The sequence below is a fragment of the Lytechinus pictus genome, chromosome 3 (genome assembly GCF_037042905.1).
Source record: "Lytechinus pictus isolate F3 Inbred chromosome 3, Lp3.0, whole genome shotgun sequence".
In the NCBI taxonomy this organism is placed as follows: Eukaryota; Metazoa; Echinodermata; class Echinoidea; order Temnopleuroida; family Toxopneustidae; genus Lytechinus; species Lytechinus pictus.
In genome coordinates, this window is record NC_087247.1 from 58,146,288 (window position 1) to 58,197,452 (window position 51,165).

General features: G+C 36.5%; 1 protein-coding gene and 1 long non-coding RNA gene across 4 annotated transcripts; both read left to right on the forward strand.

The window, feature by feature from the left end:
• Nucleotides 1–1,192: 1,192 nt before the first annotated feature.
• Nucleotides 1,193–29,344, forward strand: LOC129256911 (polynucleotide 5'-hydroxyl-kinase NOL9-like). Of its 3 annotated transcripts, none has more exons than XR_010293127.1 (12): nt 1,263–1,477; nt 9,883–10,577; nt 11,787–12,210; nt 12,842–13,077; nt 13,786–13,883; nt 14,246–14,416; nt 14,935–15,145; nt 19,529–19,748; nt 20,526–20,607; nt 24,325–24,455; nt 24,765–28,807; nt 28,937–29,344. XR_010293127.1 is itself a non-coding variant. In XM_064097449.1 (11 exons), exons 2-11 carry the CDS (start codon nt 10,003–10,005, stop codon nt 24,888–24,890), a joined length of 2,274 nt encoding a protein of 757 aa, XP_063953519.1. In that variant the 5' UTR covers nt 1,193–1,477; nt 9,883–10,002; the 3' UTR covers nt 24,891–29,344. The 3 variants fall into 3 exon arrangements, 1 of the variants encoding a protein (XP_063953519.1); XR_010293128.1 differs by having other exon boundaries at nt 24,765–28,210; XM_064097449.1 differs by having other exon boundaries at nt 1,193–1,477; nt 24,765–29,344.
• Nucleotides 29,345–36,192: 6,848 nt separating this feature from the next.
• LOC129264427 (uncharacterized) lies at nt 36,193–42,415 on the forward strand. Its single transcript, XR_008584853.2, has 4 exons — nt 36,193–36,366; nt 38,100–38,355; nt 38,847–39,080; nt 39,787–42,415. It is a non-coding gene; the product is annotated as an uncharacterized LOC129264427 (long non-coding RNA).
• Nucleotides 42,416–51,165: the final 8,750 nt, after the last annotated feature.

The following is a 51,165-nucleotide window of genomic DNA, read 5'->3' on the forward strand; positions in this document are numbered from 1 at the left end:
CGCGTACAGTACGTACCACCTAGTGAAGTGCAAGAAGAGCGAGTTTTTCTATGGTATCTTCAAAAAGATTTTTTTCCCCTCTTTCAGCTTGCACCAAGTATTACGGTAGTGGTTGTGCAGAGTGGTTGATGTTTGTTGTGTGAAGGTATGTGTGTGGGGTGTGCATGTGTGTGATTTTTTGAATGAAATAAGAAATGTGAAAAATGTGAATACACGTAGATTTAGCGATGAAATAAGAAATAATAATGTAGAGCATTGTTTTGAACTCTAGGTCAGAACTCTTGAACTCTTTGAACTCTTGGTGCAAGCTGAAAGAGGGGAAAAAATCTTTTTGAAGATACCATAAAAAAACTCGCTCTTCTTGCACTTCACTAGGTGGTACGTACTGTACGCGTACCGACTGCTTATGTGCAGCACTGAGCTTCAAGCGACTGAGTGATTCCGAAATAGGTGTAAAACTTTGTAAAAAAAAAAGTGTCAAAACGGCAAATATTCAACTTCTACTGGACTTTGGAGGCTCAGAATCAGATGCAAGTATTTTAGGTTGTGAATTATTTAGGGTGAGATTGTACATGTTTGAAAACCATTGAACGGGGAGCTGCGAAACTACACTAGCGCCTAGTTTTTATTGTTTGAAAACAAAGTGCGTAGCTTTGTTTACTTAGCCTTACTTAGGTCCCCCCATCATTCATAATCATAGTTCATACAATAATAAAACGATCCGAAAATTGGATTTCCGTCGAATGTTAGCATGGTTAGATGATCTCACGTTACTACTAATGCGTTGTCTGTATGTACGGGCCAACAACTCTTCAGTCTATGTATTGGTGAGTGGAGTCAACGCAGTTCAGCGGAACAACCAAAATACAGTGCAGAGACTGAAGCTTTTGGTCTAAAGTCCTAGACCTTACATGAACTCCAACACATCGGACTGATGATAATCCAGAGCGCCAGAGGCAGAGGCAGAGACTATAACTATAAGTGAGATTATATTTGGTCAAATAATCATTTAAATAGTGGTGGTAGGTTGCTTAATTTACTAATCTAATGTTTTCTTATCTTAAATGATAAATTCGCACTGAAATACACTTACGGGGTTGTCCTTTTCGCACCATTTCTGATTCTCAAGTCGGAGGAGGGGGAGGAGAATGTTCAGACTCCAAATTTAGACACGTGCAAACGGTGCGCATGTATGCAATGCGGTATGGTACCGATGCGATATGCACGCTCGCTCCAAAAGCTAAAGGCAAGCTAGGCTAGCCAGCTAGGCAAGCTCCAGCGGCGCGCGCGGCCACTGCACTGCACTAGACGTACCGCTACTGTATACTGCTATGCTAGCTACACGTAGACTTGCAGTCTGTAGCTTCCAGCGCTGTCATGACTGTGCCTGTGATCAGCTAGACAGGAGCCGGGGACAGGAGTCGTTTCTGGGGATTTATTTAACAATTTCTGACATTTTACTATCATCCCAATATTGGTAAGTGGAGCAAATGCAGTTCAGCAGAACAAAAAAATACAGAGACTGAACTAGAATTAGAAAAGCTTTTGCCTTTTGGTCTAACTTAGTTTTTTAGTTCTACTTCTAACTTTCTTCTAACTCTAACACTAACACTCACTAACAAAACAGTTAAACTCTAACTTAAAGTTAAAAAACTAAGTTAGACCAATACTATAGGCAAAAGCTTTTCTAAGAAGTAGAACTTAGAGTCTAAGTTCTACTTCTAACGTTAGGCCTGCCTAGCCAGGAGGCTTCTCTAAAGTCTAAGTTAAAATAATTTACTAACGATCTTACTCTCTCTCAATGAAGTAAGCATACGTTAGTAAATGATTTTTACTCTCTAGAAAAGTAGAAGCCTCCTGGCTAGGCCTGCCCCACTCACACGTATTGCGAGGTTAGTATTAGTATACTGCCCTCGCCTTGGCTTGAGCTTGGACTTGGTCTTGGTCATGTTGGTTGGAGGCTTGGTCCGGACCGGGGACCTCGACACGTCTTCAGTCACAGTCTGCAGTCAGTGCAGTGTCTGTCGGGTTGCCTCAGTAAGTCTATTAAACACTTAGGCCTAACCCAAGGGTTCATTACATGCCACCGCGCACAGAAAAATCAAGCCAAAGAAGTATGTTGTGGAAACCAGAAGTGGAATGGATCATGGATCCCAGCACGCGCAACCCACTAGTTAGAAATCCACTGCCAAACGCGGTTCATGGTGCGAGGTTTGTATACTAAATACTAATTATTACTAGTAATAGTATTACTAATAGTAATACTAACCTCGCAATACGTGTGAGTGAGGCCTAATGTTAGATCATGTAGATCTAGTAAAAGTAGTAGTAGTACTGTGACTACTGTGCATTTTCGAATTCATTAGGTAACGTTAATAATCCATCGCGCCTGGAATATAGTAATTTACCGTAGACAGTTGGCTGACGTCTGTTTCGAGGAGTTTTTAAAGTTTTTAACATTTCATTATTTTTGTAATTTCTCCTCGTACATAGAGTGACAGACAGCTGGCAGCCGTCTGTTTCAAGGAGTTTTTTAAACAACATTTTTATTTTTATTTTTTATTTCTCCTCGTACTCAGACAGCTCGCGATCGTGCAGCCGGCAGCTGCCATTACTAGAGGGTAAACAATGCAAAATTCCCCGACGGGGCTCATCGATTTTTGTCTTTATTTTTAAAGATATATATAAAAAGAACTGGGCCAAAATAAAGATTATTATTCCGTTTTGACCTCAAATGCAAAATGGGGAAAAATAAAATTTTTAATAAAAGAGGGAAAAAACAGTGACTTACTTTGCCTTCGGCTGTCACGCAACTCCCAATTCCCTGGTTTATCCAAATTTAATACATAAACATATGGCCATTGAGTCCCTAGGTACAGATCAAGTTAGAACTTCGGTCTCCGCAATTGGTGAGTGGAGCCAACGGAGTTCAGCAGAATAACCAATAAAACAGAGACCGAAGCTTTTGGTCTAGCGATCGTGTAGCTGCCATTTAGGGGTTAACTAAACAATGACATGCAAAATCCACCTGACGGGGCAACGGTTTTTGTCTTTTGGAACTATATCTCATAAAGAACTGGACCAAAATAAAGATTATTATTCTGTTTTGCCAACTTTTGGCCTGAAATGTACCAAAATGGGGAAAAATAAAGGGGAAAAAAAGTGACTTAAATCTATTTTGACTGTCAGCCTGTCGCGCAACTCCCACTTCCCTGGACCGGTTTATCTGAACTTACATGTAATACATAAACATATGGGGCGGTATTCTGAAAGCTCAATTAGCATTCTGGTATTCTGAAAAGTCTCTTATGTGACCCTTTCCTTATTTGGCAGGGATGCGTTATACGCACTTGCAATAGTAGTACACAGTATGACCACATGAAGACTAGTTAATTGAGTAGTTACGAGACTTTTGGTATTCTGAAAAGTCTCATAGCGCTCAATTAGCAGACTTTCCAATGGGGAAAGATAATGGTGATAAAAGGTCCATTAAGTCTCATCATCTCTTGCTTAGTCATTAGTGTGGCTTTCATTTCTTAAAAATATCATCAAATCGGTTCATTACTTTTTAAAACCAAAAGTAGGAGGAAGGAAGAGAATTAAGGAGAAAAATGAAATAGAATAAAGGGAAAGAAGGTAGAGTATATAGAAACAATCAAAATGAGGAATAGGGAATATATTTGATAATAAAGAAATTAGAAAAGAGGGAAACAGGAAACAGACATTGTGTACATATGTATAAGGGAAATATAACAATTCTTTTGTATATTTTCTTTATTATTACCATCATGCAGTATTTTATTTTTGCACATTATTTTGACAATGAGATTGCCAAATCATGGTAGGTGCAGCAATTAATGTTTTTAAGGGTGAATCAAAGTTTGTTTCCCCCCAAAAAAAATTTAAGAATAGACCCGTCTAGTATTCAAATGAATGTTCTCTCATATAATAAAATACAAAAAAATATTAAATAAGTGATGTCATTTTCCCACCTATAAAATCTTTTGATAAAATTTTGGATTTATTATGATTTTTTGATTTTTTTAAATTTTTTTTTTATTCAAATCAGCATTTGGTTGGGGAAGATTTCCCGTATTTAAATGAAATGAAAAGTATCATATTTTATCAAAGAAGCAGGAATTGATATCATACAAGAATCCCCTCCCTGAGACAGAGACAAATAAAATATTTTACAAGAAAGAAAAAAAAAGAAGCTATAAATGGATTCCTTTGACGAGTGGATACCATGCGTGACCAAAAAAAAAAAGTAAAAAGGATCTCTTTTTCAAGATAGGGCATGTTACGTATGTAATGTAATAAGGGTGTCAAAAACACTGAAATAATGAAAAAAGGGTATAGACCCTATATTTTTTTAGGAAAACTAAGAGCCTGTTCAGACCGGCAGAGATAGCGCGATCTAGCGCGCGCTAGATCGCGCTATCTCTGCGGTGTGGAAGGTACAACGTCGTTTCGGTCCGCCCAACAGCGAGCCACGGCGAGCCAAAACGGCGTGCCACTGGAGCACCTCTTGGGGGTGGTCCACGAGAGATAGCGCGGTCTAGCGCGCGCTAGATCGCGCTATCTCTGCCGGTGTGAACCCGAGCTACGATAGCACGCCGGAAGTCATCTACACGCGGGGAATTTTATACTCATTCTATTTTGGTGCGATCTGAATCTGAATCGGTACAACTCAACACTCCTAATTTTATGGAGTAAAACGCGTCGGAACATCGTGAAAATAGAAATATAGTAAGTAATGCGTCATGGCAACAGGACCTCTCAAAAAAGGGGGTGCTACGATAGACCGCGCTATCTCACTGCGGTGTGAATCCGGCGAATGCCAATGGGCGGACCGTGGATCGCGCTACGATAGCGCGATCCACGGTCCGCCCACGGTCCCCCCTTGCGGTGTGAACAGCCTCTAAGTTAGGCCCGTTTTGAAAGTCCATTTTTGATGCACGTGTACACGGCCTGTTTTTCGGTCGTGTACATGTGTACACGTTGTAAACACTGAGAGTCAGTTATTTTACATAATATGATAACTTGCGTTAGGCCTAAGCCATATCGATTATTTTATAAACAGCTTTAGTTTGATCGATGCATCGAAATTTGAAGGCGGGAAAATCAAGTCCTTTTTTTTTCTCCGTCATGACCACGCTGAAATGCGCCGAGGGCCAGGTAAAGCGTTGCACAAGCGGCCGGATGCAGAGCAATAAAGATCGTCTGTATTGTCCATGATCACAAAACAACTAAAAAAAAGATCTCCAAGCAGAATTCTTCCCAAAATATCTAAAACAATGATATTTGCAGATGACAAGATATAGGCCTTACGTTTGAAATAAAATAATATGGAAGGCAGAATCATGTCGATCGACTCACAGTCACAGTTCAGACTCGCACACACCCTATACTTCACTCACTCTCCTGCCTGAAACGACAGGTGTGCTTGCCGCCCAACAAGTGAGCCTAGCGGAGACCAACTTGGCCGAGATGTAGTTGGATCCAAAATGAGCTCCAAATTGATTGGAATAAATATCATACGTAATTTTCTCAGGATGGTCATTTGCATTGGTAGATGCTGATATAACGATTGTAAGAAAAGTTTGTGGATTATGAGTTATAACGATGTTCGAGAATTAATCCTGATAATGATATTCTTGATAATCCATTTTTAGACTCGGGATAATTGCAGAGCACTGACTCGACCAAAATAAATACGAGTGTCTCAAATTGAGCTCTAAATTTCTATGAATGATTATTGGATGTAAATTATTGTTGAATTATTACGATTTAATAAAATTCTATGGCCATACTAAAATTATTGGTAATGTCAGCAAATATGTTGTTGGAATATGGAAGTACTCCGGACGTCTCTGAGATAAAGTTCTATGCACATTGCGCATGCGTGATTGATGACATAATTTTCCATTCATGAATTATAATGCGGAGTTGTGAACAAACAAGCTTCAAATTAATGGGAATTGATATCAAACCCAATTTTTTCTGCTTTGTCATGTAAAAGTTTATTCTATGGTGATAATACGATCGTGAGAAGAGTTTCTGCAACAACAATGTTTGAATCAATCCTGACATGATATAGTTTTTTTAGGCAAGTGCACCCATCACTCGTTACGGAATTTGTGACGTCCGTCATTAAAAATGGAAACGAAATACAAATTGAATTGAATTGAATAACATCAAGGTCTAATTCATATTAATGATTATCATTTGCAAATTATTGTTAAAATATTACGATTAAATAATGTTCTATGGTCATAATAAGAAATATTGTTAATGAAAGAAAGATTTATTTTACATTGATCACGTCATGATTTTCCTTTCAGATCAATTTCGATCTGGTTGATTAAAGCATGTGTGCATGCGCGATCGATGACAATAAATTCCAGCACGAACAGACGAGTAAGACTCTAATTAGGTTCAAAATAAACTTCAAATTAATAGCAAATAGGCATCATAATTACACATGGTTTCATTTTGGGGAAATCAAGTAAGTAGTAGTTATTAAGGCGCGGCAAAAAGCTCATAGCTATTTTTATCAATCATAACGTCACTGCATCGTATGTAAACTTTGTGAACGCTGCCCGCGCCCCCAGGCCGCCAAAAGACAGATTTCATTCATTAAAAATAGTAAGTGAGCAACGTGGCTTCTTGCGCAAATGCAGAACTTCAAGGGTGGGTATGACAGTGGAATTTTAGTGATTAAAATTTGTGCAGCGTCTGAGAACTTAGAATTAATGTGAGGCTGTGGGCATGGTAATAGAATTGTTTTCAATCAAATATTGTTCACTTTTTTACAACTCCCACGCAAGTTTTATACAGATGCTACCGTTTACTCGGTCATGGAATTCAGTACACGTGCACTGACTTGACCGGGCGTGTACACGTGTACCCGAAAGGCCGAAACGGGCCTAAACTAAGTGTTTATGGTCCAATTTGAGGGAGGTGTGTATACTAAACCCAATGAAAGTAGAAATGTAAAGCCAACGTCTGTGACATATTAACAATTAAGATATCGTTGTACTTGTTTAGGGGTCAATTCAGGGAATACTTGTCAAGGGTATACGTTTTGTTTCCAATACTTGTTAAGGGTAGGGTTTCACACCCTACTTATTGAAACCCCATGGTCACACATGGTATCCACTCATTGGAAGTGCCCCCCCCCCCCCCCCGGGTCTATACTTGTTGTTTGGCCTAATTTGCAGATGAAAGTGGCACTGACAAGTTGAAAATATTCAGTGCTCACCCGGTGCACACTGAATGCCTGACTCTGAGCCTGAGCTGAGGCTCAAGCTCTGCGCTATTTAACTCTTATTTTTCTTATCTAGGTCCTTACGTTAGATCTAATGTTAGTTTTTAGGTTTAGGCCTACCGTAGATCTACTCTTGATTTACTAGGTTTTTGTGATTTCTTTGTTTGGCTCTTAATTGGCCAGATTGCTATGCCAGGAAATCCCACGAGGGGGGGGGGGGGAGGGCAGTCAAATATATTGCTGTACACATGCGTGACCAAAAAACGCTTTTAAAGGGGGTTTTTTTTTCAGTTTTGGACGTGGGCCGCGCGTGCACTCGTTAAGGGAATCAAAAACAATGATTTTCAAAGAAAAGGGTGGTTTTGGAAGACTGGTTAATGGTCAATCGCGGGGTCAAACGTATTTAGGGTATGTTTATTTTTCCAAAGCTTTTTTTTAAGACTAGCCAAATGTGTTTAGGGTATATTTTTTTCCCCAATCTTTATCTCGCGGGGTCATATTCTGTTTAGGGGCCAAAATGTGTAAATAAAGCCCGTAAAAAAATTGTTTAGGGGGTTATTTTGCACACAGAGAAAAACCCACTTAGGGGGTGTTTGGAAATAAGTTGGTCATGCATGTGTACAGCAATACATTTGACTGCCCCCCCCCCCCACCCGGGGAAATCCTTTAGTTTAGGCCTAACATGACACATAATACAAATGGGGATAGAAATGGAAATCTGTGCGAAATAAGCAGGAAATATCTTGGTTAAAAAAATCCAAAGCCAAAGGCAAATTGATCTGTAACGTTACTGCGTTTTAGTCACATTACACTAGTGCAAGGTTAGTAGACCTATTAATACTAACCTTGCACCAAGAACCGCATTTGGCAGTGGATTTCTAACTAGGCTAGTGGGTCGCGTGTGCTGTGACGCAACTTCTGGCATCCACGACTCACGACTTCTATAGCCGCCGCTTTTTCGATGGCGGCGACGGCGTCAACATCAAATCTTAACCGATTTTTAATTATTTGAAATGACAGCATAACTAAAGTATATGGACCTCGTTCATGAAACTTGGACATAAGGTTGATCAAGGTCAAAGGTCATTTAAGGGGTCAATGAACTTTGAACAAGTTGGGGGTATTTGTTAAATTACCATCATATCTTTGAAAGTTTATGGATCTGATTCATATAACTTGGACATAAGAGTAATCAAGTATCAGTAAACATCATGTGCAAGTGTTAGGTTACATGACAAAGGTCAACTCATTTAAGGTCAATGAACTTTGACCATGTTGGGGGTATTTGTTTACTCTTTAGCGATTCATGGAATATTTGCCCAAACTCTTGAAATATTTCTGGTATTCCATTCTAAGCCATCCGATATAATATAAGTATTGATTTAATGAAACTCACCTTTGAAACCCCAAAGATTATGTCATTTTCTACCATTGTGCAAATTCTTGTCAGTCAACTGGCTCCTAAATTGGCAAGATTCAAAGTACCCCTGGACTACATCTACAGGTACAAGGAGTAAACTTACAGCTTAAATGCCAATGTATTTTAGTGTGTGTGTTTTTTTTAGCATTCAATTGCCATGATTTAGTAATTTTGGGGAAATATGACCTTTTCTGTTTGAAATTCAGTAAAAAAAATTGTAGTCATCACTTATTCTTGAAATGGATCCCCAAGTTAAAACCCAAATTCTAATTAATTCATTAAGGCATCGTGGCCCTCGTATATGGAACAATCTCTCTGATAATGTCAAGTGTTCAACTACCTTAACTTCATTTAAAGCCAAGTTAAAAAACGTGTATATACATGTAAGTGAATATTCAAAATAATTTTTTTTTCTGCCTAATTCTACACTTTCCCCGATTGTCCCCTGTCCCCCCTTGTATGTATGCTGCTGATTGCTGATGCTGTGTGCATATTTTTCATTTAATTTTCATATGTATTTTTACCTTGTTTTACTGGGAGCTACAACTCACAAGTTCTTATGAACTTTTCAGTAGTTTTCCTTTTTTCTCTTTTACATGTAATTTTCATTCTTGTACATATTGTATATTGTTTTGTTTTTTTATTGGTGAGAAAATTAATAAATTGAACTTGTATTTAAAACATCAAGAGCATAAATCATACAATATAGTTAATTGATTTGATTACAGAAAATTGCATCATTCGTTGGAAAAAAAAGTTTTAAAACAATAAAAAGCATTTTATTTGTTTTGTTTTTTTATATAAAAACATTTTTATTACAACCCTTTTACCCTGGAACAAACTAATTTGATACTGACACAATATGACATCACAGACCTGAGGCTGATGGGGAAAAAATAACTATTTTCAAAATATGATAATTGGAGCTAGACCTTTATTCAAGAAAATTACACTGCTGGCAAGCATTGAAAATTCATAACCCTTGCATTCCTTTATTTTGTAGTTTAATCTTTTAATTGGTATGTTTTGTTAGTATAAACTTTCACCTTGGGGTCTGATCAGTGTCTTAAAGTAATTGTCTACAGATGTAACTGTCGGGGGTGGTAGTAATTTTGTTGAACTTTATTTTATTCTCGGTGGTATTTATCCTTTGGGGTCATTTCCTTTTTTTTTCTTTCTTTGTGATATACAGAGCATCTAGATAGAAGGAAGAATGTACTGAACAGTGTTTGGTTGAAATGTCAATGTTTTAATCCAGGACTCCACGTTATTGAGGCGAGAACTCTGAACAAACTGAAGCCACGCATGATTCATGAAGCCTGTTCGTGACAAGAAGAAAATCATGTCAAACCCACTACGAAGAAAAAAGAGTAAAGGGGAAAAGTGTGTATCAGATCCTAATTTGGTTGAGGTATGTGATCTCAAAGAGAAAACAGACAAGGTAAAAAGATCCATGCCTGAAAAGTCGGGCTTTATCAGAGAAGTGCATACTCCTTTGGGTGCTCCATCTGCAAAGAGGCGTCGACAGGAGGGTAGGAGTACTCAAGGTATCTCAGCCTTGGTCCTGACCCCAGCTGCAGCAACTAAGCAAGATACCCAGGTGACAGTCATCAATACATCATTTCAAGAAGATTATAGTACTCTATCTGGGAGCAGCAGTTCCATCTTGGATACATTGCCAGTAACCATTCCCCACATAGATTCTTCAAGAGCTCCAACAACTTCAGAAGATTCATTTGACAGCACATCATCAAAGAATGAGCTACTGTCATCATCATGGTCTTCAATATCCAATGATGAAGGAGGAGGTGACTTTAGTGATGGACTGACTACTCCTCCAGTAGAATCCTTTCAAGGAGCAAATAGTAATCTTGGTGAGGACTACAGGTAAGTAAAGAGCTATTTTAGAGGTTTTGAAGAGGTTAGATGCCCTCGCACCTTTGGATGTCAGCCTTTGAAATTCAAGATGCATCTCCCTTATTTCAATATAATCTACACTGTTTCATGATAAGAGATATGGTAGTGCAAGGTTTTACACTTATGTCTCAGAAATTGGAAAAGAAAGGAAAAATATCAAATTGCATGGTATTGTGTCTGTGCATTATACACATGTAGTTGTAATATCTCTTATTAAAAGGTTAACAAATGAACTGGATTATACTGTTACTAAGCAGAAGTTAATTGTTTGGATAAAACAAAGGATGCATGCTGTTCCAGTAGAATAGAATAATATGTACATAGAAATATAATATAAAGTTATTTGTCCTATGAAAATTTGAAATGTCCAAAGGATATTGTTTCTCATCTTTTTCCAAGAAGGGTTAACTGCACAGAAGTAAACATACATCTATGTATTATCTAAATGAATAGATATGTTATATTCCACATACTAAGAATCTTTCTATAGGATTGGTCAGAAGTCGGTCACGTGATAAAGTGTAGTTTCCCCATCAATCATCACTCGCAGTGATGAACCTTTTTTGTTTCACTGATCTTGTTCAGCACAAAGGGTCATAACACGTGATAAATTAGTTTGAGTACATGTACGTGCGCATTCTGCCACTCAATTTTTTCGGTCTATCATTCTCCATCACCTGCAGTGACAATCGCACAAGATGTAAATGGGCGCACAGTGTACATACGCCCTAAAAGTGCATTACCCCTCGATTGTTTTGTTGTGATGGTAAAGTTCCTTTGTGAGGTCACAATAAATCTTGTTGGAGCAAGGTCTCGGATGCTTACGCACAGTTTACATACGCGCTAGCACTAAAACAAGCATAATCGTTTCGATAGATTTTTTTTTTTAAAGGAAACCTGGATTTTAAAAACTCTTACAAAGACGTATTGATATTGGTCTCTTTGTTTATAGTGGTTCTCGATGTGGAATAGAAAGCATATAATCACCTCTTGATTTCAGGTGACGAGGCAAACTATCACTTTCTCGGCAAGCTTCATCGGATAGCTTCATCCAGCTTGCCTCGTAAGTGATAGTTTGCCCATCACCTTCACCAACGGTGTTTATTTGCTTACTATAGCATCATCTTTTCATTCAGATCTTTTCCATATTTTGGACTTTTGAAACCTCTCTTTACACAGATTAGTGTCTCTGGAGACTGGGTCATCATATCTTCTTCTTTTGCAAAGAGACACCCGAATACCTGTCAGAGGACTTGCTCAAATCTCTTGCCTCTATGGAGCAGTTATCATCCATGGTTATAAGATAAAACAACAGACCCCTAACCAAAGCATTGCAACTGTCTTCTGTCCTGTCAATGTCAGTGCAAAGTGTCTTGAGATTGGCCACTCAGAGAGGAGAGAACTAGAGCAGAAAGAGAAGAATGCATTGCTACAATCTATTTCTGCTCTGCAGCCATGTTCCATGACAGCGCAGGAGGTACTTTCAGAGATGAGTGATATGTCTACCTTGGTATTAGTGTCCAAATTGAATCATCAGCCAAGCAGCTTCATCACAAGTCATATGACATATAAGAATCTATACAGCGGAGGTAGTGCTAAAAAGGTAATCTATATCTCCATATACATTTCAATCTCACTCATCATTCTTATATTCAAGTAGGGGCGGATCCATGATTTTCCAAAGAGGGGGTGGCATATTTTCTCAAGGAAAATTTGACAAGCAAAAAAAAAGGAAATAAAATGTTTTCACCAAAAAATGAAAGTCGTTTCATCCATGTCAAATTTGACAAGTTAAAAACAATCAGAAAAGAAAAAAAAGGTCTTCACTTGTGTATGAATGACATATTCCCATTAAAAATATATGCTGTTACATTGTACTTGTGTGTAAGAATGGTATATTTTATGGCTCTCAAAAGGGGGAGGGGCATGGGCCGGATGTGCCCCACCCCCCAGGATCCGCCACTGTATTCGAGGAAGAGGGTATTTGCCAAGATGGCATACAGTGTAGATCTAGAAGAAAAAGCTTTCACTTAAGTTCATGCTAGAATATTGTATTCCCACCATTATGAATTTGTCTGTAGTTACATAAATCATTCTTAATTCTCCTTAATAGGACATTATATTGTTGTTCTGTGAAGTTCAACATGAATAAGTTTAGGTATAAAGTACTTAATATTTGTTATGTATGTTTGTAGTTATGTGATATCTTTTCTTCATAATACTAAATAATACAGATGCTGCAGAAGTCTGAGATTGCTGTTTGTGATAAGGTTGGATTATTCATTAATCCAGGGACAGTCCATTATCAGAATGTGATTCAGCTTCACCCAGACTATGACTCCGCAGCTCAGATATTGCTTGAGGCTATACAGAGTGATAGCAGCAACTCTCCTAGAGTCATGTTTGTAGGGCCAAAAAACTCTGGCAAGTCCACAGCTCTACGATACCTGGCTAACAGACTGCTCTCTGTGTAAGCATTCTGTTTAACGTAATTGAAGTTTGTGTACAATGTATGTACTTACAAACACTACATGTAGCTCCATGATTGTTCCTACACTTCATTTAAGACACCCACCACAAAATAAAAGCAATACTTAACTACCTACTCCATTTTCCCCCTAATCCTAAATTGAAAATGTAAACATGGATTCATGAGCATAAATCGCAAAATGCATTTGAACAGAGCCCATTAAAATGTCCACCCAAGTTTTTGTAAATAAAAGAAAGTGTTCAATGATTCTTGGGAGAAAATGTGTAATTGCTGAGAAATGAGCAAAACAAGCATGGCATGTTAGTCAGATGTGCCCTTTTCCAAGTAATAATAATACATTATCCTACATGTGCTTGTCTGTGTTGATGATCTTAAGATGAGTGTGATCTTAGATTTCATGATTTGACAAAGTTAAGTTTATGTATACCAGATCTAGATCTACAATGATATGACAATCAACCAAAGGGTCTCATGTGAAATGAGCTTTACCTTTAAGGTTAATAAGATAATTCTATTATTTGATGAAAAGAGATTATTTACTTCATGAAATCGGATCGTTTAATACCCCAACATGTAATGCACTTGTCATGATTTAGGCTACTTTCAAAAGTTTCATTTAATTTCATATCTACAAGTGTTTTTTCTTTGATCATCCTATTGATTATTATTTTATTTTCTTTTATGAAGTTCACAAAATGTAGGTTACCTGGAATGTGACCCTGGTCAATGTGAATTCACCACACCTGCAATTTTATCCCTTCATATCATCAAGGAAGCATTATTAGGTAAGGAGTTATACTTGTTCATCATTTAAGTGACTCCTGTTTGTGATTAAATGAATTTCATATTCGCTTGTGTACAGATGGATTTTTCTTCTTACCTCTGCCCTCTCTCTTCTACTCTCTCTCTCTCTCACTATCAACTGTAAATATACATAAAATGTATGCCAGTGTACAAATCCCAATCAATGTCAAATGAATTAGAATATTTAGTTCAGTACCTACAATACATCAACTTAGCCTCATTATTGAGACTGATTTACTGAGTGAGATTGAAAGCTTAGCCACTAATTTACTCATAGATAACTGACGATGTAAAGTCACTGCACAATTTAGATAATATACTATAATTATTTTTCTTTTTTTAGGACCACCATTCACTCATGTCCAGAGTGCAGAGAAGGCATACTTCCTTGGAGATGTGAATGTCGATGATCATGCTGAGAACTATGTCAAGATGATTACTGCCCTCTACAGGCAATATTCTGACCAATTATCTCATCTGCCATTGTTTATCAATACTATGGGATGGGTTGAAGGTAGGTTGAATTTATTTCTATCCTGCTGTAAAAACAAATATTTTCAAAATTGATATTCGATCAATTATAGGGTCAATTCACATTAGCATCTTATCTGCAAATCTATTGAGGATATTCTTACACTAATACCTGTTGGCAGTAAACAGAATGTGAATATTTAGTAGCGGTATGTTAGAATCTGGCTGATTATGCTACATGCATCTTCCATGGACCCCAGTCCCCATGTATGCGATCTCAGTCTCCAGCAGTGAAAGATTATAAGGTCAGAAGTGAGAGCTGTAGATGACTGGTGAATTTTCATTAAAATGATTCAAATAGTTTATGTGGATAGCATCCTGTAGAGATGTGCACTGCTCTGTGTGTCATTAAATGATGTCTGTATTAATGTATGTTACAAACAGATAGATTGTTTGCTTTAAATGCATTGTATCACTAATTCATTACCAAGAAGAAATGCAATTAGAATTATGAAAATGTTAATTATTCAATCAATTTATATGGACTGTTTTCATGTCAAGGTCTTGGACTGAGACTTCTTGGTGAGGTAGCCCGCATCACTCAACCTACCCATATCATCTGTCTTGGGTCACCTGATGAGAGATTAGTAGCCCTCTTCAACCAGAATGAAGGAAAGAATCTAAGTTACTTCAGTGTACCTTCTGTGACAGGGCAACCTCTCCTTCCTCCAAAGCAGTTCTTGAGAATAGAAGCAAAATGTCAAACAGACAGGTATACCATATTAACCCTTTGCCCAAGATAATATGAGGTTGAATCTGTAGAAAATATTCGCTATACTGACCTCTGATAGTGTCCATCAGGTTAACTCTTAAAATTTGCGATAAATTTTAGCATGATGGGATTTTTGTATATCATTTGGTGAAAATAGTCAATTCGAAAACAAAAGGACGTTGTGCTAGACAATCCACATAAAAGTGAGAGGAGAAATGCTCATTTGTATTTTATATTTAGTCATCGTAAGAATTATAAATATGTAGGCCTACATATGAAAATAGATATCAGATAAAAGTAAAGAAATAAAGTAAAGGAAAAGAAGATAAATAAGAATGAACTTCAGAAGGACACCCAGTTAATCATGCCCACAGACATCACTGTTCTTGAGAATGAGTGTCAGTGATGTTAAAATAGTAGGGACTGCCATTTTAATCATAGAAATATCAATGCAAGAACATGTTTTATTTTTCATCTCCAAGATTATCTTCTGTACGTCATGAATTAAAAAGTTATTCCATCAGAGGTCCACATAGTGAACACTCTTCGGCAGGCTTTTGTTTTCTGATGAAACTAAGCATTTTCTTCAGTAAGATTCTCATATGAAAAAATCATGAATGGTATTGAAATCAGAGTTATCTATTTCCAGACACTTGTAAGAAATACATCACACTTGGTTAACACTTGTTGCCAAAGATAGTATGGAAAGCTTGATTTAATATCAAGTATTTCAATTACCCATTTGTCATCAGGGTTATTGCTAGGATTCGGAATTTCCATACCATAGAATCTAAAACGATTGATGATGGCAAAATAAAAACAAAGGTAGATTGGACATTCTATGATGATAGTATCTCATAAAATGTCTTTAAATGATCCTCCTTTTCCATGGTTACAAAAAGACACTTTCTTAGATTATTCTTTGGGCCTGATGTTGCCATCATAAAATGATGAAAAGTGGCCCATGACTGATGGAATGAGCAGTCAACCCAAACCAATCATAATCAGGGGCCGAAGCCACTTGTTCCTAGGTCTGAAACGGTCCCCCCTTCACAGCCTGTATGGAAGCAAGCTAGGGTTGTCATCTCCATAGGGAGCCTCATCAGCTATGAGCCAAGTTTTGCCACTTATTTCTAGACCCACTAGAATCACTAATACTTCCGCAACTCTGATTGACAATTTTTTCTCCAATATACGTTCAAAATTTAAAGCTGGTATAATTATCTGACATGTCTGATCATTTCCCAATTTTCATGTATTGTTCTAATCAATATCAGCCAAACAAACTTCCCGATTATGTATCTAAGAGGCGTGTTTTAGTGATATAAATATATCTCGTTTGAAACAGAGTTTAGAAGAAGAATCTTGGGATGATGTATTTAGTACAGAATGTGTTGACGAGTCCTACGAAACATCTATTGATAACTTCATGAGTCATGTTAATGAAAATATTCCTTTTGCAAAGCCCAAGTCCAAAAATTATAAAAGATCACCCAGACTACCTTGGATAACGAATTCAATTCTTTGTTCGATAAATAGAAACAATCGATTATACTATAAATATATATCAAGATTAACTGAGAATACTCGGAGCCAATATACTAATTATAAGAATATACTAACAGGGGTCATCCGTACTGCTAAAAAGGAATATTACCATGATCAATTTAATCAATGCAAGAATGATCTTAAAAAAACATGGAAATTGATCAATTCTACCATCAATAATGGACCAAAGTTTTCAAAGATAACTAAGCTTATGCATAATGATTCTATTATTGAAGATAAAGTTCAGATGGCAAATATTTTCAACAATTACTTTTCACAAGTTGGATTTAAGCTAAAATCAAATAAAAGTGCAGGATTTGATAACATTGATAACAACCTTTTACAGAAAACTATGAATTATATAATTGACCCTCTTATTTATATATTCAATTTGTCATTATCATCGGGAAATATTCCAAAATCAATGAAAATTTCTAAGATACACCTGTTAATCATTTGTAAATTTTGTGATTTATTTCAATTTGTATAATAAAAACAGAATTATAAAAAAAAAATAAAAAAAAATAAAAAGATAATACCAGTCTTCAAAAAAGGTGATAGTTCTTTAGCAAGTAACTACAGACCGATTTCATTGCTTACAAACTTATCTAAAATTCTTGAAAAATTGGTTCACATATGAACCATTTGGTTTTTTTTAAAGCACAACATCCTATTCGATACTCAATTTGGTTTCCGGGAAAAGAGTAGCACTTCCCACGCAATACTTTCTTTGGTTCAAACAGTTGCCAAAGCTTATGACAAGTCTTTGAATACGATTGGTTTGTTTTTAGATTTTTCAAAAGCATTCGATACAGTTGATCATAACATTCTCCTTTATAAACTTTCTCATTATGGAATAAGAGGGGTGGTTCAAGAATTATCTAACTGGGCGTTAACAGTTCGTTTCACTTGATTGTAAACCTGTCCTTTGTGGAGTTCCACAGGGCAGCATTCTTGGCCCACTTTTGTTCATTACTTATATAAATGATATTGATATGTCGTCTAGATTGCTTCAATTTATACTTTATGCTGATGACTCTAATATATTTCTGTCGCACCCTGACCCAGAGCAATTGACGCAAATATTCAATGACGAACTAAAAAATGTTTCTAATTGGATAACAGCTAACAAACTCTCTCTTAACCTAGAAAAAACTAGCTACATGCTATTTAGCAACAAGATTACGACTGTACCAAAAGATGTAAATTTAAATGATACTGTCATTCAAAGAGTGCGATCTACTAAATTTTTGGGACTGATCATTGACAAAAAACTTTCTTGGAAAGCACATATTGATAATATTTGTAAAATCATTGCTCGCAACATTGGTGTCATTAGAAAATTAAGTTACTTCCTACCCCATTATATTTTGTTATCATTGTATTCAACGTTGATTTTACTTTACTTGAATTACGGAGTTGTTGCGTGGGGTAATGCAGCGAATTCTCAAATTAATAGACTTTTTATTTTACAAAAAAGAGTGATTCGTATTATTAGTCATGCATAATTCAGGGCACATACAAATATTCTGTTTTTGAGAAATAAAGTCTTGAAGGTTAAAGATTTATATTCTTTTCAACTCAGACAGTTAATGTACAAGTTTATCAATAAACAATTACCGTTACCTTTTAATAATATGTTTGTAAAAATGAAACAATTCATAAGCACTTCACTCGCCAGGCGAGTTCCTTTCATTTACCTCTGAATAGAACATCGTTTGCACAGAAGACATTTGTTTTTACTGGTCCAAAATTATGGAATTCTTTTTCAAAGGATATTATACAATGTAATTCAATACAGAATTTCAAAGGAAAACTTAAAAAATATCTTCTGAATTCATATAAGATTATCGTTTTTCCCAAAGTAATGTAATTCAGAACTTAATATGTAAATGTGTTTATTAATTTCTCTTTGTATATATGTTTAATCGTTTTATGATTTCTGTATACAGTGTATACTGAATCATTTATTTTTATTATTATTTATTTATTTTTATTTTTATTTTTTTATTCATTATATATACATATATTGTTTATTTCTTTATTTTATCTTATTTTCTATTCATAAAATTTACTTATAAAAGGGGGCCTTCACCCTACAAGCTCTGCTTTTTAGTTGGTCTCCTTCCCTTTCGAATTCATGGTATTATTGTATTATTAAAAATGATTTAAATGTTATATTTTGTAAATATGTATATTGAACTATCATTGTAAATGTAAAAAGATTGAAAGAGAAAATAAATGAATTAAACAAAAATAAAAATAAAAAAAAAGTTAGACAAGCTCGTAACCTTGACTTCTAACCTCCCCTTTTTTAAAAGATCCACAAATAAAGCATATCAATTATTTCAGGGAATTCAAATGTTTAGAAAGCTTAAGATCTTCTCAATCATATGTAACAAAAATTGACCCAAAAAATTGGATTGTGGACATATGTGGTAATCCATATCAATGGTGTAGTTAATTCTATGTTAACTTAGACCAGAGTTTTATGGAATGCCAGTTGCCAAATTATTCAACAAGTACAAATTATTGTAATCTAGGTGCAATGAGAAGTAATGATTTTTAAATGTTTTTTTATGATTTTTTTTCTATTTATGGTAAAATGAAAAGAAGTAGGTTATTTAAAAATACAATGAATTTCTATTGAGTATATTACATTTCTCTTGGGTATTGAAGAAGGAAGATAAATCCTGGCATTCCATAGCAGTGTTGGCCAAAATCCTTGTTTAGTTTTTAAAGTTAAACCTTGGTTTATCATAAAACCCATGGTCTTTACAATAAAAAAGTTATGAAATGACTTAATAAGTTCTTAATCACTGTGTTATCATTTAGCTACCAAGCATCTTCCCAAAGAGAGCTGAATCTCCTAGCAGCCTTCAGTAAACTCCTTCCTCCCAATTTAGAAGGAAAGCGCTTAACGGATATACGCCCACATGTAGTGCCATGGAGCCATGTTGTTCTCCATATTTGCCATATGACTGTACCAGCTAACCAGATCTTATATGCTGCTAATGCTAGTGTAGTAGCACTGTGCACCACAAGCAAAGAGGAGGTAAAGTATTGGATGTCATCCCTATCCCCCTCCCCTCCAATTTCCCATAGTAAGTGATGGTTTCTTAAGACAACAATAATATACATATCAAATCCATCGCAAAGTTTATATTTCAATTTCAATTAGAAACTAATATGCTTCCAACAGAATGAGAGGTGTGTTGCCATACAATAACTGAACTTTGTAGACAATTCGGAAGTCATTAAGTATCTAGTAATGCAAAAAATAATCAAGGTTCACCATACACCATGTTTATAAAGCTTTGGCTATTTCTGTCTGATGCAAATGTTTGCAATTATGACTGAATTAGCAGCTGAATCAGTTATTTTTTAATCCACAACAAAGTTTACTATTAAACCAACTTTAGTTCAAAGATATAATTCAGACATTGCAAGACCAAAAACTTCAATGTAATGTTTAAAAGCTTACTGTCAATAAAAAAAAGTATGATGTAATATTTCTTGTGTAAATTTTTTTAATGATCTCTATAATCTGTATGTATGTACATGTATTTACATTCAACGTGTGAAACATACAGTTGATAAAATACTGGAAATCTATGTGCATGTATGTGTCATAGTCTGCTAGGGGTATTAACTGGATTTTTTTTTTTTTTTTTTTTTTGCTGTCATTTCATTGTAACTGTCATGAAAATTTTTTACTTTTCATTTGATTGATACAATCTTAAACTTTCATTGTCCTTCTGTTTCTGTATTTACTTCTCCCTCTTTTTTCTATTCACCCTACTAATTGTGTCTTGTATCTCCTCTTAAACAGCTGGATAGATGTCATGTAGAGAAAGGCAGTGAAGGACTAAGAACTCTCAAGTCTACTCCAATCAGTGAATGTCTTGGAATAGGTAATTATACAACATGAAAAACATTTCATAAAGATTTTGGATGTAAATTAAATTGTATGGGAGATATAGGAAAAGATGATCTGTAATCTATAATGATAATTTTGTTAATGTTGCATAGAATTTTGAAAATTATAAAAATGATTTTTTGTCTCACCTGCATAGCAGAGTGAGACTATAGGCGCCGCTTTTCCGACGGCGGCGGCGGCGTCAACACCAAATCTTAAACGAAGGTCAAGTTTTTGTCTCGCCTGCATAGCAGAGCGAGACTATAGGCGCCGCTTTTCCGACGGCGGCGGCGGCGGCGTCAACATCAAATCTTAACCTAAGGTTAAGTTTTTGAAATGACATCATAACTTAGAAAGTATATGGACCTAGTTCATGAAACTTGGACATAAGGTTAATCAAGTATTACTAAACATCCTGCCTGAGTTTCAGGTCACATGACCAAGGTCAAAGGTCATTTAGGGTCAATGAACTTTGACCATGTTGGGAGAATTATTTTCAAAATCTTAACCGAAGGTTAAGTTTTTGAAATGACATCATAACTTAGAAAGTATATGGACCTAGTTCATGTAACTTAGGCATAAGGTTAATCAAGTATTAGTGAACATCCTGCTCGAGTTTCAGGTCACGTGACCAAGGTCAAAGGTCATTTAGGGTCAATGAACTTTGGTCAAGTTGGGGGTATTTGTTGAATTACTATCATAACTTTGAAAATTTATGGATCTAGTTCATGAAACTTGGACATAAGGTTAATCAAGTATTAGCAAACATCATGTGCGAGTTTCAGGTCACATGACCATGGTCAATGGTCATTTAAGGTCAATGAACTTTGGCCGTGTTGGGGGTATTTGTTAAATTACCATCCTAACTCTGAAAGTTTACGGATTTAGTTCATAAAACTTGGACATAAGAGTAATCAAGTATCACTGAACATCCTGTACGAGTTTCAGGTCACATGACCATGGTCAAAGGTCATTAAAGGTCAATGAACTTTGGCCGTGTTGGGGGTATTTGTTAAATTACCATCCTAACTCTGAAAGTTTATGGATCTAGTTCATAAAACTTGGGATATAAGAGTAATCAAGTATCACTGAACATCCCCTGTGAGTTTCAGGTCACAAAACCAAGGTCAAAGGTCAATAAACTTAGGCCATGTTGGGGTAATTGTTGAATTGCCATCATAACTTTGAAAGTTTATAGATAGAGTGATTGAAATGTGGACATGGATGTAGTTGACAAGTCTTAAGTCACCGTTCAAATGTCATTTATGGTCAATGAACGTGGTATTATGTCATTATATGAATGGAGTTTTTGTGAATGATTATTTTATAGTAGTTTTCAAAGTTAGCACTGCTGCTATATTAAATCGCGTAATGCAGGCGAGACTGCCAGAGGCGTTCCACTTGTTTAAATGACAGCATAACTTGGAAAGTATATGGACCTAGTTCATGAAACTTGGCCATAAGGTTAATCAAGTATTACTGAACATCCTGCCTGAATTTCAGGTCACATGACCAAGGTCGAAGGTCATTTAGGGTCAATGAACTTAGACCATGTTGGGGGAATCAACATCAAAATCTTAACCTAAGGTTAAGTTTTTGAAATGTCATCATAACTAAGAAAATATATGGACCTAGTTCATGAAACTTGGCCATAAGATTAATCAAGTATTACTGAACATCCTGCTCGAGTTTCACGTCACATGACCAAGGTCAAAGGTCATTTAGGGTCAATGAACTTTGGCCAAATTGGGGGTATCTGTTGAATTACCATCATAACTTTGAAAGTTTATGAATCTGATTCATGAAACTTGGACATAAGAGTAATCAAGTATCACTGAACATCCTGTGTGAGTTTCAGGTCACATGATCAAGGTCAAAGGTCATGTAAGGTCAATGAACTTTGGCCAAGTTGAGGGTATTTGTTGAATTACCATCATAACTTTGAAAGTTTATTAGTCTACATTACGTCAAACCCCCGTTTGAGAACGTACCGCAGTTCAGATTGCAAACTGCGGTATTTCACCCCATTTTGCATTTGAAAATCTAAAACATCATTTCCAAGCCCAGGGGGGCCATTTCATAAAGCTGTTCGTAAGTTAAGAGCGACTTAAAGAGCGACTGGTGATTATCGCCAATGGTGTGTACCATTTACCGCAAGACAGGATCACCAGTCGCTCTTAACTTACGAACAGCTTTATGAAACACCCGCCTGATCAACCCCGCTTGGCCAGGTAATCCCCGCTGTCTCAATTTCACCTCCACAGGCCAGATTATGAGCGTTGAGCCAAGGACGAAATGATAAACAACAGCTGTGCTATTACGTAAGACTTCTCTGCCTGTAGTAGGACCTTCTGAATGAAATTATTGTATTCGATATTTAATCACGTTTTCAAAGGCATATTGTATTCAGAAATTCAATGTTAGTTCATTTTTTATTTCGAACGAAGAAAATCGACCTCGAAATAAGGAAAGTAAGCGAATAGAAATGACGTCATGCTTACCGGGTCCGCACTCAGCGCTGCGCATGCAACTCATCGTGTGTGGCTCCCTGCTGTGACTGTATATGCCGGGCTGTTGTGTTATCTTCGGACCGAGGTCAAGAAACAGGTGTTTTGATACTTACATTGTATGCTTGGGGCAGTAGGGTTTGTCGTACTTGGAGAAAATAATTTATTGCAAGGGAAACTGGGGTATAGTGTTCTCAAATTGAGGTTTTTCGTCATGGTTCATAAAACGTGGACATAAGAGTAATCAAGTATCACTGAACATCCTGTGCAAATTTCAGGTCACATGACCAAGGTCAAAGGTCAATGAACTTTGGCCAAGTTGAGGGTATTTGTTGAATTACCATCATAACTTTGAAAGTTTATTAGTCTAGTTCATAAAACGTGGACATAAGAGTAATCAAGTATCACTGAACATCCTGTGCAAATTTCAGGTCACATGACCAAGGTCAAAGGTCAATGAACTTTGGCCATGCAGGGGGGGGGGTATCTGTTGAATTACCATCATAACTTTGAAAGTTTATGGATCTGATTCATGAAACTTGGACATAAGAGTAATCAAATATCTTTGAACGTTTCCTCATGTGACTTTGGTCACATGACCAAAGTCAAAGGTCATTTAAGGTCATTGAACTTTGGCCATTTTAGAGGTAATGATTAGATTGCTGTCATAACTTTCAAAGTCTATAGACATAGTGTATAAAATGTGGATATAGGGGTAATCAAGTTTCACTGACAAGTTCTAGGTCACATGATCTAAGGTCAAATGTCAATGAACGTAGTATTGTATCATTATATGAATGGTGTTTTTTGTGAATAATTATTTTATAGTAGTTTTCAAAGTCAGCATTGCTGCTATATTGAATTGCATGATGCAGGTGAGACCGCCAGAGGCATTCCACTTGTTTTCATTATTTATTGCTTCCACTGATGCACATTTAAGAAAAAAGATATTCTTAGTAATGTGATATATGACTGCTAGTGATATGTATATGCATCGCTCTAATTATATTCCTTTAAATATGACCAATAAGGCATAAATTATCTCTCAAAACCATTGTCAATTTTTAATTAGAATTAAATTCATCATCCTCAGTAAAGAAATGCTTCAATAAGGCAAATGGCAATTAAATACATTGTATTTTCTGTTTATGAATCATAAAGTTTGAATAATTGATTAGTCTCATTTATTTTTCTTTCTTATGAAGGAATAATTAGGGGTATTGACCCTCAGAAGAAAGCATTCTATATTTTGCCTGCCTTGGAGCCTAATCTTCTACCAAAGGTCAACACTCTACTTGTAGGTTCACCTTTCATCCCAGAATGTGTCTTTGATCAGGTAAAGTGAAATCATCCTTATCATCTTTAATGATTTTAGTCCCAAAATCATGATACCGTGGTGGAGTTAGCCATAGATCTGTAATTTTTATCTACTCTTAAATAGTGAGTAATGCAATCTTATCTATTCATCACTGATTTTTATCTTCTATATACCCGGTATACAACACAAAATGGCTTAAGAAGGCAATAGATAAGTCATGAAATCCAAACATGAATTCAAAACTAGTAGTCAAATAACTACCTTAGAATGAAATTTGTCAGCTTCATTGATATTTGCTCTGTTTCCTCTTTTATCTCCTATCTGCAGCAATTCAGTACTAAAGGAGCACCCTATTTGAGTGAAAGCTTTGATACCAATGTTCCTGGATCCCTTCCCATTAATCCAAAGACTTATCTAAGGAGAGGACCTGGAGGAAAGCCACAAAAGACATGATATTTCATCTATTTGTTAATTATTGAAGGCATAGGCTAACATTACAAAGGCCTTATTAAAAACAAAATTCTGAATGTTGATTGCTCTTGTTATGGATTAAAAAAAATTCTTGGAGACACTATCATGATATCTTTGTTTGAAAAATTATCTTTTAATTAATATAACTCATGGGAATAAATTAAGATGGTGTTTCTGGTCACTTTATATTTCACTTTTTTGATGCTCGAAATGCTGTTTTTACAGACACATGTGATAATGGGACCTTGCAGCACGTATATCAAATCAATGTTACCCTCTGCCGTTAATTTATGACTCTTGCATCGTTTGAAAGGATGCATTAGAGTAGTCAAGATTTAACATTATCATTTCATTTTTTATGCCATTCCAATCATTTGTAAGGTACATTTCTTATTAGTCAAGAAATACTAGAGTCGACATCTTTCTTGAAGATGGATGCTTGTAGTATATGAAGTTTAAGTCAATGAATTTATATGAAAGATTAATTTAGGAAGCTAATTTTCAGGCAAATACCTGAATTCATGCCTGTTAATATAATTTTAGACCATAGAAAAGCTTTTTGTGTATCAAATTCCTTTGTTTTAAGTGATTTTCTGCTGTTCAATTAATTTCAAGTGCTTCTTTCAACAATAAAAAAAGGGGAAGCATTAAAAAGATTCTTGAATTAGAAGTGTTACAGGATATTAAAGCAAATAAGAAGCAGAGGCTTTAAGAGATCCAGATCAAATGATAGATTAGAGGGGCAGCGGTTGTGTAATAACAATTGCTTGCCCCTTCAATTCTTTGTAAATTCTTAAACTTGTGATGCTTCTGACAAAGATTGGCGTATTGTGAAAGGTTGCACTGAAGAGAAGCATATCTAAACTTCCATCTTTCTCATTTGTGCATTATACTTTATTGAAAACATATTTTGGATGTCAAAATCAATTGTTACAATTTTGAGATTAAAAGGCTCATTCTGATATATATAATATAGCACACATATACACATGAACAATAGATATTGAACTGAAAAGTCATGTATGAAATCATCATGAACATACAATATTATTAGATTGTTTACGCGATCAATTCTAGTTTATAAGTACCATTTCGAAATTCTCATATTTTAATATACATGGGGTATTTTAAAGTAGTGAAAAATATTTGAAAATATTTTTATTTTTTTTTTTTATTTGACTTTAAACTCTCAAGATATTTGAAAACTATATCATTTGTTTAAATATCAGCTGTCACAACAGCAGTTTCTATTTGCTTGTTTAATTTTAGAAAGAACCAATTTGGTTACTTATTAAATATTGTAAACAGATAAGTTACAATATTTAAACAAAAATAATAAAAATCTTACCCAGTTCCTTCAATTAGCTCAATATTTTGGCTAGCCAAAAGATAATTAAGCTGGCCCAAATCACCCCAACAAAAAGTGCAGCTTTGCAAAGAGACATGCATACATGGTCCTGGATTTTTGCCAAAAAAATGCAAAATGCTTTCTGTGAATTTTAGCCATCTTGAAGGCTGGAATAGTAGTGTAAATGTTTCAAATTGAAATACAAGTAAATTTGTGTCAGTTGGTCTTTTACAAGTTGAATATATGCCAAACTCAAACAAATTTTAGACCAGGGGCCTGTTTCATAAAGACAAATTGTCATTATTGTAACTTTAATGGAAATCTTTTGATTGGCTGGTGAGTTTTGTTATAGAAAATGTCATTGTTGTAACTCTATATGAAAAGGGCCCCTGAGTATGTAAAACATGTTTTATACACCTCTTATAGCTTGAACAGATATCTGTGATCCCAAAGGCTTTGACGTAGACAAAGTTATCTGTATTTTCTTCACATAGTGAAAACCTGAATCAATGTATAAAAATTGTATTTAATGATAACCTTGATTGATTTCATTGAATAAGCTGTTTAAAATTTTCTCTCCTGATGACAATACATTCTCAAATCTCTGTTATCTTACAAGTTTCATTCAAGTTTATATCAATTTAAGGGTTATGGAGTTCTCGTAAAACCAACCTTTTGCCTATCTTATCTTCACTTGAATTTTTATTGTTTTAATGTTACATTGTCTTTTTAAGTCTGATCAACGAAGCTCTCCAAATTTGTATCATCAAACATTTCTTGCAGTTATTAGTCACTGAATTGTTTTGATTTGATTTAAATGAGAATTTCTGACCTGGGCCCCGTCTTACAAAGAGTTACAATTGATGTGATCAACCTCAACTATATGGAAATCCATCAGTGTCAGAATCATATCTAGAAAATATTTTGAACATATATCCATTTTAGATGTTGACGTTACTGGCTTTCCATAGTTGTGGTTGATGGAATAAGTCGTAACTCTTTGTTAGACGGGCCCTGTTGTATATATTTACAACGTATCAAGTTAACCCTATCAAGGCCAGGGTATTTTGGGAGATCATAAGGCTCGAGGGGGGGCCTCTCAAAATTCTTTATTAATTTAATTCATGCAAATTGCTATTAATTGATTATGCTAATTTATGCATAATTAGTATGCAAAATCATACTTTTTCCTCAAACTCCCTAACTAAACCTCAAATGTGCTCATTTTGGGTGTAGAAACACTTTGTGGTGTTCTTTGGAAATGTACATGAAAAAATTGCGAACCTGTATTATGTATTATATTGTTTTTTGGCAACGTCTTATGTATTTTTCATTTTTCGGGACCTTTTGTTTTTCAATGTTTTTTCAATGAACTTTGTCGTGGACTTTTTTAGATCAAACAATCTAAAATAAATTCATTTAGACCAGCAAAACAAAGAATAATGATACATTTATGATTTTTGGTTGAAAACATAATTTACATTGACTTTGTACTCAAAATCATGTTTTTGAGCAATTTTTGGTCTGACATGCACAAAATGTTGCGTAATTTTGGTACTGCGTACCCAGGCGTCGCAAATTTGGTCTCAAAAGATGCATAAGACTTTACAGTAAAACCTCAGCGAGTGGTGCGGTCAAAAAAATTTGCACGGCAAAAATATTACACATTACCATTGAGGGGGCTAAGCCAATTGTAACCATTTATGGAATAACAGAAGAAATATTTATTACTAACTTTATAGATATTGGTCAAATCTCAGCCAAGTAGGCAAACATATATATATTTTTCATATCCTACATAGATTAAATCCTGTATAGTGATTGGTTCAAATAGCATCATGTGACCATATATATTTCAACTATGATGTTGCGTGACTTCAGACCTCAATATATTTTTCACTATTCCAATATTCTGACGTCATTCAGAAAACTGGATATTATGCTAAACTCTCAGGTGCACTGGTCGCACCCAGGGGGGGGGGAGAAAGGGGGCCATTCCATTGACGAGTGGATACCAAGCGCGACCATGGGGTCTTGAAAAGCACCCTAAACACATATTCTGAAAATGCACACCTTAACAAGTATTGGCGTGTGATGAAACCCTACCCTTAACAAGTATTGGAAACAAAACGATACTCTTGAACCCCTGAACAAGTACAGCAATATTTTAATTGAGGTCATGGACGTCTGTCGTCGGTTTCACCTTTACCTACATCGTTGGGTTTAGTACAGCCCCATATCGCACCTCCCACACCTCGCGCATATCGTACTCTAAACACATAGTGTTGACTCTTGGGGCAAAAAGTACATCCTTTATTATAAAACAATTTAGTCTTAATTTTTATACCATCGCAAATTTGACCCTTAACACGTAGCTTCCTAGCGAAAATAGATACCCTTTTTTCATTATTTCAGTGTTTTTGACACCCTTATTATGTTACGTATGTAACGTGCCCTATCTTGAAAAAAACATCCTTTTTACGTGTCTTTTTGGTCGTGCATGGTATCCACTTGTCAATGTAAGTGCCCCCCCCCCCCCCCCCCCCCCCCGGTAGGATATAAAACAAATATATCAGGCGTTTCCTTCGAAAGCATAGTGGGAATTATTAATCCTCGGACTGGCAAAACGACTATTGCCAGACCAACCTCATATAAATAATTCCATTTTGCTTTTTCAAAGCCTGATATATTTGTTTATTCTCTAGATGCCTTAATGGTTTTGTTTTCACCATTGGTTAAGTGGAGTTTCGTTTACAAAGCCAACCTGAAATGGGGCTCATTAGACAAATATTATCATGACATAAATGAGAAAGTAACTATCCAATTAACCTTTTTCATGGGTGGTTTGTATGTGCAAGAAGAAGGGGGGCTCAGATATTTTATTATATACCATTAGTATCAGTATTCCATCTGAACACTTTCTAAACTACATATGTGTACTTGGTAAATTCTTTTTTAATTGCCATTTGATATTTTTATTTTGATGAAATACTTTAGAAGACAATTTGTGTAAATTGATTTGTTAAAGTTTTGCTGTTGAACAGCCTATCTTTCTCCTATTAAAATTCTATTTAGCTAATGAAGCAAACTGTTCATTAGATTTCTTTGTTACTAGTGTGTGATTTAAAGGGGACATCTGTCATGATTTCAAGTAGATTTCAAGAGTGAAATTGAAAATTACATCATATAGGATGAAATCCCTCAAAAATATCAATTAAGTGAAAAAAGTGGATAGAGAAATGTAATTTGGAAAGAGTTCCATGAAAGAAAATTGTTCAAATATAAAGTATAATGAAGTTTTAAAAGACTCGACCTAATTTTAATCGGTAATGTTGCTTCATAATGACAGGTTTTTGTAGTAAATAAATATGGTTTGTGCGCAAAATGTCATATTTTCTCTATCATCTCTAAAGATGCAGCTAATCTCGTTGTGACCTGAACATAAAAGTACATTGATTTCACCCAAGGTTTCTGCTTTGAAAAACAGTCCTGTTAAGAACATTGACCAGCCTTTATTCAATAGGGCCAATGTCAAAAGCTCAACTTTATCTGATATATTTTAATTTTAAGAAGTAAATATGACAATTTTGTACTTTAAGAAACTGAATTTTTATGGATACTAACAAATGATTGAGATATTTTACATCAATTTTCAAAAGAATTTCTGTAACAATTTGTGCAAAATTAAAAATTTGCAAATTGAAATACAAAATAGAGCCTATATCGGCCTGGAGATAAAGCCCATATTTTGGATATCCCTCTTCAAAATAATTGTCACTATATATTTGTTAGAGATTTTCAGTCAATTTTGACAGGTATTTTTATTTTAGTCTATTATAAGAATATTTGCAGCTTTCTAGTTAAATTTGCCCAACAGATGAGTAGAATTAAACAAAAAATTCTTAAATTAGTCAAATTCAGCTCAATGGCATAGGCGGGTCTTCATACCTGGGGGATGATTCCATATCGGCCAACTGCATCGTATACGCATGTACACGTTATGCATAGGTATGTGCGTGGGTTAGTGTATATCTGTAAAAGGAATGTATATAGATGGATGTGTGCAGTGGGGTGCAGTGACGTAATGAGCAAAAAAAAAAGGCATTCTGGGTGCAGAACATGGCATATGGGGCAAAATTTTCCATGTAAAACTTGCAAGCGAGCAAATATTTTGACATGACATTCATAAAATGATATCATATGCCATTATTTTTACTTTCCCTTTCTTCTTTTTACTTGGTTGTGTAACTGTTGTTAAATTATTTCAATGGGGAGCCTGAGGAGGGAGTGACCTTCAAGGCCCTCCCCCCCCCCCCATCTATATGTCAGTGTGTATGCATAAATAAAAACATAATAATGTGAGTGTGTGTACACATAAATCTGTATACTCAGTAGATCACAATAGCCTCCTGTCTGAATTTTTTTTTTTTAAAGAAATATCGGGGGTGAGCAAAGAGAGTGAGAAAAAGGGACTTATCTGACTTGATTCATCATATAATGTATAGCTATAATGATGATTATATAATAAAATTGTTTTTTTTTATGTGAGTAATTTACATCATAAAGATTATCATTACAATATTTTTAGATGTTTTTCACCTTGAAACCGACTCTGGTATGATGATTGTGCACAGCTCCCTCATCCACAGAGTTGAGGGATTATTATTTGTAAATAGCTAACAATTTGCGAGGCAGTGTTCCATTATGCTCAAAATAATAATAAACATATAGGCCGTAGAAGCCATTACGGGTGCTATGCCGGGGTGCTATGGTATTTACCGGACCACTTTTACATATAATAAAACAAAATATGAGAGCAAATCAAAATATGTTTTGGTCATTCTTGTATTTTTTTTAATAGTTTTTTTCTTTTAACTGAATATATATTTTACTGAATAGCATGCAAGTATAGGGCCTATAGATGAATTTGCCAGAATTATGAAGTATGACAGATCCATCCCTCATACACTTTGTGAAGCACTACAGATTGTGTATTACTACTGTTGAAATTAGAAATTTTCCTGTTCGGTCGCTACACACCCTCGCATATCACCCCTTTCTGAGGAAGTCAAAATGACAGCCATGCACCCTGCATGAGCCCTCTCTGCTATACCTAATTATATTCTGTTTTCATGCTTAAAATAAAAGTGCTTATGTTGGTTTCAAGTCAATAAACCTAATTGTCATAGCTCATGCTGTGCGATCGTGAGAAACGATGTCACGGATATGTTTTCACGATACCCGAAAAATTCATCTCGCACTTCGCGCTTGCATAGCACCAATTGCACGTTAAAGGGATGGTCCGGGCTGAAAGTATTTATAGCTTAATAAATAGAGTAGAATTCACTGAGCAAAATGCAAAAAAATTCATCAAATTCGGATAACAAATAACAAAGTTATTGAATTTTAAAGTTTAGCAATATTTTGTGAAATGGTGGGCTGATGATGTCACATCCCCACTTGTTCTTTTGTATTTTATTATATGAAATTAGGTTTATTCAAATTTTTTCCTCCAAGAACTAGAAAAATAGAATTGACAACTGATTTAGTGCATTAGATATTTATTGCTGCAACTAATTTCATTATAAGGAGACATATTATTCACACAAGTATGAAATAATGAAAAATTATGATTTTATGTAATAACATAAAAGAAAACGGAAAGTGGAGATGTGACATCATCAGCCCACCTAATGAATATTCATGACGACTGTTTTCACAAAATATTGCTAAACTTTAAACTTCAATAACTTTATTATTTGTTATCCGATTTTGATGAAATTTTCGGCATTTTGCTCAGTGAATTCTACTCTATGTATTAAGATATAAATATTTTCAGCCCGGACCATCCCTTTAATCACGCTCTATATGGTAAAATCATCAATATTCATGAGCTGTGGGATAGTCCGGGGTTAATGCGTAAACCCCGGCTAAGCAGATAGTATGGGGTTAAGGATAGTCCGGGGTTAAGGATAGTATGGGGTTAAGGAAATGCAATGTGAAAAGACCATTTGCTAAAACGTAGTGTGAAAACGAAGTGGGCTAAGCTTAACCCCGGGAAATTGGTGGGGCTAAGGCCCCCCTTAACCCCACCAATTTCCCGGGGTTAAGGGGAAAATGTGCAGTGTGAAAAGCCGGCTAACCCTGCTTTTTTGCAGCGCCGGATAGTAACGTACTATTTACCGTGCTAGCCCAATTTGCTAAAACGTATAGTGTGAAAACGAAGTGCATGGGCTAAGCTTAACCCCGGGAAATTGGTGGGGCTAAGGCCCCCCCCCCCCCTTAGCCCCACCGATCTCCCGGGGTTAAGGAAAAAAAGTACGGTGTGAAAAGCATATTAGTGAGGTGCGTATCATTGGGTATCATTTTAATAAATTTCTCAAAATAGTCCTAAAAATGTCTCGTTTCGGGTCAATAATATTCAAAAATTTCGGCTGGCGTTTCGCAGTAGCATTATTAATTTGGTCAGATGTGTATCGTATATGCTCATAAATTTCTGCAAATATTTCTTTAATATCCCTTTTCAGTTCAATATACTCTCTAAATGCAAAAGAGCTAATCTAGTCCCTATTCACACCCCTCTTGGAGTGGTACTACGGACCAATTCCTTTGGAGTGAACTGTACATTCTTTTAGAATGCATTATGACTACTTTTGGAGTGAACTGCAAGAAGAGGCACATATTTGGGCTGCGTTTATGCGACCTCAAGCCAGAATCATGATTTGAATCATGATTCAAAACACAAACATGAATCACAATATCACAGAATCAGCGTTTAGACGACCTTCATTCCAATGCTGTTTCTCCTCAGATTCGGGCCAATCCAGTGCGCATCACTAGTGCGCAGTGTGACAGTGGAAGTTTTTCGCACGTGTTTCGGCTCTCGAAAAATCTTTTGCTTCCAGAATTCAGTTTATACCTCATTTTGTTTACTTCTATCATATGAGGGTACATATGCTTCTATTCATCTTGTTAGTTTATCCAAAATGGTGTTCGGAAGTGAATTTCAGCGTAGATCCAATTTAATATTGATACTGTATACTCCGGGTGTATACTCAACAACAACTGAGATAATTGTCTGTCCAGTTAATTCATTTACTAGAACTTGAAGTTGAAGACATGACCAAAATATGAAAAGTAGTGGACGATGCGATATGACCAACACAGAACTTGAACATGACAAGAAATGCATGCGTAGTACATAATCATGTACATACAATGAGCATATAGAGCGCCTTGAGCTTGGCAAGAGTCAAACCGAAAGTAGCCCGACACAACAGTGAGGTCATAGAATCATGATTGTAATCACGATATCGTTTATTCGAACATTTTCGTACGTGATTCTGCAGAAACGTCTTTCCAAACGCCCCTTTTTTCGTGTTTCATGTTTGTGATTCTAATCATGATTATATTCAATTTCGACTAAACGCAATCGTGATTCTGCAGAATCATGATTTGAATCATGATTCAGATCATGATTCTAGGGTAAAAACGGGGGTAAAAAAGTGGCGGATAAACGCACCCATAGAGTCACAATGCACTCTAAAAGGATGCCCAGGACCAAAATCCAATTGAAACCAGTTGGATTTCCAACTGGTTTCAATTGGTTTTAATTGGTTTCAACTGGTTTCAATTGGTTTTAACTGGAATTTAACAATTTCCAGTTGAAACCAATTGAAACCAGTTGGGCAACTGGAAATCCTAACTGGAACCAGTTGGGTAACTGGAAATGACTTCCAATTGGGAATGATTTCTAACTGGAACCAGTTGAGTAACTGGAAATCCCAACTGGAACCAGTTGGGCAACTGGAAATCCTAACTGGAACCAGTTGGGTAACTGGAAATGACTTCCAATTGGAAATGATTTCTTACTGGAACCAGTTGAGTAACTGGAAATCCCAACTGGAACCAGTTGGGCAACTGGAAATCCTAACTGGAACCAGTTGGGTAACTGGAAATGACTTCCAATTGGAAATGATTTCTAACTGGAACCAGTTGGGCAACTGGAAATCCTAACTGGAACCAGTTGGGTAACTGGAAATGACTTCCAACTGGGAATGATTTCTAACTGGAACCAGTTGAGTAACTGGAAATCCCAACTGGAACCAGTTGGGCAACTGGAAATCCTAACTGGAACCAGTTGGGTAACTGGAAATGACTTCCAATTGGAAATGATTTCTTACTGGAACCAGTTGAGTAACTGGAAATCCCAACTGGAACCAGTTGGGCAACTGGAAATCCTAACTGGAACCAGTTGGGTAACTGGAAATGACTTCCAATTGGAAATGATTTCTAACTGGAACCAGTTGGGCAACTGGAAATCCTAACTGGAACCAGTTGGGTAACTGGAAATGACTTCCAACTGGAAATGATTTCTAACTGGAACCAGTTGAGTAACTGGAAATCCCAACTGGAACCAGTTGGGCAACTGGAAATCCTAACTGGAACCAGTTGGGTAACTGGAAATGACTTCCAATTGGAAATGATTTCTTACTGGAACCAGTTGAGTAACTGGAAATCCCAACTGGAACCAGTTGGGCAACTGGAAATCCTAACTGGAACCAGTTGGGTAACTGGAAATGACTTCCAATTGGAAATGATTTCTAACTGGAACCAGTTGGGCAACTGGAAATCCTAACTGGAACCAGTTGGGTAACTGGAAATGACTTCCAACTGGAAATGATTTCTAACTGGAACCAGTTGGGTAACTGGAAATCCTAACTTGAACCATTCAGTTGTGTAACTGGAAATCCTAACTGGTACCAATTGGGTAACTGAGATGACTTCTAACTGGAAAGATGGGTAACTGGAAATGAATTCTAATTGGAACCAGTTGGGTAACTGGAAATTATTTCCAATTGGTTTCCAATTGGAAATTTTCCAGTTACCCAACTGGATCCAATTGAAACCAGTTAATTTGCATATTATTTGCCAGTGTGCACAGATTAATGTTTTATGAGATTAATCATCATTAACAATGTATCTATTTAATTCTTTACAATTTCAAGTACCACACTTTTTAAAGATTAGTATTTAGAATACTTAGCAGTGAAAACCATGTTCATAAATGTTATAGATTATAATTAAAACAGATTAAAGGATAATTAGTACACCACTAACTGTTACCAAATTACATCAAATAAAAGTACATATATTTGAAGATCTTCCATCTAAATATATATACATGAAAGTCTGTATTTTATCAATGCCCTTTACATTGGTATTAATAGACATATAACACTGCTTCTGTGTTGGCATGAGAAATAGTTACTGCAAATGCTAATTAATTTGTAACTAATTAAGTTCGTTCCAACTGGAAGTTCCAATTGGATCCAGTTGGAAACCAATTGGTTTCAACTGGTTCCAGTTGAAACCAGTTGCCTCCAATTGGTTTCAACTGGAACCAATTGAAACCAGTTGCCTCCAATTGGATTCAATTGGTTTTAATAGGGAAATTGGAACAACTGGAACCAATTGACAACAATTGCCAACTGGTTCCAGTTGCCCAATTGGTTTTAACTGGAACCAATTGGCAACTGGTTTTCAATTGGTTTTTAACTGGAACCAATTGGCAACTGGTTTTCAATTGGAACCAGTTGTTCCAATTTCCCTATTGAAACCAGTTGGCCAACTGGTTTCAATTGGTTTTGCCCTAATTGGTTTTAACTGGATTTTGGTCCTGGGTGTACAGTTCACTCCAAAGGGATTGGTCCGTAGTATCATTCCAAGAGGAGAGTGATCTTGCAGGGACTAGACTCGCTCTTTTGCATTTAGAGAGAATCAAAATTTTCAGCTCGCATTATTTACTTTCACGAGATATGTCTCGGAGATTGTTTTCACGGCATGTTCATAATCAGTGGCGTACCGGGGGTACGGCATTGGGGGGGGCCTGTTTCACAGTGAAAATAAGCTTAGCGCCCCCTTGCGGCCCAAGTGCGCATATGCATTTAACGTTGTTGTGCTGCGATGTCTGTAAGGGCGATTAAAAAATCCTTGGCGAATGTTGTGGCATCTGGCGCTGACACGACCAACTCTCTCTGTCTATCCCCAACAGTTTATTTATTTCGCAAGAATTCCGTGGAGGAAACATTTTTTTCCATGTTTAAAGTCGTAAGTATGGCAATGTGATTATACGTTTTCTGTTTTTCTCCATTTTGTCATGATGTTTGCGTTTGCATAATCCCATGTAAACTCGCGAATCTGGCCCTAAATTATGGAACTTTTTAAAGTCCAAAATGTAAAAAGTCCGGTTTGTCAGCATTTCGTATTTATTGTAGTTTTGTTTTCAAAGCACTTAAGATTCATCTGGCGCAATTTTTCGTTGAACCCATCAGTAGAATTTATTTTAGGTTGATTTTTCGATACAGCACTTTCTGTTTGTATAGGATGTGCGCGCCGCTACCCCGGGTGAAGCCGGGCAGGGCCGGGTCGCGGGCCGCCTGGCTGTGTGGTCAGACACCGCTCATGTACACAGCAGCTCAGCTGCGCTTCGTGAGCTAAGCTGAGCGAGATTGAGACGGTGAGAGTGCATTCGCTGTATACTACATGTAATGATTTTGCTGCGCCTGCTGCATGCTGCTGAGCTGAGTACTAACTTTGACTCGTGAAAAAGGGTATTTCACGGTCTGTAGAGCTAGGTCTAGACTCTCATTTTCACAATCATGACAACACTTTCAGTGTTTTTGAGGGTTTTTTTGCATACAAATTTACAATACAATGTTACTTGGATCTGTGAATCTGATAGGGCTACATTGTCATTGACTACACCGCACTAGTGACTAGATTCAAGGCCAGCACTCAGCAGTGCTAATAGTACGTGTATTAGTACTAGGCCCTATAGATTCTAGATTTTTTAATTAATTTTTTAGGGTGGGGTAGATTCTGTTTGAGGTTTTTTCAGATACATTGGGGGGGGGGGGGTTGCATTAAAAATATGCTGTACTGCATAGAGACTATATGGTGGGGCCAGGGGATTTGGTCTGAAAGTGAAATGAAGGATTTTGTGCGTGGAAGTTTTTTTTTATTTCTTTATGTTTTTCTCAATCTTTTAGTTTCAATGAATCAATGATCAATACCATGCATTGCTACACTTATTCAAAACAATTCACTGTATCGTACTATGCACAGTAGCACACATAGGTCAGGTAAATTCTAATTTTCTATTATATCAGACCAAAATATACATTTATTATTATAGTTCATACATAATTATATGATAGGTAATCTCTGCACTTGCTTCTTTGGTGGCATTTCTTGTTTACTAAATTTCATCATAAGATGACTTTCATCTTTCAAAGATCCTTTCGTCTTTATTATAACATGTCTTCTGTGTGCACGTTTTGTACAGCCTACAGGGAAGATTAGCATAAATTCTGTTCGTCTTTTTTATCATCATGATAGTTCTCTGGTGAAACAGGTAGTCAAAGAATTGTGACTGGTACTGTAGCTTTTTCTTCTTTTGTTGATTTGAGTGGTGATAAGTCATATTTGACTAATGTCACCAACATAATCTAAAAAATCTCACTCCTCACATAATGACATTATTAGGTTTTTTATTTTATGTATCCTTTCAACTAGTTCCACTAGTCTCAAAGATTGAAGAGAAAAAATATGTATGTTACATCAGATGTTAAATCTAAATCATGCCTATATTACATCAGATAAAAGAAACATCTAAAACAACTGCCAGCTATTTTACTTTTTATATATAAAATTATAAAAAAGAATTATATCACACAATTTTCAGTAATAATCTACACATCTGTGACGTTACAAAATAGAATAATTTGAAATTTACATCTCCAATATCCTAACTTCTACATTTAATCTTCTTCATTTGTCAGTTGCTTGGCGATGGGATGAGTCATTTTCTGAAGCAATGAGATGAAAGGAACCTTCATAGCATCCAACAAACAAGGATTTCTGTGAGGCATTGTGTTTTCCACATTGCAGACCTCTGTATCACCAACTTAAATGAGCCTCCACCTGTCCACCATGATCTCCCCCAAACTTAATCCACACCTCTTCTTCAGGAATTGCCCCATCGTGAGTTGTGAGAAATCCATTCCTGTGGAAAGATGATGGAACATGAACATATGGGTAGGTTTTGATGATTTCTGCCAATTAATAGCTTTAGCTATTAAAAAAAGGCTGGCCTCCCTCAACATTTTTAAAGATATTTCTATTACTCTTTTTCGTTGAGTCTACTGGTAATGCAAAATTTAAGGCCACATTTGTGACAATTGGCACAGTTTTAAAAAAATAATACAATTATGCAAGTGCATATCACATCAAAATTTGCTCAAAAACTTGTTTTAGTACAAATCCAATGCTTTATTCTGTCTCCAGCAAAGATTTATGATTGTATATATTATTCTCACTTTTGCTGAATTGAATCATGAATCTGGTGGCAGATTATAGTATCTATTGTCATTTAAAGGTGCGAATGATCATGAATAATCCTTGGTGGCCATGTCCCTGAGATGAATTTATTGATTTCATGTTCTTTATGATCATTAAAACTATTCAAAATAAAGCAATTTTTTTGGTGCTAACTTTTCTTTCTATCTCTGTTGTCTAACCACCTCCAGTCTGTGACTCTGCTATGGACCTAGCGAATCACTGTCGACTGTCCATGGTTCAAGTGGGGCTACAGCAGTGATGGAGACACTACCTTTGACTGTGTGAAGATCAGACGATGCAATTCCCATTGGTCAGCCCCCCCCCCCATCCCAAGGAGCCATGCACTGCCAGAGATCTTGAGCCAGGTCTTCAGTGGTTATCCATGGATGGATAAGAAGAACGGAGACAATAAAGATAGTGAGGTCAGTACGACATTAATTCTCAGTGAAATTTACCTATTCATCTGTCTGTACTGTGACCAATTAAGGTGCCCATCATTCATCATGGCCAACGTCTTTGCTGCATCTCGTTATGTAAATCTCTTTGAATGACTAACAAGAAGAAGCTGTAAAACATATATACATAACAATTTTAATTTCATATTTTGATAGCCATTCACTAGAAGATTTTTTCCCCCGCAATTCAATTTTGGTGCTTTTAAATTCATCTGCCACTATACAGGTTGAAATAAAATACCCCCACTCACTTGCATGTAGACATTGGGGTCATGGCTCCCCAAAATTTTCACCACAAAGAAAAGGGGATAAAAAAAGGAAAGGAATGTAAAAGGGGTGAAACATATTACTTTCTGAATATTGTGTCAATTGCTATCACAGTTACTATTATTTAAAATGTAAAAAATAGTCATTATGGAAGAAAATGTTTGAAAATGAGAAATCAAAGTTATTTGGATATCATAAGGAAGGGGATATATATTTTTTTTCCAACTATAAGTAGATCAACATCTATACTTGTAAACCATTCTTAAAAATAAAATTCACTTTTTATCTATATTTCAAAGAAATAAACGAGTAGTAAATTGCATTTGTACAAGTGATGAGCTTTGAATTAAGATAATTCTCTCATTTAATTCGCAGTGCTAAGAATTTGCGTTACTTACTGTTCCAGATATCTTGTTGATTTCGGCGTGGCCATCTTCCTGACGCTTCTTCCAAACAATGAAACTGGAGGTTCTTTCCACGAATCTTGGAATATGTGCAATTGAATGTATAGCTGCTTCAAGTGTGATTCTAGCTTTTTCAAGAGCTTCTTGACGTTCTACTTCTACTGGCCTTTATTTTATTTAACATGTCTTGTGAATGTTTTTAGGAGGCCAGTTTTGCCACAAACACAGTAAACCTCAAGTTCACATATAGTTAAAAAACAGGGACTACTTGTAACATCATCTAGGAAAAAGTTCTTGCTACAAATTGGACATGGCGAAACTTTTCATTCATTATGTCTTCAGTATTTACTGAGGGACTCACTACAAAAGGAAGTTGGGGTCAAAAGGTCAAGTTTTTGTTCAACTTGGTCACATTCCTTTATTTCTGCATCAATTATGTTCACACTTACTACATCTGATCCCTGGGTAATACTACATGTACTTTCATTAGGATAATGGGTCAAAGGCATAATGTTAATAATCAACTGAAAATTACTTAGTCAGGAAAAGTGGTTTATTGGATTCCCTATCTTTTGCTTATAATTATTTTTTTTCAAATTTAATATTTCTCCATCAAATCTGACAAATTCATTATTTTTTATCAATAATTATTAAACGATGTCAGTAATAAGAGTTTTGAGAAACATGTGCAAGTATATGTACCAACATCCATGGGCAGAATATTTGCTCGAAGGGTACATGCTACAGGGAAATTTTAAAGTGTGCAACCATAGGATACAGGAAAAAAAGTTCTTGCAGACTTTGATGTTAGTAGCCGAAAATATCCTACATTAGTTCAGCACTATTCATCTGGAAGAAGAGATGTGTCAAAGCATTTTAAACAATTTTAAAAGTTGCCTGCGCTATATTTGTTTAATTGATATGCAGTTAGAATTGATCAAATTCTGAATGCAAGCTGACAAATTTATTTAGAAGGAGGGTATTAACATGAATGTATTTCAATACAAGTAAGACGTCTCTGGCAGTCTTGCCTGCATTATTATGCAATTCAATATGGTCGCATTTCAGACGTTCGGTATGGAAATGGGTGGATAATGGAAAAAGTATAATATTAAATTCAATTATCAATCAAAAACAGACTTCTGGAATGTCTCTCTACAGTTATTATTCATGACATGTCTAATTATACTAGACGAGTAGGAAAATGTCAGCCAATATAATATTCAAATTTAAAAAAAATTTTAGTTCCAATAATTTAGATATATTTCACTTCAAACTTTAATTCAAAGACTACAGGCATAACTTTTTATACGCCCGTCTTGACGGGACGTATTATGGTATCACGCTCGGTGTCCGTTCGTCCGTTAACTTTTCCTTGTAAACGCGAGAACTTAAGTTTAACTTAATCTAGGCTCATATAATTTGGTGCACGATACTAGCATGGATCCCAGGAAGCCTATTGATTTTGTGGTCAGAAGGTCAAAGGTGAAGTCACCATCTTCCACTTATCTTGCTTGACCAATAGCTCCATTTTCCATGTTACAGACGGGCATATTATGTGCCCGCCTTAGCAACACTCTTGTTCGATTTGAAGTGTATTGATTAAGAAGTTATAGCATGTATGTTAAATAGTAGGTTAAAAACAACTAAAATATATATTATAATGGCAATGTATTATATTGTGTCATAATATGAATTATGACTGTATGGTTTACATTTCTAGTCAGTTAAAATGCAAAGAACGAGATTAAGATTATTTTTACAAATTCAACCATTTTGAAAATATAAAGGAATGAGCTACATGTGCATGTCATATCCAATCTAATCAATTACCAGTAGTCACTTATCTGATTTGTAATTTATATTTATAGTATTTTTAAGTCTTGTATCATTTCATTAAAAAATTTATCCACGGGGTACTGAATTTGCCGGGCATGTGAAGGTGAAAATCATTTTTCAGTTTTTTTTTAACATTGTTAAAATTAAATGTACACTGTAATTGATATGCATACAATGATAAATAACCAATTTTTGTGGCTGTGTGAGTGGTACCGGTAGATCACATGAAATTTGCAAATATTATGTTTTAAAATGACAGATTATTTCATATTTATATTTATTCTTTTTTTTTGAGGGTGTATATAATGCAGACCTGACAAGTGACCATGGTTTTCATTTAGGAGTTCAATCCCTTCTCCTTTCATCCATATTTTATAGCTTTTATAAAGTTACGAGGGTTTCATTGACCCTACCAGACATGTTGAGATTGAATTTTACCTCCTGGAATCTAATCCAAACACATAAAATGAGGAGTATCCATATCAGGTAATGGTAAATGATTATGTCTTCCATAATAATAAATGAATTTTTTCCAAACACATATAAATTATTCTAATCATGGGCTATCATGAATTAAGTTTTAGGCTATTTATCCCATATTTCTCACGTTAGTCCATAATTAATTTCCATATCGGTTGTTATACATGCTTATTAAAATATTTTATTGGAAGGTTTCATTCAAGTAAAATTATTGTCTTGATGTTTATTTATATATATATATCTTTGTGCATGTAATGTCACTGGAGGGCAAATTTTCAAATGTGGTTCAATAAATAGATGAATGTGAATGAATCTCTATCTGTATCTAAACTTCCTAAAATATGTAGTAATTCACTGCAATTTTATTGTAAATTTTGAATAAAATTCGTTTATATAATCTTACTCTTTTTTATAAGCAAGGGATGACCTGCAATGACTACTCGAGACATCTAACATTCTGTTGTATAATCAAGGATAAAGGCACAAGGGTGAGGCACATGTACTTGTATGCTGCCCTTCCACGCTATATTTTGAGAATGACTCCTTGATTAGGCATCTTCATCCAAATGAAAGACCATTGTCATTAGTACGCCACCCCCTTCCTCAATTTTGCCTTCTCCAGTGCCCCATTGCATAAAAGTTAGTATTATGGTAACCTTGTTATCAAATGGTAACTACCAAAGCAATGGTAACTAATCAAAGCTAATCAAGATCAAGGACTCCATACAAGTTGTATTTGCATGGTAAATCATAATGGTAACTCTTTATGCAATGGGGCCCAGGTATATTAAATCCTTGATCACTGACAACAAACAATTAATGAAACGGGACAAAGGCAGTATTGATGAAACTGAAAAACCAGAGTCAAAGGCAGGGTTGGAAGGGACACATCCCCCCCCCCTCATTTTGAAAAAAATCTCAATTGAACATGCTACTAATATAACTATAGGCCTGTTTTAAAAATACTGGACCTGCCTCTTTTAGGAAATTGCATAGAAAATTGTCATCTGCACCCACTCAATTTTCAGTTTTGCTCTTTGCACCCTCTTGATTTTAAAAATACTGGACCTGCCTCTGAGATATTGTGGGGTTGGATCGGCTTGGGTATTTATGACGGTGGGGGGGGGGGGATAATATTTCACCTCCACAATTAGAAAAAACATAGTTTCCATTAAAAAATTTAACAAGTAAAGTTATTTTAAATAATCAGTGACATTAATACTAAAGGGGGGGGAGCTGTGGGGGCTTTCTAAAACCATGTACAAAAACATAAAAATTACCATGTAAATATGATTATTGCATGGTCAGCCCCTACTTTCATAACTATTCCGCGGCACCTAACACCACTTTCCAGAAGGGGGGGGGGGGACTCCTCAAAAGTAAGATGGCCCACCCACCCACCCCCCCCCCCCCCCACAATAAAAAAACACTAATTTTTTTTACATTTAAGTTATTGAAGTAAATCATAACAATCACAATATTTACAAATGATTAGCATGATGGAAAAGCATAAAATCATGAAATATTACAAATAAAAAAGGCAGATATAAGATTATAATCATCTATACGTTTTCAAGAGGGAAGCGCCGAGATAGAAAAAAAAAGACCGCTCTAACTAAATTTTTTTGAAAGACCCTTTTTTATTTTTTTTCAATTTTTTTTTTTGGGGGGGTTCATCAACATTTCATTCAGCTTGAACCCCCCCCCCTTAAATATTCCTACGTAAGCTTCTGTAACAAGTTGTGTATTTTTTTAATTTTTTAATGAGAAAGAGTTTGCCTATTTTTTTAGAGGACCGCCAACTTATGCAAATTAAAAAAATAGGCCAATATACTCTCGCACCTTATATGATATGACAGCTAGCTAGCTAGGGGCAACAATTATTTTCCATGATCGATCATGATCCGTGGTACTTGGTATCGTCGACTCGATCTCCCATTCTAAAATAGGCTCTCCCCATGATCAAGTCTGAAAAGGATCACAAAATGCTGTCTGACGAACGTGAATGTTTTAGTTGCAACATTTCTCTCAAATCTTAATTATGAGAAGAGAAATGGAATAATTCATGTAGAAATTTTCCTCTAAAACAAATACATTTGTCTACGTGGTCTCGCTGTGTTTGGTCCGGTCTTGGACCTAACGCTAGATCTAGACCCATTTCCCCATTCAAAGTGTGATCGATGACGTCCAGATAGTTTTGTTTACAAATAAATCATAAATCGTATTTAGCGGTGAAAGATCGATTGCCAATTTGTATTTATAAATTTCAAGGATTCAAAACTATATAAACCAAATTTCAACATATCATAATAATTTTTCCAACAAAACTTAACAAAAAATATCTAAAACTTCTAACAAACTTATTTTTATTTGAATTTGTTACTTTTTTAATGAAATATACACCTTACAAATCTTATAATGAAACAATGATCGTGTTATAAGTTTCCAGAAGAAATTTGGCAACGTCAAAGACCGAATATGGTATTTGACGTGCATTAGAAGTACTGGGTAGCAAAAGTCGAATTAAAAGAAAACTAGTGATGGGTTTGTGATGCCAATCGGATATGTTATTAAACAAGACATTATATCTTTTGAGACGTTGAGAACACCAAAATCGGACGAGTGGTTTTCAAGATATTGAGCCTGAAATGGACGCTCTCTGCAAGTCCCAGGGGCCAGGCTCATTCGCGATTGCACAGAAAATGTCTCTAATAAGAGTGGAACTCTCAGGATTTTTGTAAATATCTTCAAAATGATAAGGATTTTCGAAATTTGGAATGTGATTTCTCGTGATATTTTGGAGATACCATATAACGATGGAAAGGAATAACCTTAAAAGGTAAGGCAAACCTCAAAAAATGTAGCTTTCTAACACATGTCGAATGAAAGTCTTACAGTTGATCGTCGAGTGGTGTAAAAGTTGAAATTGCATATCAGCTGGCTGGGCAGCGCGCGCGGATTTCGTGCGCGCGTACTTGAAAGGGCTTATTTTGTACATAGCCTATGGGAGTGAAACAGCCGTGGGGGGGGGCACAATTTTGAGTCACTTTGTAAGCGCGCTAAGTTGCCAGGTATACTGACCTAATAGAGACATTTTAAGGACAGTGCCATATTAAATGGATTTCTATCTCACAGATTCTCATTGATCAAATAATGTGAGCGCGATCTGAAAATTGTTGATATTCAGACCTAATAAAGGACATCATAAGCAAATTTTTGTTATCATGATACGTACCCGTCTCGTTAACCAAACAATACGAGCGCAAAGCGCGAGCTGAAATTTGTGTACATATTGACCCCAAACAGGGAGATTTTAAGGACTATATTTTAGGAATCAATTAAGAGTATACATATCTCACCATAGTCATCTAATGCGAGTGACAAGCGCTTGATGATTTGTTAGAAATTACATCTAAACACATGAAGCATTTTTGTATATAGTCATTGTAACCATAATTATCATACGCATCTCACTAATCAAATATTGCGAAGGGCGAGCTAAAAAAAATCAGGAAATTCAGACTTAAAGAAGTGCATTGTAAGGCTTGTTTGTAGGAATTCACTAAGACCATACGTATTTCACTAACCAAATGATGCGAGCGCGAAGCGTGAGCTGAAATTCTTTTATGTTCAGATCAGAAAAAGGAACATTTTAAGGACTGATTTCAAGAATTCATGAAGAGCAGGCATGTCTCACCAATCCACTAATGCGAACGTAAGCACGGACAGGAAATGTTTTATATGAAGACCTTAAAATGGGGCAATTACTTTAAGTAGTCATAAAAAAGAAGCATATGTCACTAAATAAAACAATAATAACTCGAAGTGCGAAAATATATTTGGTGTATATTGACTTGTTTTGACAACGTCAGGTCTCTCAAATATACTTGAAAACTATAGTGCTCCGAAAAAAAACATTTGATCTATTATATTTAGTTAAACAGACAATGCGAGCACCAGGAACAATGAAGACATAGGCCCTGAGCAAATTATGTTTCATAAAGTTAGGAAAAAATGTTTTTTATGTAATATACAGTAACATAACATCATTATAATATAATATAACATTATACTGAACAATAATTTATTCTTTCCTACTACATTTCTCTTCCTTTCTTCCTCTTTTACTCCTTTTCCCCGTTTTTTTTTTCCTTTGGCCAGCCGATTGGGGGGGGGGCGGCACGTGCCCCCCATGCCCCCCCCCCCCCGTAGTACTTATACGCCACTGTTCATAATTACAGAATATGCTCAACTGAATAAAATGTCCCGTTTTCAGGTCAAGGTATCACAAATTTAAGCCCCGGATTTAAGCTCACTTTGCATTATTTTGTCATTTTAGTGAGATACGTATCATTTTCATGAATTTCTGCACATATTCCTTTAATTATTTTCTTCCGCTCTCAGGTCAATATGTAAAAAATGTCAGCTCGAGCTTCATTATTGAGATCATATTCATGAATTTCAAATCATACCCTGTCCAACGGGCTTGATAAACATGAGGGAACAAGTATAAAAAGCGATTGTGGGCTGAACGACGGTCCCAGTTATGTAATCAGCATGAGATCGAAATACTGTTGTCTTTTATCAAAATTCTTCTTCACTATGGATACACTAAAAACAATCATAAGCAAAAATTGAGAGACAATTTTCTATAACGAAGAAAGAACAAAACAAGTCGGGGATATAAGGTTGGTGAAAAGGATTTGAAAAACGTTTAAGAACAAAATATAGAATAGACAGGCAGTAAAACATCAACAAAGGTATATTAAAGGTCAAGTCCACCCCAGAAAAAAATGTTGATTTGAATAAATAGAGAAAAATCAAACTAGCATAATGCTGAAAATTTCATCGAAATTGGATGTAAAATAAGAAAGTTATGGCATTTTAAAGTTTCGCTTATTTTTCACAAAACAGTGATATGCACAACTCAGTTACATGCAAATTAGTCAGTCGGTGATGTCCATCACTCACTATTTCTTTTGCTTGTTATTGTTTGAATTATAGAATATTTCATTTTTTACAAATTTGACTATAGGTACTAACTTGACTAAACCATTTAATATTAAGCAATGCTAATTCCACGTGCTCAGGGAGAAATTAATTGTTGTTTCACTTGACATTGGGGAGAATATTAAAATATTTTATATTTCATATAATAAAATACCAAAGAATTAGTGAGTGGATGATGTCATCAGTCTCCTCATTTGCATACCGACCGGGATGTGCATATACCGTTTTGTGAAATGAAGCGAAACTTTAAAATGTCATAACTTTCTAATTTTACATCCGATTTTGATGAAATTTTCAGTGTTATGCTGGTTGGATTTTTCTCTTTTTATTCAAATTAACTTTTTAAGGGATGGACTTGTCCTATAACAAAACAAATAATGAAATCAAAATAGTATCAATGCATGATAGCAATCACAGAAATGTGTACGGAAAACATTTGGGGGTCCTTGAACATGCAGATGGATATGATTTTGATTTATTTTATTTAAACACGGTTAAAAGCCCTCGATCAGCCAATGGCTGGTTTTCAGAGAGGCCGTGCAATATACAAACAATACAAAGAATAACAAATCATAAAAAGTAAACTAAGTAAAACAAAAACCTATATACAAAACCAAAGAGGGAGGATGAAACAAAACAGAAACAAAAATAAAAACAGAAAAACAAAAACAAAATTGTAACAAAAATATTGTAGCGCCTGAAGGTTCTAACGTAGAGGGCGCAGAAAAAAGGATAAGACGAAGAGGAAACGAACGGAAGATAGATAGAAGATCGGGAGAGATACAATAATTGTAATCCAGATTAATCGGTAAATTGCCCTATATAATCAAATTATTGTTCATGATTGGATTGTTGAATACTTACTAAATAAATTGTGTTATTGTGAATGAAAACTGGTCACAGAAGGATTCTTATTTTAGCGTGAATCAATGGTGTGTGATTGACGTATTTGAGTGTGGGGAGCGTTACATTGGTGGCAGTCGCGGGATAATTCTAGACGAATTATGGAACCCACAGAACCCACATCAATCTCAGAATCGAGAATACACCCTATTCATGCTAATGAAACTGTCCCTTATGGTTTTGGACCAATTCAACCGGAGGAAGGAGCGTCATTTGTCACGGTAGATGAATACCACGTGTCAGACCACGTGCGAAGCTTTCCACAGCACGCAGCCTATGGGGACGCACGACGCGTCGGTAGTAGATTGTATGATGCATTAATGGTGGAGGACGCTCGCCATGTGCGTTCGTTGGGCAACGAATATAATGCACGATGTGTTATGAGCGGACACAGGGAGGAACAGATTTCAAACAGCAGGCACTCACTGCGTTCGGCGTTGGGCAACAGGAGCTACGACGCACAGGGCGTTATGGACGGACCAAACGATGATTTCCTGACACTACGCACGAAGTTTGCGTGTTAAGCAACGAAGGCCGCGACGCGGGAAGCGTTGTGATTGGGCATGGTGAGGAGCTGATCTCTGACAGTAGGCACGCGGTTCATTCGGTCAGTGACGAAGGCTGCAACGCACAAGGCGTTTTGAGAGGACACAGTGAGGAGCCGATCCCGGACAAAACGCACGCGTTGCGTTCGTGGAGCGACGAAGGCCGCAACGCACAATGCGATTCAAGAGAACGCAATAGGGCGACGACCCCTGATAACGCACACATGGTGCGTTCGTTGAGCGACGAAAGCCGCAACGCAGGAAGCGTTTTGAGAGGACGCAGTAAGGAGCTGAGCCCGGACAAAACGCACGTGGTGCGTTCGTTGAATGACGAAGGCCACAACGCACAATGCGTTTCAAGAGAACGCAATAGGGCGACGACCCCTGATAGCGCACACATGGTGCGTTCGTTGAGCGACGAAAGCCGCAACGCACAACGCGTTCTGAGAGCACGCAGTAGGGTTATGACCCCTGATAACACACACACAGTGCGTTCGTTGAGCAACGAAGGCCGCAACGCGCGAAGCGTTTTGACAGGACGCAATGATACGTCAGCCCCAGGCCCCATGCACAGGGCACATACATTCGGCAATGGCTACCGCAACGCAAGAAGCGTTAGTATAGTAGTCACAATGGTTTGATAGCAGACATTGCACACTCATTGCGATCTCAAGGCAGCGAACGCCCAGACGCACAAGGCGATTGGAACTATCGGGAAGGAGAGGCCCTAGATTCGCATCGCGCACGCAATCTGCGTTCATTTGATCACCTAAACTTCGACGCACAGTGTACAAGAAAAGAAAGGAGGCAACCTGAATACTCGGCCATGGATCATGAATACTTGCCTCAGAGGATAGGCAGGCCTATTGTATCTGTGCGCCCACCTGACAGGACAATCAGAAAGCCAGTGTATGAGCCAGGCACATTCACAGGAAAGGAGGTTTTTGAGAGCTATTTAAGTCATTTTGAAATAGCAGCAGATATTAACGCATGGAACAATCGAGAGAAGGCTGTATTTCTCGCAGCAAGTCTGCGTGGTGGTGCTCAGGAGATTCTAATGGAACTGTCACCATCGCAGAGAGTGAATTATGAGTTTCTAGTAGCCGCCTTGACTACCCGTTATGCATCAAGAGGTCAAGCAGAGTTAAACCGTTTGAAGCTCAAGAACAGGAGGCAGGGAGCGGAAGAAACCCTGACAGAATTGGCTCATAGTGTAAAGTGTCTGATCAGGAAGGTATATCCTGGTGCATCTGAGGATACAACAAGGACACTAGCTAAGGACAGTTTTGTTGACGCTCTGAAGGATGCTGAAGTTCGCTTCGAGGTTATGAAAGCCCAGTGTGAAACGATCGACGATGCACTCGTTGTTGCAGCGAGGATCTCTGAGCTCAAGACTACAGAAGCAATGCGAGTAAACTACAGACAAGTTCGAACTCTGAATACAGAGACCGAGGTAGGAAAAAAGCCAACTGAACATCAACTGGAGACATTGGTGAAAGAACTGCAGCTGACTGTCACCCAGTTGAGAAAAGACATGGCAGATATGTCCAAGGATAGGTCGAAAGGTTACAGATCTCAATCAAGAACCAAATCATTTGCAGAAAAAAACAAAGGAGCTACATGCTGGAATTGCAGGAGCGAAGGACACTTCAAGGCTGATTGTCCTGCAATGACAGAAGGAAACAGCAAGCAACAGGAAAACTAGAACCTACCGACTTTAAGGGTCGAGAGCCGGTAGAAATTCCCAAAAGGCCCAATGGAACAAGAATCGAGGAAGCTCGATATATGCCTGTTAGATCAGCTAGGTCAGGAGATATTGGTCTTTTTGTTGATGTCATGATTGGTGACCACGCAGTTCGGATGCTGGTAGATTGCGGTGCTTCAGTTTCTGTCATCGGATGTGAAGAGCTCCTTGAGAGAGACATAGGTGTTAAAATGACTACTGCGAGTGATGTGCACAGTATTCCCTTCAAGGGTAAAGGAGAACTGAACATGTGTCTAGGAGGGAAGATACGCAGGAAACTAGTTTGGTTTGCAGACGTAAAAGAAGATGGAATCCTTGGTCTTGATTGCCTTGAGGACTGGAAATGCAAAGTTGATTTTGGTCGTCGGGAAATGTGGGTAGATGGTGTAAAGGTCCCTTGCCATAGCTTTGAAGGGCCGCCTGCTTGTTGCAGAGTCACTGTGAGTGATACCGTCACCCTACCACCCCTCACAGGACAAGTTATCAAGGGTCAAATGGAAGACAATTTGGCATTCACTGACGTAATCCTGGAACCTTCGTCTAAGTGGACTGGCTCAGGAAGTGTTCTAGTTGATGCGGCAGTGATGAGGCCGGGCGCCAAGACAATACCAGTGAGAGTCATCAATGTAACCAACCAACCTGTCAAGTTTTACAAAGGGACCACCGTTGGTCAATGTCAGAAAGCTGAGGTAGTTACACAGGAAACTGTCTCCAGAGACAACCCTTCTAAGACCGACAAGACTCCGTACATAACTGTTGATGGAATGAAGATACCAGAACATTTGCAAGACACATGGAAACACAGCGCACAACTTATTAACAAGGACGAGAGGGTGAAGTTGAGTAAGCTCCTTTGCAAG

What these genes read in the sequence shown, in the direction of transcription:
- LOC129256911 (XM_064097449.1), top strand. Translation starts at nt 10,003, where the DNA reads ATGAAGCCTGTTCGTGACAAGAAGAAAATCATGTCAAACCCACTACGA. An exon ending in AATCTTGGTGAGGACTACAG is followed by an intron (nt 10,578 to 11,786) that starts GTAAGTAAAGAG and finishes CTCTTTACACAG; the next exon opens with ATTAGTGTCTCTGGAGACTG. An exon ending in CAGTGAATGTCTTGGAATAG is followed by an intron (nt 20,608 to 24,324) that starts GTAATTATACAA and finishes TTTCTTATGAAG; the next exon opens with GAATAATTAGGGGTATTGAC.